The 59,395-nt window shown below is 42.4% G+C and overlaps 1 protein-coding gene across 1 annotated transcript; it reads right to left on the reverse strand.

Moving 5' to 3' along the window:
- Window positions 1-8,455: 8,455 nt before the first annotated feature.
- On the reverse strand, window positions 8,456-52,614 carry LOC106600617 (glutaredoxin domain-containing cysteine-rich protein 1). The gene is made up of 5 exons (XM_045716040.1): window positions 52,215-52,614; window positions 16,765-16,772; window positions 13,546-13,785; window positions 12,950-13,015; window positions 8,456-8,863 (listed from the first exon to the last, which is right to left on the reverse strand). The coding sequence occupies exons 1-5, from the start codon at window positions 52,612-52,614 to the stop codon at window positions 8,684-8,686; spliced, it is 894 nt and encodes a 297-aa protein (XP_045571996.1). The 3' UTR covers window positions 8,456-8,683.
- Window positions 52,615-59,395: the final 6,781 nt, after the last annotated feature.

The following is a 59,395-nucleotide window of genomic DNA, read 5'->3' on the forward strand; positions in this document are numbered from 1 at the left end:
TTTTCCCCTTTATATTTTGGGGAAAGTACCTATGCACACTGCAAAGCTGGCATCTCACCAGTTCATTGATTGGCATTTTGAATTAATGTTCTAAGAATTGTGATTTTCTATGTTAGAGTGAGCTGACTGATCTTGTGTACAGTAGCACTTAATGAGAAATCAAACCAGTCACCGCTGGTGTCAGGCACCCTTAAAGATGCATAATTTCCGCATTCGTCGATGTTGTAGGAAGTGGTGTCCCTTGCTTTTACCTCGCTCCCTTTTGCTAGCGCTGCTGACCTCTGCGTTATGCTATGAAGTTCTGCAACTGTGGGGATGGTCACTCGTTTGCTGTCTCAACGGGCTTGTCAGCAGACGACAGATTTGTATGTTTTTTGCTCCAAAGATCAAGTGGTCTTCGAACACCCAGTCCGAGCGAACGTCCCCTCCTTTCCCAGTGTAAATAATAGTGGGCTGGAGGTAGCCATTTTTAATTCAGCCTTTTGTGACATAATACAACTCTATGTTTTACCGTGGACAGTTCAGTGTAAAAACTAAGACAAGGACATATTATACATAATATTAATGCTCTAACTATCCACAAAAGATTGTTGTTTGTACAGCCATTGTCCCAACTTCGACCTTCCCAGCTTGATATTTCTTCTCCAACCTGGGGTGTATTCAGTGAGGTAAACCATTCACAACATTGCAGTTAAAAATGTAATGAATAGAGCTGACATGATTTCTATTCATTATGACAGAAAATCATAGCTGTGCTATAAAATTAATTTCTGTCTGAATGTTCTGTAAAATGTCACCCTCCTGAACAGACTTGTTGCATTCAGTGGCTGCTTTTTTTAGAATTCTGAGCTCATGTCTGTGTTTGTAACAGACAGTCTGGCCAATATACAGCAGGTTGCAGGGACACTGCTGTAAGCGTATACCCCAATGGTGAATACATACTCGGCTTTCTTTAATACATACTCGGCTTTCTTTAGAAGTGGCCTGGAGTTTTTTCTGATTTGTCGGGTGTGTGTACGTGTGTGTGTGCAGTTGAAGTCGGAAGTTTACATATACAGTCGTAGTCAAAAGTTTTGCGAATGACACAAATATTAATTTTCACAAAGTCTGCTGCCTCAGTTTGTATGATGGCAATTTGCATATACTCAAGAATGTTATGAAGAGTGATCAGATGAATTGCAATTAATTGCAAAGTCCCTCTTTGCCATTTAAATGAACTGAACCCCCAAAAAACATTTCCACTGCATTTCAACCCTGCCACAAAAGGACCAGCTGACATCATGTCAGTGATTCTCTCGTTAACACAGGTGTGAGTGTTGACGAGGACAAGGCTGGAGATCACTCTGTCATGCTGATTGAGTTAGAATAACAGACTGGAAGCTTCAAAAGGTGGGCGGTGCTTTGAATCATTGTTCTTCCTCTGTCAACCATGGTTACCTGCAAGGAAACACGTGCCGTCATCATTGATTTGCACAAAAAGGGCTTCACAGGCAAGGATATTGTTGCCAGTAAGATTGCACCTAAATCAACCATTTATCGGATCATCAAGAACTTCAAGGAGAGTGGTTCAATTGTTGTGAAGAAGGCTTCAAGGACACCCAAGGAAGTCCAGCAAGCGCCAGGACCGTCTCCTAAAGTTGATTCAGCTGCGGGATCGGGGCACCACCAGTACAGAGCTTGCTCAGGAATGGCAGCAGGCAGGTGAGTGCATCTGCACGCACAGTGAGGCGAAGACTTTTGGAGGATGGCCTGGTATCAAGAAGGGCAGCAAAGAAGCCACTTCTCTCCAGGAAAAACATCAGGGACAGACTGATATCCTGCAAAAGGTACAGGGATTGGACTGATGAGGACTTGGGTAAAGTAATTTTCTCTGATGAATCCCCTTTCCAATTGTTTGGGGCATCCGGAAAAAAGCTTGTCCGGAGAAGACAAGGTGAGCGCTACCATCAGTCCTGTGTCATGCCAACAGTAAAGCATCCTGAGACCATTCATGTGTGGGGTTGCTTCTCAGCCAAGGGAGTGTGCTCACTCACAATTTTTCCTAAGAACACAGCCATGAATAAAGAATGGTACCAACACATCCCCCGAGAGCAACTTCTCCCAACCATCCAGGAACTGTTTAGTGACGAACAATGCCTTTTCCAGCATGATGGAGCACCTTGCCATAAGGCAAAAGTGATAACTATGTGGCTTGGGGAACAAAACATCGATATTTTGGGTCTATGGCCAGGAAACTCCCCAGACCTTAATCCCATTGAGAACTTGTTGTCAATCCTCAAGAGGCGGGTGGACAAACAAAAACCCACCACTTTTAACAAACTCCAAGTATTTATTATGCAAGAATGGGCTGCCATCAGTCAGGATGTGGCCCAGAAGTTAATTGACAGCATGCCAGGGTGGATTGCAGAGGTCTTGAAAAAGAAGGGTCAACACTGCAAATATTGACTCTTTGCATCAACTTCATGTAATTGTCCATAAAAGCCTTTAATACTTATGAAATGCTTGTAATTATATTTCAGTATTCCATAGTAACATCTGACAAAAATATCTAAGGATCCTGAAGCAGCAAACTTTGCGGAAATTAACTTTTGTCCACGACTGTACTTAGGTTGGCGTCATTAAAACTAGTTTTTCAACCACTCGACACATTTCTTGTTAACAAACTGTAGTTTTTGAAAGTAGGTTAGGACATCTACTTTGCATGACAAGTCATTTTTCCAACAATTGTTTAGACAGATAATTTCACTTATAATCCACTGTATCACAATTCCAGTGGGCCAGAAGTTTACATACACTAAATTGACTGTGCCTTTTTAAACAGCTTGGAAAATTCCAGAAAATTATGTCATGGCTTTAGAAGCTTCTGATAGGCTAATTGACATAATTTGAGTCAATTGGAGGTGTACCTGTGAATGTATTTCAAGGCCTACCTTCAAACTCAGTGCCTCTTTGCTTGACATCATGGGAAAATCAAAAGAAATCAGCCAAGACCTCAGGAAAAAAATTGTAGACCTCCCACAACTCTGGTTCATCATTGGGAGCAATTTCCAAACGCCTGAAGGTACCACGTTCATCTGTACAAACAATAGTGCGCAAGTATAAACACCATGGGACAACGCAGTTGTCATAACGCTCAGGAAGGAGACGCGTTCTGTCTCCTAGACATGAACGTACTTTGGTGCGGAAAGTGCAAATCAATCCCAGAAGAACAGAAAAGGACTTTGAAGATGCTGGAGGAAACCGGTACAAAAGTATCTATATCCACAGTATAATGAGTCCTATATAAACATAACCTGAAAGGCCGCTCAGCAAGGAAGAAGCCACTGCTCCAAAACCACCATAAAAATAGCCAGACTACGGTTTGCAACTGCACATGGGGACAAAGATCATACTTTTTGAAGAAATGTTCTCTGGTCTGATGAAACAAAAATAGAACTGTTTGGCCACAATGACCATTGTTAAGTTTGGAGGGAAAAGGGGGAGGCTTGCAAGCCGAAGAACACCATCCCAACCGTGAAGCACGGGGGTGGCGGCAGCATGCTGTGGGGGTGCTTTCATACAGGAGGGTCTGGTGCACTTCACAATATAGATGGCATCATGAGGAGGGGAGGTGTGGATCTATTGAAGCAGCATCTCAAGACAACAGTCAGGAAGTTAAAGCTTGGTCGCAAATGGGTTTTCCAAATGTACAATGTCCCCAAGCATACTTCCAAAGTTGTGGCAAAATGGCTTAAGGACAACAAAGTCAAGGTATTGGAGTGGCCATCACAAAGCCCTGACCTCAATCCCATAGACATTTTGTGGGCAGAAAAACTATAAAAGCTGGTGCGAGCAAGGAGGCCTTCAAACCTGACTCAGTTACACCAGCTCTGTCAGGAGTAATGGGCCAAAATTCAACCAACTTATTGTGGGAAGCTTGTGGAAGGCTACCTGAAATATTTGACCCAAGTTAAACAATTTAAAGGCAATGCTACCAAATACTGATTGAGTGCATGTACTCTATTCTTCTGACCCACTGGGAATGTGATGAAATCACCCCGCTCCTCCGCTCTCTCCACTGGCTTCCAGTTGAAGCTCGCATCCGCTACAAGACCATGGTGATTGCCTACGGAGCTGTGAAGGGAACGGCACCTCCATACCTTCAGGCTCTGATCAGGCCCTACACCCAAACAAGGGCACTGCGTTCATCCACCTCTGGCCTGCTGGCCCCCCTACCTCTGAGGAAGCACAGTTCCCGCTCAGCCCAGTCAAAACTGTTCGCTGCTCTGGCACCCCAATGGTGGAACAAGCTCCCTCACGACGCCAGGACAGCGGAGTCAATGACCACCTTCCGGAGACACCTGAAACCCCACCTCTTTAAGGAATACCTAGGATAGGATAAAGTAATCCTTCTAACCCCCCTTAAAAGATTTAGATGCACTATTGTAAAGTGGTTGTTCCACTGGATATCATAAGGTGAATGCACCAATTTGTAAGTCGCTCTGGATAAGAGCGTCTGCTAAATGACTTAAATGTAAATGTAAATGTAAAATGAAAGAAATAAAAGCTGAAATAAATGATTCTCTCTAATATTATTCTGACATTTCACATTCTTATAATAAAGTGGTGATCCTTACTGACCTAAAACGAGGATTTTTTGCAAGGATTACATGTCAGGAATTGTGAAAAACTGAGTTTAAATGTATTTGGCTAAGGTGTATGTAAACTTCCGACTTCAAGTGTGTGTATGTATATATGTGTGTGTGTGTGTGTGTGTGTTCATTGATTTTGTAAGATTTCTCTTTGGTTATGGAATAACTGCTGAAGGACTTCAAATACATTTATTTATATTTTTTGTTGTTGGCATTTCCCTAAGCTTCAATTTTTTATTTATTTAACTAGGCAAGTCAGTTAAGAACAAATTCTTATTTTCAATGACAGCCTAGGAACAGTGGGTTAACTGCCTTGTTCAGGGGCAGAACAACAGATTTGTACCTTGTCAGCTCGGGGATTTGAACGTGCAACCTTTCGGTTACAAGCCGCCCAGCCGACTAATTTAAATTATCTGAAAAGCATGTCATGCAGATTGGTGTTCATAGGCTATGCGCGCATCTTCATTCCCTGTGGATGAATGTGGGCAATCGGACTTTGCAGTTATAGGAATGAGGCTCTGGAAACTATAAGAAAAATCAGTAGCCTATGTGGTGACGTCAATTAAAACAGTCATATTCAACCAGGCTTCAGATTAACCAACCATTGAGAAACATTACGCTCAGCATCGCGGCAGGGACAAGTAGGCTTCTCCTACGGAGAAACAATTGTCCACTATGGCACATCAGAAAATGCTGAAAAAGGACACACGACATTCAAGGTTTTTTGTTATTAAATGTCGTGTAACATATTTAACCAGGCTTTGAGAGTGGGCGCGCTTCAATGTCATGCCATTCCAAAGTCAGTTGTGCTTCTGCCCATGTTGTCATTTTCTTTCGTCTCCTTTTCGCCCTTAGGTAATATAATGTGTTTTTAATGTGGGATTAACAGCGCCTATAAAACAGCATGATTACATATGTATTGTTTTGCAAACCTGTAGGAAATAACCAAAGGCGCACACTCTTGAGATAATCAACTGTTATCAATATATGCGTAGGCCTATAGCAACGCCACCAACAAACTGTTGTGTAGAGTAGATTGGACAGGTTATGCTATAGGCATTGTTAGAATTTTTATTAACTGTTTTTCTCTCCAAGATCTAACCTAGAGATGGGGGCGCAATAGACCATGATCGGGCATGCTATTGGGTTTCTTTCATCTCCACGACTCAATGTCCTTACATTATTCCACAATCTTAGATTGTGATTAAGAATCTATTAAATCAATCGGATTATGCTACACATCCCACCGAATGTATCAGGCATATCATGAGCCGTTGTCGAGTTGGAAAAAAATGATTAGCAGTCAGTGTGGCATCTATTAAAGTCGTGTTGAGAGTGAAAGTGATGCGCCTTGCTCTTTGCTTTTAGCTTCTCTACAGTGCTGCCTTGTAGAGTCATGTTCAAACAGCATTGTACAGGGCTATGACAGCGTAGAGAGATCCTCGCCGCGGAGATGCTTTTCTTCATTTATTTGTCACTGGATGGCAGCCAGACCGAGAATGATGACACCCATCCAAAAAAATACAGGCAACAGAAGTGGAGATAAAAAGGTACCACCTGTCTCACACAGTATAATTGTGTTACTCTAAACATGCAAGTTTAATACTGGCTTTTTAAAATCTGCTATTGAGTTGCAAGGTATTATTGATGTATAAAGAAAGTGTACTCAGAAGCAGTGTTGTGCACACAAGTCTCAAAGGCACAACTCTGTAAATGGGTCCCTCTTCTTTATCCTCAGGGTAAGAGATGGAGTTGCAATCAAAGTCCTTTCAGTGGCTTGAATAATTTAATGGTAACCTAACTAGTATAAATCTGTTGGTGACTTATACATTATTAAGCTGCCTAACAGTAAGCTTGGTTACTCAGTGGTCCTGATGCCTAACATCCTATGTCTATGGAATCCAGGGGCGAAAATCTGATATCAACTTTGGGGGGGACAATTACATGAAATTTTCTCAAGAGCAATTCCTGAGGGGGACACCAAAAGTAGTGCTGTAACACATAGCCTACATTGTAATATGGTAAATGTATATTGAGGAACCAAAGAAATAAGGTGTTTGCCGTACTCCTAACTACCGGTACCCAAAACTACACAACTATTCACAACAGCAATACCATTGCCTTTAACAAATCTTAGTTCAGTCACCAGTTTAAGTTGAGAGTGGGGGTATCCATGGCATTTTCCAATTATGTTCCTATTTTACAAGTCAAAAAAATTGAGAACCTTTCATAATGTTGCCAAACAAAGACTCAACAAACTTACCTGAGACTCCGTCTCTGCCAGTCTGTCCCTGCATATCTGTCCCCAACTCTGCTTTCTGTGTGCCATCTGTTGCCTGCTCTGCCTAATGACATCATTGTGAAACATTTCCATTAGAATTTCATTTCTTTCTTATGAACATTTTATCAACTAGTCTTTGAGATATTAGGCCACTAGGGTTCTTACTTTGCGTTTTGGTGTACTGAAAAATACTCTGATGTCCGTCTTTTATTTTTCTGCCATTTTTCTACCTGGCTGGCTGGCTACACACACACACAGTGTGTAGGTTATTTACAGTAGGAGATGGGCTTCTATCATCTTATCTTTTATCATTCTATTTGGGCTTCGATCTAAAAGGTAGCTAGCAAATGTGAAACGGATTAAAATGACAAGAGTTGACAGCTGTATGAGTTCACCATTTACACAACATATGCTGCAACCTTTTGTAATTGTAATAGTTTGTTTCATATTGGCTGGCTTCCAACAATAGCTGAATTTGCAAAGCAAGCGAGCACCAATTCCGTTTCAGTGGTGTTTGCTATAATCTTTGCTACCCGGGTTAAATAAAATAAATAAATAAAAGTTCCCTTGCGACAATTTAGCTTTTGCAACGAGACCATTAAATATATTTAAGACAATGGTAGAAGAAGAGTGTAGTTCTGTTCAGTTTGGACTTAAGTTTATCGCTAACCTTATCACAGGGACTTTGAAGCACTAACTTACAGTAGACACGACCCCTCTGTTACCTTGCCAGTGGATCAAACCATTGTGAGGAAAAGGGTGGGGGGGTCGCAATCTTTTGAAACTTAAAAACGCGCTATTAAGTGTCTATAATCAGCACAATTGCTTTCATTGCGTATTATTAATATTATTTAAATTACATAGTTATGTTTCAGTGATATATTGGGGGGGGACAAATCATACTTTTCCCAGGATGGGGGGGGTCGTGTCCCCCCCGTCCCCCCCGGGATTTCCGCCCCTGATGGAATCTGTTATGCTTCCATTGTTTCTATGCACACATTTCCAATACTATTAAACTGGAATTTGCTTTTACTACTTCCTCTATTTTATGACTGTAAGGAAAGCGCTTTTCTCTCATCCTAATAAACATTTATATTTTATTCTACCGGAGCTTTAAACCAGAGCTTCTAATATTATCCCTTTATTTTTTACCTACATTTATTTAAGTGGAGTGGCCCAATAAAGTGTACACAGAATACTTTACTTTCCCTCTCTGCTCCTTTATCCTGTTCCATGTAGGCCATAGGATTAGGGATGAAAGCTTAATTATCTAACAAACTTCAGGTCATCAGGTCACTACTACACTGTTACATATCAGTGATTGTCTTACACCTCAATGACCAACCCTAGATTATCCTGGTGGAGTCCTAGACTGACCTTGTATTTTTTTGTTCAACTTATTGTTTCCATTTAAATGGGGGGGGGGGGGGGGCAGCTTGATACATTTTAGGACAGGCTGATGAGAATGTCATGTCATATGAAGGAAAATTCAAACTTAAAATGTGTAATTGATCAATTAAGTGTACATGTGCCACAGATAAAACCCATTTACAGACAATTTTATTGACAATCTCCCATGGAGGATAAACCGTGGTGTGAAAAACCAAGTCTTATCTCTGACACAGTCCAATCCGTACAGTGTCCATATTAGGACAGCCTCAGTCTCACTTGGACTTGTATTTCTGGCTGTCCTAATATGGACACCATACATTGTGTGGACTTGGTGAAGGGTCTGGGGAAGGGGGATATTTCGATCAGGCACTTAGAGTTATCATTGGCTGCAGCTGGAACAGGGCTGCAGGCCATTCTCGTTGCACCAGGTGCACTTCAGGGCTTTGAACGAGTCTGTGAAGCAGTTGCGGAAAACTGACAACTTGCTACCATGGCACATGGGGCACGGGACGAAGGCAAAGCCCCCACAGGTCTGGCACGTGTGGGGGGGCTGTAACTTCTGGGGGAAAACACACACACAAACAACCATTGTGAGAGCAAAATTGTTATAATACTGTAATTGCATCAAATGGTTGTTTTATGCAACGGAATAGAGGGTTCTTATAACTCTATTGTGTCTGTGTGAACTGAAAGTGGGCCTCTGGGAGATTGAACACTGACAGAAGATTTACTATGTCTTTGGGTGATAAGCCTAACAAGACCGCATTCCATAGCATGAGTTAATGTGTCTGTACTGGGGTACCAGGGGGAGATGGCTCCAGTATGGAGTTGGGGGGCCAGACCCTTGGTCTCTACACAATGAGAACAGTCTTTACAGCAGATACTGTCTGCTGTGAATTATTAGTGACCCATTCCATACATCTGTTGTTTGTCATGAACATCCAGGAGGATGGACTTTGCTATAAAATGCTATGGCTCAAATACACTCGATGGGCTCTCAACGAATCACCTATGGAAGGGTTGTTGACAAGCTCTATTACTGCAGTAATTAAATAATAAAGTTTGATTGTTTTGAAGAAATTTTAAAGTCTCCTTTTGATTACAATAATTCCATGACACAAGTCATGCCACCGGCTGAATTGAAAGCTAATTAGCATAGTTCTGTAGTGTATGTAAGGGTTTATGTGCATCGCTGTATGCCTAATTGTGCTCTTTACTTTGAAAGCTTGTCAACATGGCCTTGTATTCTGCTGTTATTTTCCCTGATAGGAAAGGTGTTGTTATCCGCACCTCACAACCCTGAGCTGCACATTCCACTCCCCTTCCCCCACACTTGGAGCCTGAGAGTCTAGGGGGTACCATAAACCTGCCTCTCAAACTCTCCCTGACCTGTGTGACCTGTGCCACGATACGTTGCTAGGGATGTTACTAGGGGGCCGGACATCTGCCCATCCTCTTGACTATACAGGTCACACAATACCTGCAGTCTCCCTCAAGCAGCATCTCTGTCTCTGCCCATCAACAACTTACTCATATCTCTGGACTTGTGAGATGGTGTGTGTTGTGAGTTGTGTGATATGTATATATTGCTCTAAATAGTTAGTTCAGGGACTATATATAATTTATACAGTCCTTTATTACTGCTCGTGATATCATACGTACAGTATATTCATTGCCTTTCATTTCCTTCAACAGAACCACTACTTTTCCCACTTTTCATTCCCATGTGCATCCCCATGACCATCATCCTTAGTGGGTTTAAATTCAGTGTCTTGCAAAAGTATTCATCGCCCTTGGCGTTTTTTCCTATTTTGTTGCATTACACCCTGTAATTTAAATAGATTTTAATTTTGATTTCATGTAATGGACATACACAAAAATAGTCCAAATTGGTGAAGTGAAATGAAAAAAATTACTTGTTTCAAAAAATTTAAAAGAATTTAAAACGGAAAAGTGGTGCATGCATATTGTCACGTCCTGACCAGTAATAGGGGTTATTTGTTATTGTAGTTTGGTCAGGACGTGGCAGGGGGTATTTGGTTTATGTGGTTCGGGGTGTGTGGCTATGTAGAGGGGTGTTTGATTTATGTATTCCGGGGTTTTTGGGCACTGTTCTATGTTAGTGTATTTCTATGTTCTGTCTAGTCTAGTCTATTTCTATGTTTAGTTTATTGGGGTTGGACCTTCAATTGGAAGCAGCTGGTTATCGTTGCTTCTGATTGAAGGTCCTATAAGTAGGAGTTTGTTTTCATGGGTTTTTTGGTGGGAGATTGTGCTGTGTATAGCTCTGTGCCTTACCGGCTTGTTATTTGTCGTTGTGTATTTTGTGTACGTATTTATTTTGGTTTACCTTCTTTGTCCGTTTAAATAAAAGAAGATGAGTGCACATTTCCCCGCTGCGTCTTGGTCCACTTTACCCTACGACAACCGTGACACATATGTATTCACCCCCTTTGCTATGAAGCCCCTACTTAAGCTCTGGTGCAACCAATCACCTTCAGAAGTCTCATAATTAGTTAGATTGCACACGTGAACTTTTATTAAGTGGCACATGATCTGTCACATGATCTCAGTATATAAACACCTGTTCGTTCTGAAAGGCCCCAGAGTCTGCAACACCACAAAGCAAGGGGCACCACCAAGCAAGTGGCACCATGAAGACCAAGAAGCTCTCCAAACAGAGGGGAAAAGTTGTGGATAAGTACAGATCAGGGTTGGGTTATAAAAAAATATCAGAAACTTTGAACATCTCACGGAGCACCGTTAAATCCATTATATAAAAAATGAAAGAATATGACACCACAACAAACCTGCCAAGAGAGGGCCGCCCAGCAAAGCTCACGGACCAGGGGGCATTAATCAGAGAGGCAACAAAGAGACCAAAGATAACCCTGAAGGAGCTGCAAAGCTCCACAGCAGAGATTGGAGTATCTGTCCATAGGACCACTTTAGGCCGTACACTCCATAGAGCTGGGCTTTACAGAAGAGTGTCCAGAAAAAAAGCCATTGCTTAAAGAAAAAAATAAGCAAACGTGTGGTGTTTGCCAAAAGGCATGTGAGTGACTCCCCAAACATATGGAAGAATGTACTCTGGTCAGATGAGACAAAAGATTTGCTTTTTGGCCATCAAGGAAATCGCTGTCTGGCTCAAACCCAAAACCTCTCATCACCCGAGAACACCATCCCCATAGTGAAGCATGGTGGTGGCAGCATCATGCTGTGAGGATGTTTTGCATTGGCAGGGACTGAGAAACTGGTCAGAATTGAAGGAATGATGGATGGCGCTAAATACAGGGAAATTCTTGAGGGAAACCTGTTTGTCTTCCAGAGATTTGAGACTGGGATGGTGGTTCACCTTCCAGCAGAACAATGACCCTAAGCATACTGCTAAACCAACACTCGAGTGGTTTAAGGGGAAACATTTAAATGTCCTGGAATGGCCAAGTCAAAGTACAGACCTCAATCCAATTGAGAATCTGTGGTATGACTTAAAGATTGCTGTACACCAGAGGAACCCATCCAACTTGAAGGAGCTAGAGCAGTTTTACCTTGAAGAATGGGCAAAAATCCCAGTGGCTAGATGTGCCAAGCTTATAGAGACATACCCCAAGAGACTTGCAGCTGTAATTGCTGCAAAAGGTGGCTCTACAAGGTATTGACTTTGGGGGTAGGTGAATAGTTATGCACGCTCAAGTTTTCCGTTTTTTGGTCTTATTTCTTGTTTGTTTCACAATAAAAAATATTTTGGATCTTCAAAGTGGTAGGCATGTTGAGTAAAGGTCTTCCCTGTGGCTCAGTTGGTAGAGCATGGTGTTTGCAACGCCAGCATGGTGTGTGCAACACCAGGGTTGTGGGTTGGATTCCCACGGGGGGCCAGTACAACAACAAAAAAATGTATGAAATGTATGCATTCACTACTGTAAGTCGCTCTGGATAAGAGCGTCTGCTAAATGACTAAAATGTAAAATGTAAATCAAATGATACAAACCCCCCCCCCCCCCAAAAAAATCAATTTTAATTCCAGGTTGTAAGGCAACAAAATAGGAACAATGCAAAGGAGGGTGAATACTTTTGCTAGCCACTGTAAAGTTCCTGTGGGGGTAACTCTTGGTCTGCTTTATTTCCCTCTAACCGGGGGGCGGTGTCAATGAGTCACAAACCAGTAAAATACATAGAGCCGGGTCGCTCTTTTTCAAAAACGTTTTCACAGTAGTATGTCTGTCAGTGCCTTTGCTCTGTTTGAAACACTTCAGTTCTCACAACCTCAATTTTTGATATGACCCTCACCTGTGTGTGAAAAAATTGGTTGGATGCAGAATCAATAACAAGCCTTCCATTATTGATGGCCATTTATTGATGCCCATTCATCATTTGTCAGTTCACTGATGTATTATTGATGCCATATCACTGTCGCTGAGTAGGCCTATATGGTATATCAGAATGATCAATACTATTTTCCTATACTGTGTTTCATTTATGTTTATTTTAATCATATTTAATTGCAAACATATTGGAGTATTTTTGTAATTTGAGGCGTCAGAGGCATCAGTTGAAACATGACATTGAATTTGTTAATAACTGTGCAGTTACCAGTGTTATTACTGAATATATTGTATCTGTTTGGTGGTAGTTGATTAAAAATTACCTCAATTTTGGCCAGACGATCCTGAAGTTCTCCTGATTCATTCATGTCCAATATTTTCTCAGCACCCTGCAAAGTTATTATCATAGTGTAAGATGCATCATGTCATTACTAGACCTTTGAAAATTTCATAGCTAATATATTCATAACACTTCGATAGGATCAAGGTGGATCAGTGCTTGACTTGGACCGAAATAGGGACCGGTACTAATTTTGTGTGTCGGTACTCTTTATACTTTTGAGCTAATAATTCAATAAGAGGTGCAGGAACTCAATCAGTTGAAAATTTGACGTGCCGGTACTCAGCTGCAGTGAGCTCCTACCCAAGTCAAGCACTGAGATGGATTGTATATTTTGTTTGATGGTAAAACATGCTATAATGTTTCACAATAGGACGTTTGTCATTTCAAATGTCAACATTATTCATAAAGTGTCTCAGTGTAGGAGTGATGTATCAGGTCCCTCTGTACATGTAATCTTATTCATTATGATATAAAAGACCATACTGATTCTAAATCAGCACTCCTAGTCTGAGATGTTTTATGAATACAGGCCCAGGAATTGTAAAATGAGTTGTATGACCAAGTGAAAACACTGACCCCGAGATAGTGTCCATCGATGAACACGACTGGTAGCGAGAGAGGTTCGCCCACACGCTTGCATCGTTCTTCCAGGTCCTTCCCATACTCACAGTCCAGGGCTATATTCTTCTCCAGAAACTTGACCCTGTGGTTTGAAAAGATCTTCCGGACCAACTCACACCGTTCAAACGTGGTCCTTACCACTCGAAAGCTGGTGGTGTAGATCACTATCCGCCCAAATTCTAGTGTCAACTCGGGCTTGTAAGGAAAACACACAAAAAGGAAATTAGATACTGTATGTGATCAACCTTATACACTCCCCTACATACAGTATTTATTTCTACAGTGAAGTTAAAACATTTAATTTGGCACTATACTCCAGCAATTTGGATTTTACATCAAATGTTTTATGAGGTGACAGTATAGAATCTCACCTTTTATTTAAGAGTATTTTCATACATATCTGTTTTACCAGTTAGATATGAATGCACTTTATGTATCTAGTCCCTCGATTTGAAGGTGTCATAAGTATTTAGACAAATTCACTTGTAGTGTATTAAATTTAGTAAAAAGTTTAGTATTTGGTCCAATATTTCTAGCATGCAATGACTACATCATGCTTTTAAAAGATTTGTCATGGGCCCTCAAATCCTCAAACAGTTATACAGCTGCACCATTGAGAGCATCTTGACTGGCTGCATCACTGCTTGGTATGGCAACTGCACCGCCCTCGATTGCATGGTGCTACAGAGGGTGGTGCGGACAACCCAGTGCATCACTTGGGCCGAGCTCCCTGCCATCCTGGACCTCTATATCAGGTGGTGTGAAAGGAAGGCCCGGAAAATTGTTAAAGTCTCCAGTCACCCAAACCATAGACTGTTCTTTCTTCTTCCGCACGGCAAGCGGTACAAGTCTGACACCAGCAGGCTCCTGAACAGCTTCTATCCCCAAGCCGTAGACTGTTCTCTGCTTCCGCACAGCAAGCAGTACAAGTCTGAAACCAGCAGGCTCCTAAACAGCTTCTATCCCCAAGCCATAAGAATGCTAAATAGCTAACAAAATGGCTACACAGATATCTGCATTGACCTTAAATATGCACATCCCCACACACTCTACTGTATGCACATTCTACACACACACTCACTCACTCACAATGACACTCCAAAACACACAGACACACACTTCATTTGCTCACACACACACCACAACACGCACACACATTCATACTGACTCTACACACACAAACACACAGTCGCATACGATCATCATATACGCTACTGCTACTCTGTTTATCATATATCCTGATGCCTAGTCACCTTACCCCTATACATATAAATAAAATAAAACAATGTTTTAAGTGAAATATTAGCTATTGTCTGAAGCTGAAAAAGACAGGAAATCCAAAAGCTAATTTGACCTATGCACTAACAAGGCTTTTCATCATAATCAGTTTGACTACTGCTAGAGTACTGTGGCTTTATTGATCTACTATTGATCAACAACAGATGTACTCACACTGGATGGGTTGATTAGGATTCTAACCTTCTCTCAAACAGCCTAATACATACTCTTACAGTAGGTTTATCCCATTAATGAACTTGGTAATGTAAAAATGTTTTTTTCCTTAGGAACATTCCTAGAAAGTCATGCCACCAAACAGTATTGCTGTGCATTAAAACTATTTTAAATTGCATAAAACAACATGGCTGTCAATGGCAGCCTACAGTGGTTAGTTTTCAAAATGGTACAGCTCTTTAACAGTTTAAGCAACTGACACTAGACCAACTGTAAAAGGGTCTTACAGTTACATAACTAGTTTATGAACTATATAATGATTTAAATGTGCTTACATTTACACAAAATAAATTCATTTACCACAGTACCTAACTTCCCCCATGATGGATTTTCTGAATACAGTCACAAAACAGTTACCAACATATTAAAATAAAAAGGAACTACATATTTTCTTTAAAAAATCTATTTTGATAAGTATACTGCTCAAAAAAATAAAGGGAACACTTAAACAACACATCCTAGATCTGAATGAATGAAATAATGTTATTAAATACTTTTTTCTTTACATAGTTGAATGTGCTGACAACAAAATCACACAAAAATAATCAATGGAAATCCAATTTATCAACCCATGGAGGTCTGGATTTGGAGTCACACTCAAAATCAAAGTGGAAAACCACACTACAGGCTGATCCAACTTTGATGTAATGTCCTTAAAACAAGTCAAAATGAGGCTCAGTAGTGTGTGTGGCCTCCACGTGCCTGTATAACCTCCCTACAACGCCTGGGCATGCTCCTGATGAGGTGGCGGATGGTCTCCTGAGGGATCTCCTCCCAGACCTGGACTAAAGCATCCGCCAACTCCTGGACAGTCTGTGGTGCAACGTGGCGTTGGTGGATGGAACGAGACATGATGTCCCAGATGTGCTCAATTGGATTGAGGTCTGGGGAACGGGCGGGCCAGTCCATAGCATCAATGCCTTCCTCTTGCAGGAACTGCTGACACACTCCAGCCACATGAGGTCTAGCATTGTCTTGCATTAGGAGGAACCCAGGGCCAACCGCACCAGCATATGGTCTCACAAGGGGTCTAAGGATCTCATCTCGGTACCTAATGGCAGTCAGGCTACCTCTGGCGAGCACATGGAGGGCTGTGCGGCCCCCAAAGAAATGCCACCCCACACCATGACTGACCCACTGCCAAACCGGTCATGCTGGAGGATGTTGCAGGCAGCAGAACGTTCTCCACGGCGTCTCCAGACTCTGTCACGTCTGTCACGTGCTCAGTGTGAACCTGCTTTCATCTGTGAAGAGCACAGGGCGCCAGTGGCGAATTTGCCAATCTTGGTGTTCTCTGGCAAATGCCAAACGTCCTGCACGGTGTTGGGCTGTAAGCACAACCCCCACCTGTGGATGTCGGGCCCTCATACCACCCTCATGGAGTCTGTTTCTGACCGTTTGAGCAGACACATGCACATTTGTGGCCTGCTGGAGGTCATTTTGCAGTGCTCTGGCAGTGCTCCTCCTGCTCCTCCTTGCACAAAGGCGGAGGTAGCGGTCCTGCTGCTGGGTTGTTGCCCTCCTACGGCCTCCTCCACGTCTCCTGATGTACTGGCCTGTCTCCTGGTAGCGCCTCCATGCTCTGGACACTACGTTGACAGACACAGCAAACCTTCTTGCCACAGCTCGCATTGATGTGCCATCCTGGATGAGCTGCACTACCTGAGCCACTTGTGTGGGTTGTAGACTCCATCTCATGCTACCACTAGAATGAAAGCACCGCCAGCATTCAAAAGTGACCAAAACATCAGCCAGGAAGCATAGGAACTGAGAAGTGGTCTGTGGTCCCCACCTGCAGAACCACTTCTTTATTGGGGGTGTCTTGCTAATTGCCTATAATTTCCACCTGTTGTCTATTCCATTTGCACAACAGCATGTGAAATTTATTGTCAATCAGTGTTGCTTCCTAAGTGGACAGTTTGATTTCACAGAAGTGTGATTGACTTGGAGTTACATTGTGTTGTTTAAGTGTTCCCTTTATTTTTTTGAGCAGTGTATATTGAACAAAAATATAAATGTAACATGTGAAGTGTTGGTCCCATTTTTCATGAGCTAAATCAAAAGATCCCAGAAATGTTCCATACGCACAAAAACCTTTTTCTCAATGTTGTTCACAAATTTGTTTACATCCCTGTTAGTGTACATTTCTCTTTTGTTACAATTATCCATCCACCTGACAGGTGTGACATATCAAGAAGCTGATTAATTACACAGGTGCACCTAAAATGTGCAGTTTTGTCACACAACACAATGCCACAGATTTCTCAAGCTTTTAAGGAGCGTGCAATTGTCATGCTGATTGCAGGAATGCCCACCAAAGCTCTTGCCAGATAATTGAATGTGAATTTCTCTACCATAAGCCACCTCCAACATCGTTTAAGAGAATTTGGCAGTACGTACAACTGGCCTCACAACCGCAGACCACATGTAACCACACCAGCCCAGGACCTCCACATCCAGCTTCTTCACCTGCGAGATCGTATGAGAACAGCCACCCAGACAGCTGATGAAACTGTGGGTTTGCACAACCAAATAATTTCTGCACACTGTCAGAAACTCTCAGGGAAGCTCATCGGCCTGCTCATTGTCCTCACCAGGATGTTGACCTGACTGCAGTTCCATGTTGTAACCGACTTAAGTGCTCACATTCGATGGCCACTTGCATGCTGCAGAATTGTGCTCTTCACAGATGAATCCCGGTTTCAACTGTAACAGGCAGATGGCAGACAGTGTGTATGGCGTCGTGTGGGCACATGGTTTGTGATGTTAACATTGTGAACAGATTTCGCCATGTTGGAGGTGGGGTTATGGTATGGGCAGGCATATGCTACGGACAATATCTAGCAACTTCGCACAGCCATTGAAAAGATCAACTCTATGTGAAGGAGATGTGTTACGCTGCATAAGGCAAATGGAGGTCCCACCAGTATTCCAAGTCATGTAAAATCCATGGATTAGGGCAGGGGCGCAACTTTCACTGGGGACGGGGGGGCATGACCACCCCCACATTCTGAAATTGCATATTTGTTTCCTCCTCCTCAGTTTTATCATTGCACTGTGATACAAAAGGCAGCACCGGTAGATCTTGGACCATGCGGACGCCACAGAGAGGTCGGGTAGGCTGTTTTACAGTTTCAGCCGGCAGAATTATAGGACCGCATGGACACCACAAAGCGCGTGGACAGGCTGTGTGTAGCTTTTGAAAGGCTGGCGTATAGGATGAGCATGGGAGAGACGAACAGATGCAGCTGCTGTCTGTTGCGCATTTTCTCAGAATTGTAAAAGCAAGCAGAGCAGAAACTTGACTGATCTAGCCTCTACAGGATTGCCCCCTACCCTGGACATAGACATATCTGATATGAGCAGAAAGCTTAAATTCTTGTTAATCTAACTGCACTGTCCAATTTACAGTAGCTATTACAGTGAAAAAATACCATGCTATTGTTTGAGGAGTGCACAATTATGAACATGAAAATGTATGAATAAATTAACCTGTTGGGGCTAGGGGGCAGTATTTGCACGGCCGGATAAAAAACGTACCCAATTTAATCTGGTTACTACTCCTGCCCAGTAACTAGAATATGCATATCATTATTGGCTTTGGATAGAAAACACCCTAAAGTTTCTAAAACTGTTTGAATGGTGTCTGTGAGTATAACAGAACTTATTTGGCAGGCCAAAACCTGAGAAGATTCCTTACAGGAAGTGGCCTGTCTGACCATTTCATGCCCTCCTTGATCATCTCTAACAAATACAGGGGATCTCTGGCATGACGTGACACTTCCTACGGCTCCCATGGGCTCTCAGAAGGAGGGAAAAAGCTGAACGATGTAATTCCATCCCCAGGCTGAAACACATTAGCGCGTTTGGCAAGTGCTCTATCAGAGGGCCATTAGACTGAGGCTCGTGCATGAGGGGATAGCATGCTTTTACTTTCACTCTCTTTGTAATAAAAAACGATTTCCCGGTCGGAATATTATCGCTTTTTTACAAGAAAAATGGCATAAAAATTGATTTTAAACAGCGGTTGACATGCTTCGAAGTACGGTAATGGAATATTTAGAATTTTTTGGTCACGAAATGCGCCATGCTCGTCACCCTTATTTACCCTTTCGGATAGTGTCTTGAACGCACGAACAAAACGCCGCTATTTGGATATAACAATGGATTATTTGGGACCAAACCAACATTTGTTATTGAAGTAGAAGTCCTGGGAGTGCATTCTGACGAAGAACAGCAAAGGTAATAACATTTTTCTTATAGTAAATCTGACTTTGGTGAGTGCTAAACTTGCTGGGTGTCTAAATAGCTAGCCCTGTGATGCCGGGCTATCTATTTAGAATATTGCAAAATGTGCTTTCACCGAAAAGCTATTTTAAAATCGGACATATCGAGTGCATAGAGGAGTTCTGTATCTATAATTCTTAAAATAATTGTTATGCTTTTTGTGAACGTTTATCGTGAGTAATTTAGTAAATTCACCGGCAGTGTTCGGTGGGAATGCTAGTCACATGCTAGTCACATGCTAATGTAAAAAGCTGGTTTATGATATAAATATGAACTTGATTGAACAAAACATGCATGTATTGTATAACATAATGTCCTAGGGTTGTCATCTGATGAAGATCATCAAAGGTTAGTGCTGCATTTAGCTGTGGTTTTGGTTTTTGTGACATTATATGCTAGCTTGAAAAATGGGTGTCTGATTATTTCTGGCTGGGTACTCTGCTGACATAATCTAATGTTTTGCTTTCGTTGTAAAGCCTTTTTGAAATCGGACAGTGTGGTTAGATTAACGAGAGTCTTGTCCTTAAAATGGTGTAAAATAGTCATATGTTTGAAAAATTGAAGTTTTTGCATTTTTGAGGTATTTGAATATCGCGCCACGGGATTACACTGGCTGTTGAGTAGGTGGGACGCAATCGTCCCACCTAGCCCATAGAGGTTAACTAGGGGTCATTTAGGCAGTCTTGATACAACAATTTGAACAGATATGCAATGGTTCATTGGATCACTATAAAACTTTGCACATACACTGCTGCCATCTAGTGTCCAAATTGCGCCTGGGCTGGAATAATACATTATGGCCTTTCTCTTGCATTTCAAAGATGATGGTATGAAAAAAATACAAAAAAACGCATGTTTTTTTCTTTGTATTATCTTTTACCAGATCTAAAGTATCATTTTAGGCGAAAATTTAAAAAAAGGGGTGGAACCTTAAGAGGCTAGCTGGCAAGGTAACTGTTTGACAGAAAAAAAGTACAGTGCCTTGCAAAAGTATTCATCCCCCTTGGCATTTTTTCTATTTTGTTGCATTACAACCTGTAATTTAAATGGATTTTTATTTTTATTTCATGTAATGGACAAGTCCAAATTGGTGAAGTGAAATGAAAAAAATTACTTGTTTCAAAAAATGTGGAAAAATTCAAAACGGAAAAGGTGCGTGCATATGTATTCACCTCCTTTGCTATGAAGCCCCTAAATAAATCTGGTGCAACCAATTACCTTCAGAAGTCACATAATTAGTTAAATAAAGTCCACCTGTGTGCAATCTAAGTGTCACATGATCTGTCACATGACCTCAGTATATATACACCTGTTCTGTAAGGCCCCAGAGTCTGCAACACCACTAAGCAAGGGGCACCATGAAGACCAAAGAGCTCTCCAAACAGGTCAGGGACAAAGTTGTGGAGAAGTACAAATCAGGGTTTGGTTATAAAAAAATATCCGAAACTTTTAACATCCCACGGAGCACCATTAAATCCATTATTAAAAATTGGAAAGAATATGGCATCACAACAAACATGCCCACCAAAACTCAAAGACCAGGCAATGAATGCATTAATCCGAGAGGCAACAAAGAGACCAAAGTTAACCCTGAAAGAGCTTCAAAGCTCCACAGTGGAGAATGGAGTATCTGCCCATTGGACCACTTTAAGCCGTACACTCCACAGAGCTGGGCTTTACGGAAGAGTGGCCAGAAAAAAGCCATTGCTTAAAACCTGTTGGGGCTAGGGGGCAGTATTTGCACAGCCAGATAAAAAACGTACCCGATTTAATCTGGTTACTACTCCTGCCCAGAAACTAGAATATGCATATAATTTGTAGATTTGGATAGAAAACACCCTAAAGTTTCTAAAACTGTTTGAATGGTGTCTGTGAGTATAACAGAACTCATATGGCAGGCCAAAACCTGAGAAGATTCCATACAGGAAGTGCCCTGTCTGACAATTTGTTGTCCTTCTGTTGCATCTCTATCGAAAATACAGCATCTGTGCTGTAACGTGACACTTTCTAAGGCTCCCATTGGCTCTCTAAAGCCGCCAGAAAGTGGAATGGGGTGTCTGCTGTCTCTGGGCAAAGTACAACATCTCTGTTTGTGAGTGGTCAGCCTGGGGACAGTGAAACTGAGATGCGCGTTCATGAGAATTCAATTTTTTTTTCTTTCAGCCTTTGAATGAATACAACGTTGCCCGGTTGGAATATTATCGCTATTTTACGAGAAAAATAGCATAAAAATGTATTTTAACCTCTTGACGGTCGCCTAGGATAGGGGGCGCTACAGCGATTTTTGAATAAAAATCGTGCCCATTTTAAACGGCCTCCTACTCAAACTCAAAAGCTAGGATATGCATATAATTAATACTTGTGGATAGAAAACACCCTAAAGTTTCTAAAACTGTTTGAATGGTGTCTGTGAGTATAACAGAACTCATATGGCAGTCAAAACCCCGAGACAGATCGTAACAGGAAGTGGAATTCTGAATTGCGGACTCAACTTCATCACGTTGCCTATTAATCACACCGTGAGCTATGGTTCATTGAGCACTTCCTATTGCTTCCACTAGATGTCCCCAGTCTTTACAAAGTGGTTTGAGCCTTCTACTGTGAAAACTGACACAATGAGTGTCTGTGGAACGTGGTAACATGAGGAGGGCCATCACCATTATGACACCGGCGCCCCTGGCTACCCTCCCCTTTTGAAACATTTTGAAAGACAATGCAATCGTCCCCCTTGAATCTTATTGGAGCTCTGGTTGAAAAAGGCCCTAAAGATTTATGTTATACAACGTTTGACATGTCTGAACGAACCTAAATAAAAAAAAAATGCATTTTGTTGAGAGAGAAGTCCCGCGGCCGACGGTACTTTTGGAGCAGCCTTCAGAACGCGCTAACAAGAACAAGCTATTGGGATGAACTTTTTCGAACGAAAATACATTTGTTGTGGACCTGGGATTCCTGGAAGTGCCTTCTGATGAAGATAATCAAAGGTAAGGGATTATTGACAATAGTATACAAGACTAGATTTGATATTGTTCCAAGATGGCGCTGACCTGTATTGCTAGCCTATTTTTCTGAGTATCGCATCCCCTTTTATCGCAAAGTGTGATTACCAAGTAAAGTTATTTTTAAATCTGGCATTACAGGTGCTTTCAAGAGATATTCATCTATAAATCTTAGAATGACAATATTACATTTTAAAAATGTTTTCGAATAGTAATTTAGTAAATTGTAGCGCTGTTTCACCAGATGCATTTGAGGGAAAATAGTTAGTCAACGTCACGCGCCGATGTAAAATGCTGTTTTTATATATAAATATGAACTTTATCGAACAAAAGAATGCATGTATTGTGTAACATGATGTCCTAGGAGTGTCATCTGATGAAGATTGTCAAAGGTTAGTGCTGCATTTAGCTGTTTTTTGGTTATTTGTGATGCATGTGGTTGGTCGGAAAATGGCTATGTGGCTACTTTTACGATATACTCCTCTAACATAATCTAATGTTTTGCTTTTGCTGTAAAGCCTTTTTGAAATTGGACAACGTGGTTCGATTCAGGAGAGGTGTATCTATAAAACGATATAACATAGTCCTATATTTGAAAAATATATATATAAAATTTTGTTATGCTAATGGCGATAGGATTTTTCACTGGATGTCCATCCCGAGCCCGACCAGGGGTTAAACTTTTCCACATGAACCTAGATCCCACACTCCACTTTCAGGTCAATTAAAGTGTAACTCCCAAATAGCCTATACAGGTTTGATTTATCATTAACATTGATTAATCAATGAAATGTGCTTTTGCAAGCTCATTGAGTCCAACTCATATGTCACTAATCCAGTATTGATGGTTCATTAACGTTTTTAAATAGATTAAAATCGTCTTTGCAGCTTCCACCGAATCAAAAAACAAACTTAGAAAAAAACGAAACTTTTTTTTATATAATGTGCAAGCTGTCAGAGGGGGTGGTTCCCAGTCCCCCGCTAATTGGTTAACCTCCACCCATTAATGGATTTATCACTGACCTTATCAGCGATACAAACCCTAACTATGCCATTAGCGGAAAAACAGCAGAAATTGCGATAAACGCTCTCCAAAATCAACCATCGGGCGCAGGCATTGTAAAGGTTCTCTCCACTTTAGCCCTTATGTATCGCCATCAAAGATTGGCATCGGTCCAGTACAGTAGTGCTCAGCGGAAGCACGAGCAAGAAATGGCTGATGAAGTGATAGGTGGAGAGAACCGGCAACTAATGACAACAGCAGAAAATTTAAATATTCTGCTAGCCGAGGACCTGCGTTTGAAAACGGAACAATTAAAAGTAATTGCAAATACTTATGACGTTGAACGAGCACAAACTCTTCAACAAAATCGTATTCTACAGGAACAACTCGATTTAGCCAAAACTAAATACGATGTAGTCCACTCCAAACTAGATACATCTGTCAAGTTATCTACAAACAGGAGCGCGCAATTTGATAACATGCATTCAGTTTTGATGACTGTTACTCAAAGCAATAATGTTCGAGTCCAAATGCTGCACAACAAAGACGATCAGTTAATGAACACAATGACTAAATTGGATGACAAATCAGCAGAACTCATTGAAGTCGCTGTACAAATTAATGATGAGAGAAATCAAGGTGATGAAGATGGAAATATTAATTTCTAAACAAGCGGAGGAAATCTCATCACTGAATCTCTCGCTCCGAACTCAATACCTCTACCTGCACACCATGACGGAGCAAGTGCAACACTCGTGTCTAAAGTCAGTACTCTAAGCACTCAAGTGGACTCTGCAATGCAGCAGAATACCACACTTAGGTACCATCTGGAGGAATTCCAGAACGGTCACGTGCTACAGCGTGACTACCCAACCAAGCAACCTGAGCTTGGTACTCAAAGGAGTGAAGACGGAAGAAGGTTTCAGACTTTGCCTTCCTCATGTGTCACTCAGTCTTCTCCTTTTGGCCATTCGGCACAGAGTAATATGGTCAGCCAAACAACACTAAGACGTTCCTAGCAGTCATAGAGGACGCCTTGGATGGCTACCCGAACTCTACGGGTTCTGACAGGCTTTAGCTATTGAAGCGAACGTCGAATCGACACTTGACGAGGTTAATTCGTCTATAACAGAAACACATGCAAAATGACTATGCTAAACTTGCCACAGCTTTGAGGTTAGAATTCAGGGGTTCTGCGACTCGCAAACACGATAGCTCCCTGGCTAACACTGTCAAACAAGCTCGGAATGAACACCCACAAGCTTACTATCATAGGCTTCGTTCAGCTTACTTTGGCCTACTCACTGAAATAGGAATGGAAGAGCTGTTACCATTCAAACAAATGTTTCTGTCAAACATGTATCCCACCTTCCTTACCTACTTGGGCCCTACAGCCCATGTTGGCTTGCCTATTTTACAACTCAGAGAGCTTGCGAGCACAGCTTTTGAGGCATCAAAAGCTCACAACGCTAAGAGCCCTGAAGTTTGACCAGGAGCACTCACTCCAGTTAGAGAATCCATTATCAGGTATTGGAGCGTTTAGAGATGACGCACAACAACAGTTTCTACCACGAAACCACGATACCAATACCCACCATGGTCGAAGTAACTGTAAAGTACGTCGCCATCGAAACCACTACCGCTACAAATGACCTGATCGCTATGTTCCTGCACCCAACCCACACAAAGTGTCAGAGTACAAGGGTAACAAAGAGTTCAAGGACGATCAAAATGTAGACCAATGTTCTCTAGAAGTTCTACTACGTGAATAACTAAAGCAAGAAACATTTGAGAAAAGGGAAAAAGATAAGTCACAAGGACTAGACAGGGAATTGCCGGACAACAGGTCCGCCGGAATTAACACCCTCAACAAGGACGTTAACAATCAAATTACTCCTGGTCTCACTAGAGACCCTATCCAGGGCCCGCTCGATCAAGACACAAGCCCACAGGCTTTGTCTATAGACTCTGATAAAAAAGTTGTGAAGAAAAAGTTCAAAAGCTTTGCAAAAGCCAAGTCCACTCAAAACCCGATAAATCGATCTGCTTTCACCTTGAACAGAAATGACACATCACGTCATTGCGAACAACCACTCCACTTTGTGGGGAATGTGTCCACTAAACACAACTCAAAACAGCCATACCTGGAAACAGTCCTGGAGGACTACTTAACCCGTCATGCGCTAATTGATTCGGGCTCGACAATATCGTTCATCTCTCAAACATTGTTCAATGATCTCAAATGGGCTTTGAAGCCAACTAAACGTTGGTTAAAAGTGGAACGACACTACACTTCGAGGTTTCACCCAGACTACCTCGCCTCTCACTTTGAGATTCATGCTGAAACTACACTTCCAGGACGTATCGCTTGTTCACCCTGTGTATGTTCTAGAGGATTAAGAAACACACACCTATTTAGGCGAGGTGCTGGCTAGCAGAGTAGAACACTTAAAAATAAAGGAGAGCCGCATACTCTAGGAGCTCAGATGCAAAAATATTTATGTCCAATGTTTCGACAGACAAGCTGTCTTCATCAGGGTATAATGACAAACACTGCGAGATGACTAATTTATATAGTGTCAAAAGACACACACAGGTGTCTGTAATCATGGCCAGGTGTGGCCTGATATCATTGGCTAATTCTCATATATTAAAATAGCATATAAAAAACATAAATGGATAGCGTACGATCATACAATTTTGGCTACATAAATCTACAAACGTTTACAATAGCAAAATCACAATAATCACAAGAATGGCTTCAGATCAAAGTCCAAATTGAGACCGAAGGGAGCAAGGGTCTTTAAATTAAAGATCCAGGCAGCCTCTCGTTTAAATGAAAGATCCTGTGTATGTTACCAATCTGAACCCCTGCTACTCGGAGTAGACTTGATGGATTGTTTACTCCCACTGATGGATTGGAAAACCAACCACGTATGGTCACAGGTCACATTGCCTTCTCCACTGACCACGCTGTCTTCCGCTAACGCTAGCTGCAATGCAGTCATCCACGAGGGGTATCTGTCGACAGCACCCCTTTGGAAAAATATGTTTCGAAACCTCTTGGTGCAGAATCCGATCCAAGGAGATATTACGATATCTCAATACAATTCATCAGCAAACCTGATTGACCATTCTTTTCATGATTTCAAGCCAGCAGTCTCTGTGAACTAAATCCTCCTTGAAGTTGTGCAATACTGTAGTTGAGATAACCTTCTCTTCTCTTCTCTTGCTCAGCAATAAACTGATACATTTTTCGCTTTGTGGGGGACTGTCACCCCTTACAATGACACTAACGGCGTCACTCCCACGACTGACCCGATGACTCCTACTGGTGAAACACTTTGCGATATCACAGACAGATATCCTTGTCTCAGTTAGCAGGTACTGAAGAGGTTGCCACATGCGGACACTGTGGTGACTAACAGGCCTTGACAGCCGCTGAGTGGTTTGAACCACAAACACCAGGAGATTTGGTTGAAAGGTTACAGCAAATCTAATAACAAGGCTGCTGACAGCTCGTACGTAGGGTCCAATCTTTTCGTTTGTGCCTCAGATACTAACACCAACCGCTGGTGGGGGGGAGGGGGTTGAGACTACGTGCAACACAATTTGAGGCCGCAGGAAACAAATCTAGTTGTAAACTTCCCCATGAGAACAAACAGACCCCTCGACAGGCATAACCTTAGAAAGGGAAAGGGGGATACCTAGTCAGTTGTACAACTGAATGTATTCAACTGAAATGTGTCTTCCGTATTTGAGTCAGAGAGGTATGGGAGGCTGCCTTCATCAACATCCACATCTTTGGTGCCCAGGGAACAGTGGATTAACTGCCTTGCTCAGGAGCAGAACGACAGATTTTTACCTTGTCAGCTCAAGGATTCGATCCAGCAACCTTTTGGTTACTGGCCCAACGCTTAGGCTATCTGCCGAACACATTTAAGATATTACTGAGTTGTATCACACTGGTCGTAAAAGCAAATGGCAACAATAATCATTCCTTGCCATGTGTAGTTTCAACTACAATGCAACTAGTAAGATGCTCTAATCATGTGGATAACTGCTCCCCCTGAGTACCAGTACCAATGCCAGCAGTCAGTCCAGCCACAATCGGTCAGAGACCTCACAAGTCAAATTGCTATTGATAACAGCGACAGAGGAGTTAATAGTCAATCAGATTACGACACGTGTAAGGGAATCTCCAGAACACTCTTCTGATGGTTAGCACACATGCCACTAATAAATAGAACCCTCCATTCAGGAGGAAAGTTATTAGGAGTCATAAACCATGATCATGCCACGTATGACTGGTTCAGTGCTTATAGAGTACTTCCGTTGTGAAGTTAGCTCCTCCGTGGATAACATAGCTATGAAATAGACTCCTTCATACCTATCACCACTACAATGGTGTAAGACATATTGACGTGTAGTAAAACTACTACAGGTCCCCTTAACATATGTCTTAAGGTCAACATCAATTCTTACTAACCTCCAGGCGTTGACCTGGAAATTATCTGATGATGTCAGACTCATTCTGAACAGGTTGCAGCCTACCAGGATACTTGGTTCTTTCCCTTGGCATGTGTGCTTATGTAAGCATAAACACACACGTACAACGGAACATTTAATGAGGATTTATGCTTGGATCACTTAAGGGTCCGAGCAAAATACCAGCCTTATGTCACGGGCGTCGTATGAATTGGACCAACATGCAGCGGGTACGTGAATGCTCATTTTCTCTTTATTAAATAAAAATGAACACTGAACAAAAAGAACGACGAAAACAGTCTTGTCAGGTGCAACAAACACTAAACAGGAAACAAATACCCACAAATCCCATAGAAAAACACCCCTACTAAATAGGACCTTCAATTAGAGGCAACGAGGAACAGCTGCCTCCAATTGAAGGTCAAAAAAATAAACTAGACATAGAAATAGAAAAAATAGAAAATAGAACATAGAAATACAAAACCCCGACAACACAAAACAAACACACCCCTGCCACGTCCTGACCGAACTACAATAACAAATAACCCGTGGCACCTTAGTAAAGTGGAAAATATACTCTGAGGCCTTTGACTCTACAGCTACAGTACTCACCAGTTTATCCACAAAGGTCCATTGGTCATCCCTGTAGACTGCCCCTAAGCTGGTGCCTTACAGCTGTAGACTTATCAGGTAATTAACAACTTAGGATAGTGCCCTAAGCAACACAACACGAATTAGAAACTTCCTAGATATGACATTAGACAATGCCATGATAGGTCATTTTGCCAAGACCTTGGACGTATACAGAATACAGTCCAATTAGATGTTTAAGGTGGATAACTATATTTTGTATATCTTTTGTTTATGTTTTATTCCTTTTTGTTTCATTATCTTTGACACTTAGGTAGTGATAGAGCCATAAACACGTTCCCCATACAACCATCACTTAGAGCCACAACACCGCTCATTTGGGAAAGAAATGTAATTATGTATTTCGTGAGTGTGTGTGCGTTGTTAACATCTGCCCAAATTGCCTAAATCCACCAGCCTGGACGACCACACAACGGGTCCGGAACGGCGATCCCAATCCGGACATCCACTGCCCATCCTGGTGGTGGACTGCTCCGTTGGCAGAAGGCCAGGGTAAACCACCAAAGGGGGATGCAATGGTGATCACCAACCGGGACATCCCCTGGCCATTCTTGTGGTGCTTTGCAGCTTTCAGAAGGCCTACCCAGGTCAACCACCAGAGGGGGGCTGCAACGGCAATCACTATCCAGGACATCCCCTGGCCATTATGTGGTGCTTTGCAGCTATCAGAAGGCCTACCAGGATAAACCACCAGAGAGGGGACCGCAATGGCGATCACCAACCAGGACATCCCATGGTCATTTTTATGTTGGTTTGCAACTTGCAGGATAATCACAACCCACCAGAGGGGGTGGTCATGACTTGCCCTCTGGGGAGAGGATCATAGTTGCCAGATCACCCCCCCCCCACAATACTTTGTGGAAACTTTGCCTTTGGGCTCTGCAGGATTGAGAGGAAATAACCCTTTTGTTACAAGGAGATTCCTCCTGCCAAAACTATGACATCCAAAAGTGGAGAATGACACAATATTCCTAACACAATAATGTGGCTAAATGGTTAGTGGGGACTTTAAGAACAATCATGTCGAATTCATGACTAATTTGTGATGCAAGTAAGGACAGTAGAACAACATGTATCTCTGAATGTGCATATTTCCCAGTTATCAGATTAACATCTAAATGTTGTGTAACTTATATGATTAAATATGAAACTATTTGTGAGAAGATGGAATGTGATCTTAGCCTTCTAAATGAGAAAATGATTTTTCATATGAAGTTTAAACAGTCAGTAACCACGCCCACGTAAGCACAGACATTATGCCAAATGTAATGGAACCACCCTTTTTCCAGTATATACAGTGGGGCAAAAACGTATTTAGTCAGCCACCAATTGTGCAAGTTCTCCCACTTAAAAAGATGAGAGAGGCCTGTAATTTTCATCATAGGTACAATTCAACTATGACAGACAAAATTTGAAAAAAATATCCTGAAAATCCCATTGTAGGATTTTTAATGAATTTATTTGCAAATTATGGTGGAAAATAAGTATTTGGTCAATAACAAAAGTTTATCTCAATACTTTGTTATATACCCTTTGTTGGCAATGATGCAGGTCAAACGTTTTCTGTAAGTCTTCACAAGGTTTTCACACACTGTTGCTGGTATTTTGGCCCATTCCTCCATGCAGATCTCCTCTAGAGCAGTGATGTTTTGGGTCTGTCGCTGGGCAACACGGACTTTCAACTCCCTCCAAAGATTTTCTATGGGGTTGAGATCTGGAGACTGGCTAGGCCACTCCAGGACCTTGAAATGCTTCTTACGAAGCCACTCCTTCGTTGCCCGGGCGGTGTGTTTGGGATCATTGTCATGCTGAAGACCCAGCCACGTTTCATCTTCAATGCCCTTGCTGATGGAAGGAGGTTTTCACTCAAAATCTCACGATACATGGCCCCATTCATTCTTTCCTTTACACGGATCAGTCGTCCTGGTCCCTTTGCAGAAAAACAGCCCCAAAGCATGATGTTTCCACCCCCATGCTTCACAGTAGGTATGGTGTTCTTTGGATGTAACTCAGCATTATTTGTCCTCCAAACACGACGAGTTGAGTTTTTACCAAAAAGTTATATTTTGGTTTCATCTGACCATATGACATTCTCCCAATCCTCTTCTGGATCATCCACATGCTCTCTAGCAAACTTCAGACGGGCCTGGACATGTACTGGCTTAAGCAGGGGGGACACGTCTGGCACTGCAGGATTTGAGTCCCTGGCGGCGTAGTGTGTTGCTGATGGTAGGCTTTGTTACTTTGGTCCCAGCTCTCTACAGGTCATTCACTAGGTCCCCCCGTGTGGTTCTGGGATTTTTGCTCACCGTTCTTGTGATCATTTTGACCCCACGGGGTGAGATCTTGCGTGGAGCCCCAGATCGAGGGAGATTATCAGTGGTCTTGTATGTCTTCCATTTCCTAATAATTGCTCCCACAGTTGATTTCTTCAAACCAAGCTGCTTACCTATTGCAGATTCAGTCTTCCCAGCCTGGTGCAGGTCTACAATTTTGTTTCTGGTGTCCTTTGACAGCTCTTTGGTCTTGGCCATAGTGGAGCTTGGAGTGTGACTGTTTGAGGTTGTGGACAGGTGTCTTTTATACTGATAACAAGTTCAAACAGGTGCCATTAATACAGGTAACGAGTGGAGGACAGAGGAGCCTCTTAAAGAAGAAGTTACAGGTCTGTGAGAGCCAGAAATCTTGCTTGTTTGTAGGTGACCAAATACTTATTTTCCACCATAATTTGCAAATAAAGTAATTAAAAATCCTACAATGTGATTTTCTAATTTTGTCTGTCATAGTTGACGTGTACCTATGATGAAAATTACAGGCCTCTCTCATCTTTTTAAGTGGGAGAACTTGCACAATTGGTGGCTGACTAAATACTTTTTTGCCCCACTGTAATTGGATCTGTGACGAAACTCACATCAGACCAGAACATTGCCGGGTTGATACGGGGTGTGTAAAATGGTTATAGCTGTACCCTGAATAATCAACCATTGGGACCAGTATGGTTAGACTCTACATTAGACCAGCGTGACCGGCAGCGTGAGCTGAAAGTATGAAATGGTTAGAAACTCTAAAACTCTCTCTCCAAGAAGAAGACGACACAGGAACATTCAATCTGCAGCTGTTTAAGTACTGTACTTTAGTCTAGTAAACTCGACTGAGAACCACCGGGTGGTACTTTGAAAAATCCATTCTAACGAACACTTCCTCTGGAAGATCTGTTCTAACAGACAGTCCGAGACGGAGAAGCTACACCTACAAAAGACAATTTGACCTCTGGGGACAAACCAGAGACTTCTGTCGAACTACTCTCAGCAGACAGACCGACGATTACAACAGAGAGACAACTAAGACATACAATCGTAAATGTGTACATTGCATTTCTAAATCTGAATGAGCTGTTGTTGGGGTGCTAAAGATCCATATTGACAATAAACGTATTATGCAACTGTATGTACAATAGGTGAAGTCCTTTGTCTCTTCTCCCGCTCTTTCTTACATGCCCCTCCCTTTTCATTTTGTAATAAGCCATCATATCGGGTTAGTCCACTAGGGGCTTTTCAATGCATTATGTAGTAATCAATGTGTAAAATATCCTGTTTATGTAATTATGTGTGATTATTTAGTTAGTTAGTAGGGTCAGACAGCCAGGGAAGACAAGTCTCCAGAGCTCAGGTGAATGTTGCAGTATATTATAACAATCAGTGACTGGATACAAAGTTCCATCTTGAGTTGATGGGTAGGCTACAGTCTGGGATCTGTGAATAAAAGGTAATTTTAATTATTGAACCACTAATTCAATCCATAGATAATATAATGTATAAATGTACCTAAATTCTTTGTCATGCCTCATCTGAGCAGGATCAGATGGTGACAAGGGTCTCATCAGGGTCAGGCAGCCAGGGAAGCCAGCCTGTGACAGCGCAGAGGTGAACTTTTGCCGATACAACACTTTATTCTCTCTGTGCAGCAATCACTGGCAAGCAAGAGGCTTCAAATATTGAAACTATTTTAAGGCAGTCTGACAAACCTCTAAAGTTGATTTCCAAACTGTATCAATGGATGATAGAGTTTTTTCACGATGACACAAAACATGTCAAACAAAAATGTGAGGAAGACCTGGGAGGGCACTATTGATGATGTTGAATGGATACAGATATGTTAGAATGCCCAGTCATGTTCATATAATCTCAGACATAAATTACTGCAGTTTAAGACCATCCATAGAACCTACTACAGTGCATTCGGGAAAGTATTCAGACCCCTTCCCTTTTTCCACATTTTGTTATGTTAAACCTTATTCTAAATGGATTAAATAAATGTTTTACCTCATCAATCTACACACAATACCCCATAATGACAAAGTGAAAACAGAAATACCTTTTTTACATAAGTATTCAGACCCTTTGCTATGAGACTCGAAATTGAGCTCAGGTCCATTCTGTTTCCATTGATCATCCATAAGCTATTTCTACAACTTGATTGGAGTCCACCTGTGGTACATTCAATTGATTGGACATGATTTGGAAAGGCACATAACTGTCTGTGCATGTCAGAGCAAAACCCAAGACATGAGGTCGAAGGAATGGTCCATAGTGCTCCGCGACAGGATTGTGTCGAGGCACAGATCTGGGGAAGGGTAGCAAAAAAATTCTACAGCATGGAAGGTCTCCAAGAACACAGTGACCTCCATCATTCTTAAATGGAAGAAGTTTGGAATCACTTCCTTGAGCTGGCTGCCTGGCCATACTGAGCAATCGGGGAAGAAGGGCCTTGGTCAGGGAGGTGACCAAAAACCCGATGGTTACTCTGAAAGAGCTCCAGAGTTCCTCTGTGGATATGGAAGAACCTTCCATAAGGACAGTCATCTTTGCAGCACTCCACCAATCAGGCCTTTATGGTAGAGTGGCCATGCGGAAGCCACTCCTCAGTAAAAGGCACATGACAGCCCACTTGGAGTTTGCCAAAATGGCACCTAAAGGACTCTCAGACCATGAGAAACAAGATTCTCTGGTCTGATAAAACCAAGATTGAACTCGTTGGCCTGAATACCAAGCGTCACGTCTGGAGGAAACCTGGCACCATCTCTACCGTGAAGCATGGTAGCGGCAGCATCATACTGTGAGGATATTTTTCAGTGGCAGGGACTGGAAGACTAGTCAGGATCGAGGGAACGATGAACAGAGCAATGTACAGAGAGATCCTTGATAAAAACCTGCTCCAGAGCGCTTAGGACCTCAGACTGGGGCGAATGTTCACCTTCCAACAGAACAACAAACCTAAGCACACAGCCAAGACAATGCAGGAGTGGCTTCGGGACAAGTCTCTGAATGTCCTTGAGTGGCTCAGCCACTCTATATCTGGTACAGAGATCAAAATTCAAAAGTGAAATGTTCTTTCTGAGGTCGGACGGGCAGACAGCGAGGCGTATATTAACCCCGCTGTACAACCCCCACTGTATCAAACCAAATCACTAGGCTAGAAGCAATGGGAAATAATGTGCTAGTTGAGAAAAATACAAGAGATGATTTTGACAACAACATGAATATAAACATGATGATATTCTTATGAAGGCGCATTGTTCATTCAGATGGACTTGTTAGCAGGCATAGTGTGCCTGTGACGGCCAGTACAGTACAGCTTGGAACACTGCTTATCCAATCAGCATCCAGGATCCAAACCACCCATTTTATAATTATAAATCATTTGTACACTGCAAATTGACTACAAGGAGCCGAAACAGATAGTATTTCACAAAAACATAATACTTTCGAACATTGATTACATTGGGAAACGATCACATATGTTTTTATAGTCTTTTATGTCCAATGAAGATTAAAATATTATTGTAATTTTCTTTGCTCTGAAAACTTGGGGGGAAAATAAAACCACCCATGGGTCAAATTCGCCAGTTGGAGAACCCTGATACAAAGTGAAGTTAGTTCAGACAGTATGACCGGGAGATGTAGGTGAGGCCAAATGTAAGATTGTGATAGATGTGTGGCAGAAGACATGGGAGGGGGGGCATGCGCCTCTAATGTTTGATTGCGGACCGCCATAATACCATAGAAGAAGAGGAAAAGGATAACTTTTGCATTGTCATAAGAGATTGGATTATTGTACCAGTGTTGAATGTCCATACTGAAATAGCTATTATGCTGAGGCATTCATTATTTGAGGTAAAAGTTGTTTCTTTGTTTGTTGAAACTGTCACTGGGAAATTACTTTGTTAATGTTAGCTAGCTAACGTGACCTTGGTTAAAAGTTTCCTTGTGTGCCTTTTTCTGCAGATCATTCTATGCATCGTTCTGTTTGTGTCTAGCAACAGTATATGTTGAACATAGGTACTAGCTAACCACCTAGCAAGCTAACGATTGTCAGCTAAATTAGCTAGCTAGGTTAAGTAATGTTTGAACATTGATCATTAGCTAGCTGCTGGAGCGAAGAAGCTATCCTGTTAGCTGACGTTACCAATAACGTTAATAGTTTATCCTGTCAGCGAACATGTTTAGGTCCTAGCCAGTTATTTAGCAATCAGAGAGACATTCAGGTCTTACCTAGGTACGACTCCTATTTAGTTGTCTAACGCTAGCTGTAAACAGCCAAGTTTACTTACTATTACAATAGGCTTTGATGAGCAGAATAACTAGCTAACTAGCTAATTAACGTTAGTATTTTAACCTGTTAGGGCTAGGGGGCAGTATTGACACGGCCGGATAAAAAAACGTACCCGATTTAATCTGGTTACTACTCCTGCCCAGTAACTAGAATATGCAAATAATTATTGCCTTTGGATAGAAAACACCCTAAAGTTTCTAAAACTGTTTGAATGGTGTCTGTGAGTATAACAGAACTCATATGGCAGGCAAAAACCTGAGAAGATTCTGAACAGGAAGTGGCCTGTCTGACAAGTTGTTGTTCATCTTGGCTCTTTTTATTGAAGACTGAGGATCTTTGCTGTAACGTGACACTTCCTACGGCTCCCAGCCCGGGAAAAAGCTGAATGATATCGAGGCAGCCCCAGGCTGAAACACATTATCGCATTTGGATAGTGGCTGGTCAGAGTACTCTGAGACTCAGGCTCGTGCACGAGGGCACGAGATGTTTTTATTTTCTCTCACTTGGTATGTATTCTCTCACTTGGACTCTCGTTAATCTAACCACACTGACCGATTTCAAAAAGGCTTTACAACGAAAGCAAAACATTAGATTATGTCAGCAGAGTACCAAGCCAGAAATAATCAGACACCCATTTTTCAAGCCAGCATATAATGTCACCAAAACCCAGAAGACAGCTAAATGCAGCACTCACCTTTGATGATCTTCATCAGATGACAACCCTAGGACATTATGTTATACAATACATGCATGTTTTGTTCAATCAAGTTCATATTTATATCAAAAACCAGCTTTTTACATTAGCATGTGACGTTCAGAACTAGCATACCCCCCGCAAACTTCCGGGGAATTCGCTAACATTTTACTAAATTACTCACGATAAACGTTCACAAAAAGCATAACAATTATTTTAAGGATTATAGATACAGACCTCCTCTATGCACTCGATATGTCCGATTTTAAAATAGCTTTTTGGTGAAAGCACATTTTGCAATATTCTAAGTACATAGCCCAGGCATCTCGGGCTCGCTATTTAGACACCCGGCAAGTTTAGCACTCACCATAATCATATTTACTATTAAAAAAGTTTGATTACCTTTTGTTGTCTTCGTCAGAATGCACTCCCAGGACTGCTACTTCAATAACAAATGTTGGTTTGGTCCAAAATAATCCATCGTTATATCCGAATAGCGGCGTTTTGTTTGTGCGTTCCAGACACTATCCGAAATGGTAAAGAAGGGTCGCGCGCATGGCGCAATTCGTGACAAAAAAATTCTAAATATTCCATTACCGTATTTCGAAGCATGTCAACCGCTGTTTAAAATCAATTTTTATGCCATTTTTCTCGTAGAAAAGCGATAATATTCCGACAGGGAATCTCCTTTTCGGCAAACAGAGGAAAAAAATCACAAAGGCGGGGGCGGTCGGGTCACGCGCCTAAGCCCAGTGTCCCTTGATCGGCCACTTGAGAAAGGCGATAATGTGTTTCAGCCTGGGGCTGGGATGACGACATTCTGTTTTTTCCCGGGCTCTGAGCGCCTATGGACGACGTAGGAAGTGTCACGTTAGAGCAGAGATCCTTAGTAAAAGATAGAGATGGAAAAGAAGTTCAAGAAATGGTCAGACAGGCCACTTCCTGTAAAGGAATCTCTCAGGTTTTGACCTGCCATTTGAATTCTGTTATACTCACAGACACCATTCAAACAGTTTTAGAAACTTTAGGGTGTTTTCTATCCATATGTAATAAGTATATGCATATTCTAGTTACTGGGTAGGAGTGGTAACCAGATTAAATCGGGTATGTTTTTTATCCAGCCGTGTCAATACTGCCCCCTAGCCCTATTAACAGCTTCTACCCCCAAGCCATAAGACTGCTGAACAATTAATCAAATGGCCACCCGGACTATTTACATTGAACCCCCCCAACCCCCCTGCTACTTGCTGTTTATTATCTATGCATAGTCACTTTACAAATTACCTTGACTAACCTGTACCCTCGCACATTGCCTCGGTACCGGTACCCCCTGTATATAGCCTCGTTATTGTTATGTAATTTTCTTGTGTTACTTTTTGATTTAATATTTTTTGTTACTTTAGTTTATTTAGTACGTTTTTTTTTTAACTCTTTTTCTTGCACTGCATTATTGGTTACGGGCTTTTAAGTAAGCATTCAACGGTAAGGTCTACAGCTGTTGTATTCGGCGCATGTGACAAATACAATTTTATTTTATTTTGATTTGTGTATGTGTGTGGTCTTTCTTTATCTCAACTCTCACTGATCATTTATCTCATGCACTGGTCTCTCATTTCCCCTTGTAACGACGGTCGTCAGGAATGGACCAAGGCGCAGCGGGTTGAGTGCTCATAATTAACTTGAATGAAAACACTACTACAAACAAAACAAAACGATGGACGACGAAGACAGACTTGAAGGCACAAGACAGCAATTCAAGTGACAATCTCCCACAAATTACAAACACAAACACACCCTAATATATAGGACTCTCAATCAAAGGCAACTAGACAACACCTGCCTTCAATTGAGAGTCCACACCCCAATTAACTAAACATAGAAACAGACTAACTAGAAAGAACATAGACTAACAGAGCAGTGACCATAAAACCCCGGAATACATAAATCAACTACCCTCTACATAATACACACACCCCGAACCACATAAACCAAATACCCTCTGCCACATCCTGACCAGCCTACACAAACAAAATAACCCTCATACTGGTCAGAACGACTAACAGGCTTGTAAGGCACAAAGCTATACACAGCAATTAATCTCCCACAACTCACAAACCCAAACACATACCTATATATAGGACTCTCAATCAGAGGCAACTAGAAACACCTGCCTCCAATTGAGAGTCCAACACCCAAACCTAAACATAGAAAACTAAACAGAACTAAACGTAGAAATACAAACCTAGAACATACCCAAAACCCAGAACTAACAAACCAAACACCCTAATTAACAACCAACCACCCTGAACCACATAAAACAAATACCCTCTGCCACGTCCTGACCAAACTACAATTACAAATAATCCCTAATACTGGTCAGGACGTGACAATACAAATCTAAAGTTCAATGCGTTTCCATCGCATTTTGAACTAAATAGCAAATGTGCCTACTCTGGTCTTGGCACGTGCACTCTAGCCAACAGCTGTGAGAAGACTAGTCTTGATGATGAGATTATTATGGATATTTCTATTTGTCAAATGGCAGTCAAGCATCGATCATTATGTCACCAGAATCAGACCCTCGATATTTATTGGAAAGGAGCATCAAGATCACAGTGCATTTTCATCACCCTGTGAAGTTCATCATGTTATTTAATCTGTAGCCTAATAAATTGTATGGTTTCCCATATCACCGCGTGACTCGAAGTTTACTTCGAAATTATGGTTATTACGTCAGTATTTGCGCATAAAAGACTTTTCCACCGCCATTTCTCGTATAGTTAATTTTACCGACACAATAAGATACCGTGTCGAACTAACAAATCATCTGTCAACATTTATAAAGTTGTACTGAAACTTTCCATCACAGACATTATGACCAGAGCTTGCAACCTGGTACAGGTTATCAGTCAACCTACTAGAGTAGCTACGAACAGCACAGGAATGCAATCATCAACATGTATTGATCACATCTTTACTAATACTGCAGAAATTTGCTTTAAAGCAATATCCAAATCGATCAGATGTAGTGATCACAAAATAGTAGCCATATCTAGGTAAAACAAAGTTCCAAAGGCAGGGCTTAATATAGTGTATAAGAGGTCATACAATATGTTTTCTAGTGATTCTTATGTTGATGATGAAATTGCTTATTCCAGTTACTAATAAGCATGCACCCATTAAGAAAATGACTATAAAAACTGTTAAATCCCCTTGGATTGATGAGGAATTGACAAATTGTATGGTTGAGAGGGATGAGGCAAAAGGAATGGCAAATAAGTCTGTCTGCACAACCGATTGGCAAACGTACTGCAAATTGAGAAATCATGTGACTAAACTGAATAAAAAGTATAAGAAACTATACTATGAAACATATATACATTATATAAAGGATGATAGTAAAAAGCTTTGGAACACCTTAAATGAAATTTTGGGCAAAAAGGCAAACTCAGCTCCATCATCCATTGAATCAGATGGCTCATTCATCACAAAACCCACTGATATTGCCAACTACTTTAATGATTTTTTCATTGGCAAGATTAGCAAACTTAGGCATGACATGCCAGCAACAAACGCCGGCACTACACATCCAAGTATAACTGACCAAATTATGAAAGACAAGCATTGCCATTTTGAATTCCACAAAGTGAGTGTGGAAGAGGTGAAAAAACTGTTGTATATCAACAATGACTAACCACCGGGGTCTGACAACATGGATGGAAAATTACTGGCAGCTGTTTCAATATTTACTAACAACATTCCACTGGCTTAAAGTAAAGCCAGTGTGTCCATAGAACACTTAACAAAGAGCTTCAGTTCGTTTTAGAATGGGTGGCAAGGAATAAGTTAGTCCAAAATATTTCCAAAACTAAAAGCATTGTATTTGGGATAAATCATTCATTAAACCCTAAACCTCAACTAAATATTGTGATATAAAATGTGGAAATTGAGTAAATTGAGATGACTAAATAGCTTGGAGTAACCCTGGATTGTAAACTGTCATGGTCAAAACATAATGATACAACAGTAGCTAAGATGGGGAGAAGTCTGTCTATAATAAAGTGTTGCTATGCCTTTTTAACAACGCTATCAACAAGGCAGGTCCTACAGGCCCTAGTTTTGTCGCACCTGGACTACTGTTCCGTCGTGTGTTCAGGTGCCACAAAGCGGGACTTAGGAAAATTACAATTAGCTCAGAACAGGGAAGCACGCCTGGCCCTTAAATGTACACAGAGAGCTAACATTAATGATATGCATGACAATCTCTCCTGGCTCAAAGTGGAGGAGAGATTGACTTCATCACTACTTGTTTTTGTAAGAAGTGTTGACAAGCTGAATGCACCGAGATATCTGTTTAAACTACTAGCACACAGCTCGGACACCCATGCATACCCCACAAGACAAGCCACCAGAGGTCTCTTTACAGGCCCCAAGTCAAGAACAGACTATGGGAGGCGCACAGTACTGCATAGAACCATGACCACATTGAACTCTATTACACATCAGGTAACTAACTACCTGATGCAAGCAGTAGAATCAGATTTTAAAAAACAGATAAAAACACACCTTATGGAACAGCGGGGACTGTGAAGAGACACACAAATACTGTAGGTCCAGACACACGCATAGGCACACAAACGCTAGGACACCAACTCTACACATATGTACATTGTAATATTGTTGTATGGTGGTATTATGTAATGTAAGCCTTGGCAGCAGCTAATGGGGATCCCTAATAAATACAAATACTTTACCCGCATAATAACTGTGGATGGAATTGTGGTTACTGAGCATGACAAAATGTGCTGATGGAATAATATCCCGTGACCTCAGTTCCAGGTGCAACACACACACACACACACACACACACACACACACACACACACACACACACACTAAGCAGGCTAATGGAAGTTAATGGGGCCTAATGGAGTGTACTGTAAAATGGGATGATGTAGACTTTAGCCCTTTGTTATTGTCAGAGCGTGTTTAATGTGAACAGTGTTATAAGGTAATTTAGCAGACTGTATAACAGTAGCGTATGGTCCTACAATGTGAGCATTATTAGAGACTGCTAGAGGGTAGTAAACTGGACTAGTCTGCCTTGTTGTTCAATAGAGTCAAATGAAACCTCTCTTTCAGGAGTGAGCATCAGAAAAGAAAAGCAAAAATTGGAAGAAAGAGGTAGAAGCACAGCAAGGCACAGTAGATGTGAGGATGTCTCCATCTGTTTTTATGACCTCATGCTACAGTCGTATTCAGTATTTTACGATTATCACACTGTGCGATGTTACCAAATCAAAATCTTGATATCAACCTGGCCAGATTGTACATTTTCTTCAGTTCTGTCGTCATATTTTGCGATTGGCTTGCGAGGCTATGTCATCTGCAGCGGTTTATTTGATCTACACTTGTGCCAGCACAAGCAGCGCAAGCCTCTCTCTATGCTTATTAGGGCCGGGATACCAGTATCGCAATATTTTTTCAATGGCAAAAATAAAAACACGAAACAGATCAAACTCTTTGGTCCTTTAGAAACCTGCTGTATGTAGAATATTGTGTGCTATAGCTTGGTAAATAAATAAATGTGACTCTGGATGACATGTTGTTTGCTTCAAACATTAGGGCTGTTTTCATAAAGAAGTTAAATCCACATCGTGTTTTGTTTCTTTGTCAAGACACTAAATAATATCACGAAATTGGTATCGTCCTGGCCCTATTGCTTATGTGCGAGTTAAGTGAGTTCGCAAAGTAGGCCTATGCATCTTTGAAATAGTTTTCAAATACTTAATTATTTAAATATTGGAGAAAAAAATGTCTCGTAACACCAGCCACAAAACACGATCAATGAAAAAAACATTCCTAATTACTGATTGCTTTGTTAATTGTTTGTAGATAATGTTAGTGTTATGTTTCCTCTGTGTGTGTCTCCTATGTGTGTGGATGAATGCATTCACAGACACAGCAATCCGCTTGTTGGGGGTGAACAGGGAGCACAATGCTGTAGCAGTGGGACAGAGGAGATGGCATTTCAGAGGGCTTCGTCAGATTTAAGGAGTTGGAGAGGTAACTTTGGGATAACCTGTACCATGAAAGTGGCTCACCTCTTATCAAGGTACATTTCTATAGCATCAAATCCTTCAGAACTAACCTGCTCCGGGACAGGCTAACTCAGATCTAGCTTGATTTTTCCTGAATGAAATGTCTCATCCTGTCACGCCCTGGCCATAGAGAGGGTTTTATTCTCTATTTTGGTTAGGCAAGGGTGTGACTAGGGTGGGCATTCTATGTCCTTTTTTCTATGTTTTGTATTTCTTTGTTTTGGCCTGGTATGGCTCTCAATCAGGGACAGCTGTACATCGTTGTCGCTGATTGGGAGCCATACTTAGGCAGCCTGTTTTCCTTTGGGTTTTGTGGGTGGTTAATTTCTGTTTTGTATTACTTACCTGACAGAACTGTTTGGCTGTCGTTTCTTGTTTCTTTGTTTCAGTGTTCAGATCAAATAAATTCATGATGAGCACTAACCACGCTGCGCCTTGGTCTACTCCCTGCAACATCCATTACAGAACCACCTACCACAAGAAGACCAAGCAGCGTGGATTGGAGCATCGGGGAGAAGGATGGACATGGGAGTCGGAACGTAGATTCTGGAAGGACAAGTTAAGGGAGCTACGGGAACCTGAGAGGCAGCCCCAGAATTTTTTTTTTTGGGGGGGGGGCACACGGGGAGTTGGGGTAAGTCAGGCAATAGACCTGAGCTAACTCCTCGTGCTTATTATAAGGAGCGTTTGGCGGGGAGAGCACCGTGCTATGCGGAAGTGCGCACGGTCTCGCCCATCCGCACGCACAGTCCGGTGCAGTCGATACCAGCCCCCCGCAAGTGCCGTGCTAGAGTGGGCATCCAGTCAGGAAGGAGTATGCCTGCTCAGCACATCTGGCCACCTATGCGTCTTCAAGACCCGGTCTATCCTGTGCCTGCTCCCAGAGCCAGGCCTCCTGCATGTCTCCCCAGCCTGGTGAGTCCTGTGCCTGCTCCCAGAGCCAGGCCTCCTGCATGTCTCCCCAGCCTGGTGAATCCTGTGCCTGCGCCCAGAGCCAGGCCTACTGCAAGTCCCGCCAGTCCGGAGCCGCCAGAGCCACCCGCCTGTCCGGAGCCGCCAGAGCCGCCCTCCAGTCTGGAGCCGCCAGAGCCGCCCTCCAGTCCGGAGCCGCCAGCGCCGCCCTCCAGTCCGGAGCCGCCAGCGCCGCCCTCCAGTCCGGAGCCGCCAGAGTTGCCCGCCTGTCCGGGGCCCGCTGCAAGGGTCCCTAGTCCGGGGTCGGCGGCGAGGGTCCCCACTCCGGAGGCGCCACCTAAGTGGGCCAAGCTGAAGGTGGAGCGGGGTCCACGTCCCGCACCAGAGCCACCGCCGTAAGGAAGGCCCACCCGGACCCTCCCCTTTAGAGTCAGGTTTTGCGTCCGGAGTCTGCACCTATGGAGGGGGGTACTGTCACGCCCTGGCCATAGAGAGGGTTTTATTCTCTATTTTGGTTAGGCCAGGGTGTGACTAGGGTGGGCATTCTATGTCCTTTTTTCTATGTTTTGTATTTCTTTGTTTTGGCCTGGTATGGCTCTGAATCAGGGACAGCTGTACATCATTGTCGATGATTGGGAGCCATACTTAGGCAGCCTGTTTTCCTTTGGGTTTTGTGGGTGGTTAATTTCTGTTTAGTATTACTTACCTGACAGAACTGTTTGTCTGTCCTTTCTTGTTTCTTTGTTTCAGTGTTCAGGTCAGATAAATTCATGATGAGCACTAACCACGCTGCGCCTTGGTCTACTCCCTGCGACAGCCGTTACACATCCCCTGATGAAATCAGATACCCTCCCTCTCGCAAACATTGTGTCATTATCCCCTTCATTTATACCTAGGTGTCTGGCTAGACTGTAAACTCTCCTTCCAGACTCATATTAAACATCTCCTATCCAAAATCAAATCTAGAATTGGCTTTCTATTTCGCAACAAAGCCTCCTTCACTCACGCCGCCAAACTTACCCTAGTAAAACTGACTATCCTAACGATCATCGACTTCCGCGATGTCATCTACAAAATATTTTCCAATACTCTACTCAGCAAACTGGATGCAGTCTATCACAGTGCCATCCGTTTTGTTACCAAGCCCCTTATACCACCCACCACTGCGACCTGTATGCTCTAGTCGGCTGGCCCTCGCTACATATTCGTCGCCAGACCCACTGGCTCCAGGTCATCTATAAGTCTATGCTAGGTAAAGCTCCACCTTATCTCAGCTCACTGGTCACGATAACAACACCCACCCGTAGCACGCGCTCCAGCAGGTATATCTCACTGGTCATCTCCAAAGAAAACACCTGCTTTGGCCACCTTTCCTTCCAGTGCTCTGCTGCCAGTGACTGGAATGAATTGCAAACATCGCTGAAGCTGGAGACTTATATTTCCCTCACTAACTTTAAAAATAAGCTATCTGAGCAGCTAACCGATCGCTGTACATAGTCCATCTGTAAATAGCCGACCCAATCTACCTACCTCATCCCCATATTGTTTTTATTTACTTTTCTGTTCTTTTGCACACCAGTATCTCTACTTGCACATCATCATCTGCTCATTTATCACTCCAGTGTTAATCTGCTAAATTGTAATTACTTTGCTACTATGGGCTATTTGTTGCCTACCTCCTCACCTCATTTGCACACACTGTATATAGACTTTAATTTTTTATTTTGTGTTATTGACTGTACGCTTGTTTATTCCATGTGTAACTCTGTGTTGTTTGTGTCGCACTGCTTTGCTTTATCTTGGCCAGGTCGCAGTTGTAAATGAGAACTTGTTCTCAACTAGCTTACCTGGTTAAATAAAGGTGAAATAAAAAATACAATTTTTTTTAGGAAGACGAGTGATAAAATATTGTATTATTCAAATGTTTTTTTATGTAATTTTTTAAAAATACCTTACACAGTACACATTTAGTAAGGACAGAATTAGCTTTCCAAACTGTACATTTTTCACGCAATTGTATTTGGAAATTTGCGAAAGGCAAAATGACAATCGCAACCAACCATAGACATATTATCCATAGATGGCGGTTCCTATTGAAATCAAGACTGGCAGCCATTGTCACAGTTGTCGTCGGGAAAGGAGTACCAAAACGCAGCAGGGCTGTGGATGCTCATCTTGATATTTATTTATAAAATAAAGTGAACACCAAAATAATAAACGACGAAGAACTCACGAACAACCAAACAGTCTTGTAAGGCTCACACACGCAAAACAAGAGACAATCTCCCACAAACACTAAACCAAACACATACCCATATATATGACTCTCAATCAGAGGCAACGAGAAAGCACCTGCCTCCAATTGAGAGTCCAACCCCCCCATTAACCTAAACATAGAAATACAACTAACTAGACTAACATAGAAATACAATAACAAGGAACAGTGCCCAAAAACCCTGGAATACCTAAATCAAATACCCTTCTACAAAAAACACCACCCCGAACCACATAAAACAAATACCCTCTGCCACATCCTGACCAAACTACAATAACAAATAATCCTTATACTGGTCAGGATGTGACAGTACCCCCCCCCCCTAAAGGTGCAGACCCCGGATGCACCTCATAAATAAACAAAACCCAAAACAACAACAAAAAAATCCCCCTAAACTAAAGGGAGGGAAGGGAGGGTGGCTGCCGTCACCGATGGCACTAGTGCTACACCCCCCCCCCTCCCCAACCCACCTATACAGGTGGTGGTTCAGGCTCCGGCCTACTGTCCTACAGAATGCAGACAGACTTAACCTCTTGATGGTCGACTAGGATAGGGGGGCGCCACAGCGCATTTTGAAAAAAAATTGTGCCCATTTTAAAACGGCCTACTACTCAAACTCAGAAGCTAGGATATGCATATAATGAATACTTGTGGATAGAAAACACCCTAAAGTATCTAAAACTGTTTGAATGGTGTCTGTGAGTTTAACAGAACTCATATGGCAGTCAAAACCCCGAGACAGATCGAAACAGGAAGTGGAATTCTGAATTGCGGACTCAACTTCATCACGTTGCCTATTAATCACACCGTGAGCTATGGTTCATTGAGCACTTCCTATTGCTTCCACTAGATGTCCCCAGTCTTTACAAAGTGATTTGACTCTCCTACTGTGAAAACTGACAGAATGACACTCTGTGGAACGTGGTCACACGGAGAGGGCCATCACCATTATGACGCCGGCGCCCCTGGCTACCCTCCCCTTTCGAAACGTTTATAAAGACAATGCAATCGGCCCCCTTGAATCTTATTGGAGCTCTGGTTGAAAAAGGCCCTAAAGATTTATGTTATACAACGTTTGACATGTTTGAACTAACCTAAATAAGAAAAAAATGCATTTTGTTGAAAGAATAGTCCCCCGGCCACGGAGCTTTTGGTGCAGCCTTCAGAACACGCTAACAACAACAAGCTAATGGAACATAAAGGATGAACTTTTTCGAACGAAAATACATTTGTTGTGGACCTGGGATTCCTGGAAGTGCCTAAAGATTAAGATAATCAAAGGTAAGGGATTATTGACAATAGTATACAAGACTAGATTTGATATGCGATTGTTCCAAGATGGCGCTGACCTGTATTGCTAGCCTATTGTTCTGAGTATCGCATCCCCTTTTATCGCAAAGTGTGATTACCCAGTAAAGTTATTTTTAAATCTGGCATTACAGGTGCTTTCAAGAGATATTCATCTATAAATCTTAGAATGACAATATTACATTTTAAAAATGTTTTCGAATAGTAATTTAGTAAATTGTAGCGTTTCACCGGATGCATTTGAGGGAAAATAGTTAGTCAACGTTACGCACCGATGTAAAATGCTGTTTTTATATATAAATATGAACTTTATCGAACAAAAGAATGCATGTATTGTGTAACATGATGTCCTAGGTGTGTCATCTGATGAAGATTGTCAAAGGTTAGTGCTGCATTTAGCTGTTTTTTGGTTATTTGTGATGCATGTGGTTGGTCGGAAAATGGCTATGTGGCTACTTTTACGATATACTCCTCTAACATAATCTAATGTTTTGCTTTTGCTGTAAAGCCTTTTTGAACAACGTGGTTCGATTCAGGAGAGGTGTATCTATAAAACGATATAATTTGAAAAAAAATAATTATTACATTTTGTTATGCTAATGGCGATAGGATTTTTCGCTGGAGGCCGCACAGGGTTTAATCCGTTTCGGGCCGTAGGCAGACTCCCCTCGTTCCGGATCGTAGGCAGACCTCTTCCATTCCACACTGTCGGCAGACTCATTTGAAACACAATTACTTATACTTAGTTCTGAATCACTAATAGACTTATTCAGTTCCGGGTTGCTGCTAGACTCCTTTGGTTCCGGGTCATAGGCAGACTCACCCGGTTCTGGGTCACAGGCAGACCCCTTCGGTTCCGGGTCACAGGCAGACCCCTTCGGTTCCGGGTCACAGGCCGACCCCCTCGGTTCCGGGTCACAGGCAGACCCCCTCGGTTCCGGGTCACAGGCAGACCCCCTCGGTTCCGGGTCACAGGCAGACCCCCTCAGTTCCGGGTAGACGGGCCACTCTGGCAGATCCGGCGCGGCGGGCCACTCTGGCAGATCCGGCGCGACGGGCCACTCTGGCAGCTCCTGACTGGCGGGCAGCTCTGGCGACTCCTGACTGGCGGGCAGCTCTGGCGACTCCTGACTGGACACTGTTGCCGGATACTCTGGACTGCACACTGTTGCCGGACTCTCGAGGCTGGGCTGACGCACTGGAAGCCTGATGCGTGGTGCTGGTACTGGAGGTATCAGCCTGGGGACACGCACTTCAGGGCTAGTGCGGGGAGCGGAAACAAGCTGAGTCAGACTGGGTTGACGCACTGGAAGCCTGGTGCGTGGTGCTGGTACTGGACGTGCCAGACTGGGGACACGCACCTCAGGGCTAGTGCGGGGAGCGGGAACAGGCCGAGTCGGACTGGGTTGACGCACTGGAAGCCTGGTGCGTGGTGCTGGTACTGGACGTGCCAGACTGGGGACACACACTTCCGGGTCCGCACGAGAGACAGGAACTGGAAACACCGGGCCATGGAGGCGCACAGGCGGTCTTGATCTCACCTCCTGCACAACCCGTCCTGGCTGGATGGAGCTAGTAGCCCTGTACGAGCGGGGTGCTAGTACAGGGCGAACTGGGCTGTGCAAGGGCCTGATGGTTGCCGTGCGTAGAGCGGGCGTAGGGTAGCCTGGTCCTAGGAGGCGCACCGGTGACCAGACGCGCTGCGCAGGCATCCTCCTACCAGGCTGGATTCCCACTCTAGCACGGCATCTGCGAGGGGCTGGAATAACTCCCACTGGACTGTGCGTGCATATGGGCGAGATTGTGCGCACTTCAGCAAAACACGGCGCCCTCCACTCCATACGGTCCTCCATATAAACATGGGGAGCTGGCTTAGGGCTCACCCTTGGCCCAGCCAAACTACCCGTGTGCCCCCCCAAAATTGTTTTATTGGGGGTGCCTCTCGTGCTTCAACGCCAGTCGTGTTCTCCTGTAGCGTTCCCGGTCCTCACCAGCCTTTCGCCGTTCCTCCCTCTCTCTTTCCACCTGTCCCCATGGAAGGCGATCCTTTCCCGCCTGGATCTCCTCCCAAGTGTAGGAGCCTTTTCCCCCCAAGATCTCCTCCCAGGTCCATTTCTCACCATAGTCCAACTCAAATTCCCTTTGCTCCTCCAAGTCCACCTGTTGCTCCGTCCTCCGCTGCTTGGTCCGTTTGTGGTGGGAGATTCTGTCACGGTTGTCGTCGGGAAAGGAGGACCAAAACGCAGCAGGGATGTGGATGCTCATCTTGATATTTATTTATAAACACCAAAATAATAAACGACGAAGAACTCACGAACAACCAAACAGTCTTGTAAGGCTCACACACGCAAAACAAGAGACAATCTTCCACAAACACTAAACCAAACACATACCCATATATAGGACTCTCAATCAGAGGCAACGAGAAAGCACCTGCCTCCAATTGAGAGTCCAACCCCCCATTAACCTAAACATAGAAATACAACTAACTAGACTAACATAGAAATACATTAACAAGGAACAGTGCCCAAAAACCCCGGAATACCTAAATCAAATAGCCTTCTACAAAAAACACCACCCCGAACCACATAAAACAAATACCCTCTGCCACGTCCTGACCAAACTACAATAACAAATAACCCTTATACTGGTCAGGACGTGACAGCCATTGCTAGTGTACCCATTAGTTTAACTTCTTCAGGATTGGTGGGACGGTTGAGCTAACGTAGGCTAATGTGATTAGCATGAGGTTGTAAGTAACAAGAACATTTCCCTGGACATAGACATTTCTGATATTGGCAGAAAGCTTAAATTCATGTTAATCTAACTGCACTGTCCAATTTACAGTAGCTATTACAGTGAAAGAATACCATGCTATTTTTTGAGGAGAGTGCACAGTTTTGAACATAAAAAGTTATTAATGAACAAATTAGGCACATTTGGGCAGTCATGATACAACATTTTGAAAAGAAATGCAATGGTTCAGTGGACCAGTCTAAAATTTTGCACGTACACTGCTGCCATCTACTGGCCAAAATCTAAATTGCACCTGGGCTAGAATAATACATTATGGCCTTTCTCTTGCATTTCAAACATGATGGTACAAAAAAAACACCAAAAAGTGTTAACTTTTTCTTTGTAATATCTTTTACCAGATCTAATGTGTTATATTCAACATGTCCCTGATTGAGTCTGTAATACCAACATGTTTCAGGCAGACCACCATAATCCCTGCGCCCAAGAACACGAAGGCAACCTGCCTAAATGACTACAGACCCGTAGAACTCACATCCGTAGCCATGAAGTGCTTTGAAAGGCCGGTAATGGCTCACATCAACACCATTATCCCAGAAACCCTAGACCCACTCCAATTTGCATACCGCCCAAACAGATCCACAGATGATGCAATTTCTATTGCACTCCCCACTGCCCTTTCCCACCTGAACAAAAGGAACACCTATGTGAGAATGCTATTCATTGACTACAGCTCAGCTAAGGATCCTGGGACCAAACACCTCCCTCTGCAACTGGATACTGGACTTCCTGACGGGCCACACCCAGGTAGTGAGGGTAAGTAGCAACACATCTGCCACGCTGATCCTCAACACTGGAGCTCTCCAGGGGTGCGTGCTCAATCCCCTCCTGTACTCCCTGTTCACCCACGACTGGTAGGCCTGATCACCAACAATGACAAGACAGCCTATAGGGAGGAGGTCAGAGACCTGGTCGGGTGGTGCCAGAATAACAACCTATCCCTCAACGTAACCAAGACTAAGGAGATGATTGTGGCCTACAGGAAAAGGAAGACCGAGCACGCCCCATTCTCATTGATGGGGCTGTAGAGGAACAGGTTAAGAGCTTCAAGTTCCTTGGTGTCCACATCTTCAACAAACTAGAATGGTACAAACACACCAAGACAGTCGTGAAGAGGGCACGACAAAGCCTATTCCCCCTCAGGAAACTAAAAAGATTTGGCATTGGTCCTCAGATCCTCAAAAGGTTCTACAGCTGCAACATCGAGAGCATCCTGACTGGTTGCATCACTGCCTGGTATAGCAATTGCTCGGCCTCCGACCGCAAGGCACTACAGATGGTAGTGCGTACGGCCCAGTACATCACTGGTGCTAAGCTGCCTGCCATCCAGGACCTCTACACCAGGCGGTGTCAGAGGAAGGCCCTAAAAATTGTCAAAGACCCCAGCCACCCCAGTCATAGACTGTTCTCTCTACTACCGCATGGCAAGCAGTACCGGAGTGCCAAGTCTAGGACAAAAAGCCTCATCAACAGTTTTTACCCCCAAGCCATAAGACTCCTGAACAGGTAATCAAATGGCTAATCGGACTATTTGCACTGTGTGCCCCCCCAACCCCTCTTTTTACGCTGCTGCTACTCTCTGTTTATCATATATGCATAGTCACTTTAACTATACATTCATGTACATACTACCTCAATTGGCCCGACTAAGAGGTGTCTGTATGTAGCCTCGCTACTTTTATAGCCTTTTATAGCCGTGAGACCAACAGTTATTTGCTTGACAATCACAGGGTGACGAAATTTCGGAGAAATTGACGTATTGACGGAGAAAAAAATGCGGGAAAAACTCACTTTAACATGCATTGGCCATTCAAAACCTAATATAGCCACAAATATAGTCCCATCATACCAGTCCAGTATCAGCAATTTTAGGGTTTTCTGTATATTTGTCTAATGTTGATGGGAATGTTACTCTGTTTTAATATAACTCCTTAACCACTGTGATAAATAAAACAGTTTTTCTTGAGTGCACTTTTAATAGAGCTGAGATTTACTTTGAAGTGCAAAGTGTAGCAATACAGGTAAAATCGGTCATGGCATAGACATGATTGCGTAGCAGGAAGATCAGAATGTCGTGAACCAAGAGATTGGGACTTCAAATCCCAGGCGAGGGAGGACATGCCAAAAAACAATGACTGTATAAATGAACATGCACAATGTAATCATGCATGTCAATGTGTGTCAAATATGTAAATTGAAAACATTGTATGTGTGTAACTAGTTCCACAGCCTTTTTTAATTAAGATGCCCAAATAATAATTTCTAGTTGAATGAAAATATAAGACAAGTTGAGCAAACACAACATTTTAAGTTGACAACATTTTAGCCAATTTCTTCTCAAGTTGGAGCTGAGTTTGGGCCAATTAAGAGTTAAGTTCAGGTAACACTTAAACCGAAAAGTTTAGTAAATAATAATAATTAGTTTAAACAACTAGAATGTTTTTTACAGTGTACAGTACACCAAGTCCTGCAGTGTTGTGTATTGACTACACCTCTGAGTAAGCATGGAGGTAATCCCTCTCTACGCCTGGCTGTCAGCACAATCTATTCTCCATCTACTCCTTTAACAGGCCTCATTCCATTACCACCAAATGGAGCTCTAGGTGTCCATACAGATGTAGGATCTTAGTTTGATCACAGCTGCATCTGTTGTCAAACTGTGAAAGCTGTTCTGACTTTGTGGCTGTGTTATCTAGTGGAATATCTAGTGGATTGCTAAAATACTACACTAAAATACTACAAATTTCACTTTATGTGAGAAAACAAGCACTGAATAGTATAGAGAATGATTGTACCATCAAAATATTGTTTTTACAGCTGTTTGAAGCTGGTGGACCAAAACCTAAAGTAATTTTTGTTTTGGTCCACCGGCTTCAAACACCTGTAAAAACTATGATAACTATGATAACACTGAAAAGGTACAATACATATTCATCATACTTGAAGTGACCTAGATCACTTACCCCACATGCATTAGGGAGGTTTTCAAATAAGACCTGACCTGCACTGACTTTGTGCTTGACCCCCCTTACAGTCCCATTTTTGCTGAGGATGTTGACATGCTTGTGGCTAATCGGTGCTCTGTCCTTTGAGGCCCCAGCATGCATGAGCAAATCATCCCGCTCGCTCTCGCTATCATCCAACTCGGAGCCCAGAAACCCATGTAGAAAACCATGTCCGTTAGCATCTCCACTTGTGGAATGCGTACTGGCCCGGTCCGCATCCGAACTACTGGTACAATCTGAATCCAACGAGTCAGATGGCCCCCTATCTTTAAAAATCTCCTTCAGCACCCGACCACTGTTCCCCGAAGCCACGCGGAACCTCACTCGCTTCTGGGGCTTCTCTTCGCCCGGCGGTGTTAACATTGTCCACTCCTTTGGAAAAGCCAGTAGTAGATTACATAGTCCAGAAAGGTGCTTTGCAGTCCCCTTCTTATTTTCATTCAAAGCTTAACATAACCGCATGACTAGACAAACTATTTTTTCCTCATGGATTACTAGAGAGTAATCCTCAGAGTTTGAAGAGTTCTAAAAAAGACTGGCAGTCCTAAACTGCCTCACTCTTGGAGTTACAGGACCAGTAAATAATGCATGTATTTCTACCATGGTAACAGAGAAATCAACCTAAAGTAAACAGATAGCCCCTGCTGAATAATTCATCACACTTTGCACAGTTTTCTTAGAAGCTTTGACAAAACAGCTTTGAGCAAACATGCCTTTTTTATGGGGTACATCAAACAACAACATTCTTTTTTTCCTTTTTCTTTGTAAAATGAATCAGTACAGCAATAGGGTAGCTTATCTGAGGGTCACAATCGGATATTCATCAACACTATGACTGTTGCAGTACTGTTTCGGGTCTCTAACCTGTCTCCAGCCTGCCAAAATTGGACAAAGTAACTTTTCCCTGAACAAGGTAAACTTTACATTGGACTTGTGTGACTGATTTTCAATAGGGATCTGATTTGAACAGGGGATAATTCATTACATAATGTGTCTGTTTAGGAAAAACTTCCAATCTATTGTCTTACAGACATCCCAAGTCTCCAACACGCACCCTGGATAAGCAAAATTGTGGCTATTGAATTGTGTGAAGGCCGGGGCATTGTGCTTTTCAGTAAGTACCTCCTCAGAATTCAGTTTTTACTGCATGAACACACCTGTGGAGCATGAATGAATGACATAAGGGGACGTCCGTTTATCCTTTGTCCTCATTGGTCTACATTTCCCTCCCTTTGCACTCTGGGGGAAGCAAGGCTGCTATTACACACAACGTAGAGCAGGTGGCAGGGACAGGTGTTCGCCGAACACCCCTCACACAACAGTAGTGGACCAGACCATATCATGTGTCACAGCCACACAATACCACATCGTGTCTGCAGAAACACCTCAGCCAGTTATTGTGTCCCAGGTGATAAAGTGTCTCCCTGGAAATGTGACACGTCAGCTATAGCCTTAACAACACCACTCTGTTTGAGTGGCACAGGTTAGCCTCTAAAGTAAGTTGGGCCCTGCCCCCTCCAGCACGTGCCCAGCTGTCCACCTCATGTCTTGATGAGGGGAGATAAGACAGACAAAGGGAAAAGTGCGATGGCTCAAATTAGGATCTACTGGCGCCTCAAAGGCCGAGTACTATTAGATCGGATGTGTTGCCAACAACTTACTGCAAGCATCTGAGATTATCCATGCACCCACTGTGCACAGACGTGAGTTCAAAAACAAGCCAATATTTGATTGAGCTGTTAACTAATGTGAATTCTATGTGAAATCAACAAAACTTCCAGCCATTTTGGTTAAAAGTGGGTGGGAAAAAAACGTGTATGACATTTTGCAAACCTAATAGGTCTTCCATGTTGATACAATGTCATCACATGGACAATTTGCATAATTTTTTATTGAAATTACATGGGCCGTTATGGTATATTATTAGCCTAGACACAAAGTGTCCCTCCCTCTACATTCAACGGGAGTGTCTTTCCCTCTAAATGTCATATTGGTTCACGAATGTACAGCCGCAACAGTTGCAACTATGATTAGTCTCACTGCCTCTATGTCTTAGTTAGATCTATTGTTTGATGAGCATTGTAATTATAATGTAATTTTATTGTAACTGTAATATTTCATTTTAATATGTTTCAGAAAATATTTTGGGTTATTCAATTAACCAACTATACTCACAATATTGAACAGATGAGTGTTGCCTCATTTAGGGCTCGTGTGAGATAAACCATGTACCATGTATCAAAGTGAAAGAGACTAATCAATAATATATATTATATTTGACTATATATTTTATATTCTATTCTATTCTATTCTATTGCAATCAATTCCATTCTATTTTAGGGGTCAAAGTCTGCATTCACTCAAAAGTCCCCTTTAGACGGCAATCAACCTGATCCATCCCCCAAGGATAATGTAACTATGTCCACCAAAGGGCAGACTGGAATTAAATTTGCAATGGAATGTCAGGCTGACCCATCACCTCCCAAAGGGCCAGAGAGACGAGGACTGATGGTTGTCTCTATGAGCCTGGCTCAGCTCACTCCATGGGGCTGAACAAGCGATGAATCTCCCTCAATGAGAAAATCGTTCAAACCCACTGAACAGGAGCTAGAGGAGAACACACTTTCCCTTTCCCATATCGGTGAGAGACGACCATACTAAGAATCGGGAAGAGACTAAAATGCCAAAGATTTTCACCATGCATGCATGATGCATCTAGACTGGTTCCAGATCTGTTTGTGCTATCATGTCAACTCATTGTCATTCCAAACATTGGTATGGCAAGGAGTGGCACGATGGCACAAACAGACTGGTTCCCAGGCTAGCATGCATCATGTTGTAGTATATTTTTTTTACTCCTTAAAATGAATGTCTTAGGTGTTTGTATCAAGGTCCTCTTGATATTCACATATTTATTAAGATAATTTGGCCTTCACTCCCTTACATTAGTTCAGCTCAGTGCTTGTCATTTACTGGGTTCTTCTTATCTGATTATGGAGAAAGCTGTGAAATTAGAAGCAGCGTCCAGTGAACCTTCTACAAAGAGCTCTGAAAAGATGTGGCTTCCTGTGTATGCATTATCATCACTAATCAATCTCAGGGAATGCAGAATAATTATACTTTACATTTTATCAGAAAAAAGCGTATTGTTGTTTACCCTTTACAGTCCATCCTAATCATAACTGGCAAATGTAATGTAGTAAACACACACACACCACTCATCTCTTGAATCCTCATCCTCAGGTCTTCCTGTGTGATTTATGTTGCTTAGTCCTAGCTTGTGGTCAGTAGTGCTGCAAATTGATCAGACCCAAGACCTTTGACCGTAGCCAGAGGCAAAGATAATTGCAGGTCCAATTACAATGAGAGAGGGCCGTAATGCCAACGTAGACTGTGTAGCATTTTTTAGGTTTTTGTATTTCGCGCCACGCTCTTCCACTGGCTGTTGAATAGCTAGCTCATAGAAGTTAATGAACATACTATTCTCCTTCTTAAATGTTAGCGTTTATTTACATATTAGGGTACCTGAGGATTGATTAGAAACATTGTTTGACTTGTTTGGACAAAGTTTATTGGTAACTTTCGGGATTCATTTGTACGCATTTTGTACGAGGGAAACCAGTGGATTACTGAGTCAAGCACGCCAACTAAACTGACTTTTTTGGGATATAAAGAAGGACTTTATCGAACAAAAGGACATTTGTTAAGTAGCTGGGACTCTTGTGAGTGCAAACAGAGGAAGATCTTCAAAGGTAAGTGATTTATTTTCTCGCTATTTCTGACTTTCGTGACGCCTCTGCTTGTTTGGAAAATGTTTGTAATGCTTTTTGTAGGGTGCTGTCCTCAGATGATTGCATGGTGTGCTTTCGCCGTAAAACCTTTTTGAAATCTGACAAAGCGTCTGGATTAACAAGAAGTTATGCTTTTAAACGATGTAAGACACTTGTATTTTCATGAATGTTTAATATAACGAATTTTGTATTTTGAATTTTGCGCTCTGCAATTTCACTGGATGTTGGCCACCTAGCCCAAAGAGGTTTTTAACAAAATCCAAAACATGCAGGGTTTCATTGTAATTCACACTGCTTTGACAGGGACGAGACATATTGCGGGTTGGGTTGAGTCATTATTTAGACTGATATACGTTGAAACATAAAACCACCAAACACATAATCGAAGAGGCAGGCTTCTTGTCACTGTTTCTAAGCAACTGCAGGAGCCATAGGCCCGAAATCCCTGTGGTGGCTTGCTGATATTGAATTAGGTAGAGACAGAAAAAGGAAGTCTTTGCAAAAGATGCATCTCTGGAAGACTTTAAAAGCCTGCTCGAGTGTGCATGTTCAAGTGTTTATTCGTATGTACTGTACCAGTCAAAAGTTTGGACACACTTTCTCATTCAAGGGTTTTTCTTAATTTTACTATTTTCTACATTGTAGATTAATAGTGAAGATGTCAAAACTATGAAATAACACATATGGAGTCATGTAGTAACCAAAAAAGTATTTTAGATTTTAGATTCTTCAAAGTAAAAAAAAAGAGAAAAAAGAAGAAAGCCACACATTGCTCTTGATAGTATCACTGCTCTTTAATAAGCTTCACGTATCGGCCTTGCAGCCTTCGCCTTTAAAAAAAAAAATTGCACCCTTATGTAGATTTAGCCCCACCCACATCCATTCCACGCATCGAATGGGTGAAAACAAATAATTTCTACCAAATATACCAATATGCTGTTCATAAATATTTGAATAAAATGTGTACATTAAACATATTAAACATGTCTGTAAAACCACAATGAGGACATCGACCTACCAAGCAAGTTTTCATAAATCATTGTCAAGAAAAAGTCAGAGTAATCTGAAATATGGTCATAATTCATGTTCACATTTACAACATAACATACATGCATTTCATCTTTAAGACCTTTAGGAAATAATGTCTGGAGGGTGAAAATCCCAAAACATTCTCTTTTGCTCTGAGTATTATTTATATCACCTTCCCTATTTGATATCTTAACTTTCTCTATGCCACAAAATGTTTTTTTTACCCCGTGTTTCTCCCCAATTTTGTGGTATCCAATTGGTAGTTACAATCTTGTCTCATCACTGCAACTCCCGTACGGACTTGAGAGAGGCGAAGGTCGAGAGCCGTGCGTCCTCCGAAACACAACCCAACCACAACACCTGGGAGCCAGAAATCTTTCTGATTGAGAGGGGGTCAAATACTTATTTCCCTCATTAAAATGCAAATCAATTTATAACATTTTTGACATGCGTTTTTATGGATTTTTTTGTTGTTATTCTGTCTCTCACTTCAAATAAACCTACCATTAAAATTATAGACTGATCATTTCTTTGTCAGTGGGCAAACGTACAAAATCAGCAGGGGATCAAATTATTTTTTCCCTCACTGTATGGGCACAAACCCACCGTTGCTGGACCAGACAGGACTGGCAAAAAGTGCTCTTGACTGACGAGTCGCGGTTTTGTCTCACCAGGGGTGATGGTCGGATTCGCGTTTATCGTCGAATGAGCATTACACCGAGGCCTGTACTCTGGAGCGGGATCGATTTGGAGATGGAGGTTCCATCATGGTCTGGGGTGGTGTGTCACAGCATCATCGGACTGAGCTTGAAGGTCATTGCAGGCAATCTCAACGCTGTGCGTTACAGGGAAGACATCCTCCTCCCTCATGTGGTACCCTTCCTGCAGGCTCATCCTGACATGACCCTCCAGCATGACAATGCCACCAGCCATACTGCTCGTTCTGTGCGTGATTTCCTGCAGACAGGAATGTCAGTGTTCTGCCATGGACAGCAAAGAGCCCAGATCTCAATCCCATTATGCACGTCTGGGACCTGTTGGATCGGAGGGTGAGGGCTAGGGCCATTCCACCAGAAATGTCCAGGAACTAGCAGGTGCCTTGGTGGAAGAGTGGGGTAACATCTCACTGCAAGTACTGGCAAATCTGGTGTAGTCAATGAGGAGGAGATGCACTGCAGTACTTAATGCAGCTGGTGGCCACACCAGATACTGACTGTTACTTATGACCCCCCCCCCCTTTGTTCAGGGACACATTATTCCATTTCTGTTAGTCACATGTCTGTGGAACGTGTTCAGTTTATATCTCAGATATTGAATCTTGTTATGTTCATAAAAATATTTACACATGTTAAGTTTGCTGAAAATAAACGCAGTTGACAGTGAGAGGACGTTTCTTTTTTGCTGAGTTTATTATATTTTGTTCATTTGAATAGCTTATGGATGATGATGATGACATCTTTAAAGGGAACTAGGAAAACCAAACCCTCAGTTGGGTATACTGTAGACCTCTCAGAGCTTTCTGTATGAGAAGAGAGCTTGAGACTTATATACGTTACCAGTCAAAGGATTGGACACACCTACTCATTCAAGGGTTTTTCTTTATTTTTATTATTTTCTACATCGTAGAATAATACTGAAGACATCAAAACTATGAAATAAGACATATGGAATCATATATTAACCAAAAGTGTTAAACAAATCGAAATATATTGTATCTTTTAGATTCTTTAAAGTAGCCACCTTTTGCCTTGATGACAGCTTTGCACACTTTTGGCATTCTCTCAACCAGCTTCATGAGGGAGTCACCTGGAATGCATTTCAATTAACTAGTGTGCCTTGATAATTTGTGGAATTTCTTTCCTTCTTCTTCTGAGCCAATCAGTTGTATTGTGACAAGGTAGAGGATGTATACAGAACATTGGCCTATTTGGTAAAAGACCAAGTCCATATTATGGCAAGAACAGCTCAAATAAGCAAAGAGAAACCACATTCCATCATTACTTTAAGACATGAAGGTCAGTCATACCGAAAAGTTTCTTCTTCGCAAAATCCTTCAAGCGCTATGATGAAACTGGCTCTCATGAGGACCTCCACAGGAAAGGAAAACCCAGAGTTAGCTCTGCTGCAGAGTTAACTGCACCTCAGAGTGCAGCCCAAATAAATTCTTCACAGAGTTCAAGTAACAGACACATCTCAACATCAACTGTTCAGAGCAGACTGCGTGAATCAGGTCTACATGGTCGAATTGCTGAAAAGAAACCACTATTCAAGGACACCAATAAGATGAAGAAGAGACTTGCTTGGTCAAAGAAAGACAAGCAATG

Source organism: Salmo salar, chromosome ssa03 (assembly GCF_905237065.1).
Source record: "Salmo salar chromosome ssa03, Ssal_v3.1, whole genome shotgun sequence".
Lineage (NCBI taxonomy): Eukaryota > Metazoa > Chordata > Actinopteri > Salmoniformes > Salmonidae > Salmo > Salmo salar.

Bases quoted from the DNA above. Each gene is read 5' to 3' on its own strand.
- LOC106600617 (XM_045716040.1), bottom strand. From the start codon at position 52,614: ATGTTAACACCGCCGGGCGAAGAGAAGCCCCAGAAGCGAGTGAGGTTC. The intron at 13,016-13,545 runs GTCAGTGTTTTC...ATAACTTTGCAG, and splicing joins TCGATGGACACTATCTCGGG to GGTGCTGAGAAAATATTGGA. The intron at 8,864-12,949 runs GTAATTTTTAAT...GTTTTCCCCCAG, and splicing joins ATCGTCTGGCCAAAATTGAG to AAGTTACAGCCCCCCCACAC.